Source organism: Protopterus annectens, chromosome 10.part0, assembly GCF_019279795.1.
Source record: "Protopterus annectens isolate FY-2018-M chromosome 10.part0, PAN1.0, whole genome shotgun sequence".
Classification (NCBI taxonomy): domain Eukaryota; kingdom Metazoa; phylum Chordata; order Ceratodontiformes; family Protopteridae; genus Protopterus; species Protopterus annectens.
In genome coordinates this window covers 441,246,809-441,318,897 of record NC_056744.1, presented here as the reverse complement: position 1 = coordinate 441,318,897, position 72,089 = coordinate 441,246,809, and positions in this window count along the sequence as shown.

Genomic DNA, 72,089 nt, shown 5'->3' with positions numbered 1-72,089 from the left:
GAAGGTGCCCATAGAAGGCATTTGCAAAGGATTCAGCAGTGTGGGTTGTGGTTTCCACTGGCCCAGGGGCCTTGAAAGATACCACTCCAGTCTTAAGAAGTGTGAAGTTTGCTTTTGAGAAGTTCTTCACTGTGGTCTTTTGTGCAGGGGGTGGGGGCGGGATGTGGATTTCCAGTGAGATTAATTTATGGTCTGATCTTACCAAAGAGGGATGTACTTCCGTGTGGAGCATTTTGTCCCCATGTTTGTGATGATCAGGTCTAGTATATTGTCTCCTCTTGTGGGAATGGTGACTAGTTGTTCCATTGCATTTGAGTTTATGAATTCTAAGAACCTTTGGGCTAGGGTGTTGGGGCTTGAGTAATGTTCCCAGTCTATGTTTGGGTAGTTGAAGTCTCCCAAAATGATGGTATTTGGAGAGACATTCATACTCTCCAGTGTCTTCAGGAAGGCTGTCTGGGGTTCCTGAGTTTGAGAGGGTGGTCTGTAGCATGCTACAAACTGTAAGGCAGTTTTGCCTATGGTTAGTTGCACCTGGATAGTCTCCGCTGCTTCGTGCATTGCCACTAACCTGGAGGTGTGGGTATCTTTGATGAAAATGGATACTCCCCCTCCTTTTGTGGTTCGGTCCAAGTTTTGGGGCCGGAAAGCATGATATGAGGTAAAACCTGATAGTGCTGGGGTGCTCTCAGGAGCCTTGAACCAGGTTTCAGTCACTGCACAGACATCGATGTTCTCCATACTGAGGAGGGCTTTGAGGGCTTGCATCTTGAGGTTTAGACTTCTGGCATTGAGCAGCATTACCCTTAGTTTATTTCCACTTGTGTTTTCTAGGGAGGTAGGTTTGTCATTTGAGCCTTGCCTAAAAAAGGCACTATGGGGGTGGCAAGAGCCTTGGCCAATATCCGAAAGCACAGGGTGACAGGTGCAAACCATCCCTCATGGCAGCGTGGCTTGTCAAGCATGTCATCCCAAGCAGACAGACACTGGATCCCCTTAGAATGACACCAGTAATTAAGCCAATTGTTAAAACTGATCATTTTGTCTTTGTACTGTGGCATCATTCTTGGTGAGGGTAAGATGCTGCTCAGGGTCAGGGTCATACCGGCCTGGGCTACATAATCAGAGAGCTCCTCTATGTCTCTTTTCATGTAGTCTAGGGAGGTACGTCTCAGGTCGTTCACACCGGCATGCACAATGACTGAGTCATATTTGTACTTGCTATGGAGTGAACTGAGTGCTTGTGTTATGTGGCGGATTCTAGCTCCCGACAGGCAGCTTACTGTGACCCTCTCCTTGTTCAGTCTGGTGAGCGGGACGTCAGTGTGCCTGACTATGGAGTCACCTATTACAAGTGTGTCTGGCATGTTGTTTGGCCTTAAGGGCTGTGACTGTTTAGCACACTGACTTTGTGAACTATGTGTTGCATGTGCTATGTCTTGAGGTGGTGGTTGCTTGGGTGTCTGCTTTGGAGGCCTCTGTTGTTTTGGTAGATTTTTAATCAGCGCCTCGAGTATGTTTTTGTGTGTTTATGTGTTTGGTTTGCAGTTGTGATAGTTCTATGTGAGACTGGGTTTGTGGTGTGCGTGGTTACCTTCTTCTCCTGACTGGTCTTGCCAGTACTGAATTGAGAGAGCTCAGCCTCCAGTTTGGCTATATAGTTGCATCTCTCGCATATATTTGTATTTGTTGGGAGGAGGAGAGGGTTGTCTGTGTACATGAGGCAATTGTAACATTGCCTCAAGATTCCCAGATTTACCAGCTGAACAGGAGAGGACGCCAGCAACTGACCCTTCGACATGCTAGAAATAGTGAAAAGATTGTTGTGTAACTGAGTCAGAAAGGACCTATAGGGAAATGGGTACTCAACAGAATTTAGGTGAATGAAGTGCTTTTCATTTGTTTAAGAGTGCTTTACCTGTATACAAAATGCTTTAGGAGCAAGTGCTGAGCTTTTCAGATAGAGTATAGGCTGTTTAGATTGCAAGTAGAACAGTTCTAAGGGAAAAATTGAAGAGCAGACTTGGCGGAGCCAGAAAAACTTTAACCTTATTTAACCAAGTTTAACCTTGTTTAAACGGCGCTGTGCTATGCGCACGACCGCGCAAAGCAGTGCAAACGCGGTTTTTAAGCAGTGAACTACAAAACAGCTAGGAATGGTCCCAAACAACCAATTACTAACAGCTTCTTGTGCTGAGGTCACTTCCCCCAAGGATAGGTAGGCTGCTCAAGGCTCCCCACTCCCACTGGTGAGCAAAGAAACTTCCTTTTATCCAAGTAAGGTAATGGACAACACAGGAACTACACCACAGCCCAGAATACAGCAATGCCTGTATACTGGTCTAAACTAGTCGAGAAAGGTGGGAAAACAAGGATTTTTTTTTGTTTTTTTTTGCAGAAATACACAGAAAATGCAGAGACAGTGATAAATTAGTTACACAGGCTAGCACACTTTAGTGGGCAGCCTCCACAGTTCAATTAAACAAACAAACAAGCAAACCTTCGACTAAATTCGACTAAATGTAACTTTAAGTGCAGATTTTAAAATAAATGCAGTAATCAGTAAAAAAACAGTTCAGGCTAGTTCAAAGTAAGCAGCAGAAGCTATTTTCAGTGAAAAAAAAGCAAAGATACTTAAATCCAGAACGTAGTCGCTTTTTCGAGTTCCTTGCTGCTAGGACCACTCTGTAAACCCACGTGGAGCTTGTCTGAGCAGTATAGCCCAGAGTTTTTATCAAGGGGGATGACAATACAATTTTTGACATTGAGCTTCAGGCCATGGCTTTGACACCAGACATCTGTCTCAGTGAGGCCCTTTTGTAGTATGTCCACATCGTTAGGAGTTTTGATTATGGCTCCTAGTTTGCAGTCAACTGCAAACTTTGTTAGCCAAAGACCTTCTGTGTTAGCCTGTACTTCAGAGACGTAGATACCAAACAGGAGAGGACCCAGGACTGAACCCTGTGGTACTCCACTTGTCACTGGTCTGAAGTCGGATTTGGAGTCTGCTACTTTCACAGTGTGGGTTCTGTGCATGAGCCAGTTGGCAACCCATCTTATGACATAGGGAGCTATACCTAGTTTAGTGAGCTTATCTATAATTCCAGAGTGAGGGATGGTGTTGAAAGCCTTGGCGAGATCTAGATAAGCTGTGTGAACCACCTTACCCTCATCTATGGCTTTGGTGATTGCTTCAAAGAAGTCAATCAGGTTTAGGAGACATGATCTGCCTTTTACAAACCCGAACTGGGTAGGGTCCAGAGTTTGGAGATTACCAATGTCTTTGTTTATGAGTTCCATGATGATACATTCCATGGCCTTGCAGACCAGGCTCATTAGGCTAATGGGACTGTAGTTCCCGGGGTCCGTCGTGGCTTCCCCTTTGTGGAGTGGGATAACCGTTGCAGTGTGCCATTCAGTGGGCACAAAGCCTGAGGTGAGGCTATGATTGAATATGGTACTTACACATTTTCTTCCTTTGCTGTCCTTAATTTTGCCCATATTGCAGCTGTGTACCTGGAAAATGCTAAAGATTAAACTCAATCAGTAATGCCAAGCATTAAATGTTTCATACCTGTTAATGTTTAACAAAAACATGCTGACGGACTGCCTGTTGCAATCAGTGCTCGATCTCTCAGCCTTTCTCTCTCTTTCATCTCACTTATGCTTTCGTGCATGCTAGCTTGCGCACACACATACACACACACACACACACACACACACACACACACACACACACACACACACAAACACACAAAAACACACACACGCTTTCCTATTTTTTAATTTATTTTTTGCCTTAATTTTACACTCACTAAACAAACGATTGTTTATCAAGCGTAAAAAATGGTATCCATTTGCATTTTAATTGCCTGAGCTTCACTGCAGCTTAATACACTGCCATGAAGTAGTGGACTCATTTTTCAGCTGGAATTACTTGCACATTAACACTCAGCTTGAAAACATTCATTCTTCAATCAAGGAAGCCATGTACAAGTCACCCATTTCCTAATACTCAATAACAACTATTCCTAACTGTACTAACTTTAAATACACTTTCTAACACTCATTCTTGCAATATGACTAGCATTCTTTACAAACCGTATTCATTTTTATATTCTGCTGTTCTCCTTCTATATCCTCCTTTTTTGCTCAATATGTAAATACGATTGAAATTTGTAAGTTACCAGTGATGAGTGCCACAGATGAATGTACTTGTTTTATGATTCTGTTTCACATATTGTTTAATATTTCTACATTTATAACTCTGTTTCATGTATTATTGCAACACTGTAGCTTTTCTCCCTGGTCCCCTGATGAAACAGAGTTCCATAGCCAGTCAGACTTTCCTGGTAAACAGGTAGCACTGGAGCCATGTGGTAGCTTCTGTTGCAAAACCAATAACTTATGTAGTATTATACAATGACCCCCCCCCCCCATTAATATTCCAAAACGTGCACGCTGATTGGTCAGCGTGCCCGCTGTAAATCAGACTAATAATAATGGAAAAAGGTCCGGTCGCCCGGACTTTTTCCATTAGTATAAGTCTTTTTTTTTTGTGTGTTGGACAGCAACGGAGAACGGAAAAGCTCCATTGCTGTTATCTTGCTATGTTAAACAAGTTTAACATGGCGAGATAGCTTAAAAAAAAAACAACAGAGATCTTCCTTTCTCCGTTGCTTTTTTTTTTTAAAGTTGTCTATGTTAATCTCTTTTAACATAGCGAGACACCTTTTAAAAAGCAACGGAGATCTTCCTTTCTCCATTGCTTCCACACACAGCTCTGATGTACTGCGTAACCATATGCATACGCAGTACATCAAAGCTGCTGCAGAATACTGGACAATTGTGGAAGGGCAGCAAGGAGGCATTATACAATGCCATTATTTAAGAAAAGTAAGTATCTTTTTCTTAAATAATGTCATTGTATAATGGCAATAACCCACTTCTGGGTGTGGGTAATGCTGCATTTACCCATGGTTGACTTTGTTTGGCCACTCGGGGTTCGCCCTCATGACCAAACCACACCAACCATGGGTAAATCCAGCATTACCCACACCCAGGCGTGGGTTATTGCTTAAGTAACTCATAAATGACATTTCCAAATGCACTTTTCAACTCTAAAAAAGAGCTCTTGTGAGATGACCTTTTTTAGTATTAGAATAATTCTGTGACAGTAAAAAATGCAACTGTTTTGAGTACTGTATTTAGGCCAGAATCCATGTTGTCCATCTGAAAGGATATCAAATTTAATAATATCTCTATGATTGCTTGTAAGCTAAGTTTTCAAGTATCCTGGCAGAAGAAAAATGTTAACAATTTGCTTGTATTTTAGTTAAAGGCTAGACCAGTACATTTTTAAAGATTGGTGTAATTGTTTTTGCTGTGAGTGTTCAGTTGAATATATAGGTTAAGGATTTAGTTAAAATTGTGGCTCCTAGCTTAAGAAATCTTGGATGCAAATGGTGACATTGTGACTTCTACATAAACTCAATTTTCATAGGTTCATAAGTTCATAGGTATTTACTAAACTAACAGCCACAAGGGCCTTTTTAAGCCTAGCCATGCATCCTAAATCTCTGACAAGTTTTGGTACCCTTGATAAGTGTAAGCAGGAGCTTGGGAGGTGAAACGTTTGCAAGCAGGGACCTGGGAGATGAAGTATTTACAGGCTGTCTGTGTCCATTTGAGACATAGGTGCCAAACCAGGGATGAATTTCCTGTTCCCCATCCAATTGTACAAGTTACACTTGATTTGGGTTACAGCAGAACTCTGCTTCACATGGATTGAGAGCCTGTTCCAGAGAAGGGGTAATCTCTGGGATACATTCTTGTCTCTCCAGGAGGTTCTGTTATATCACTGGCAAGGTTTAAAGACTTTAGAATGGGTAATTCTGGTGCTGTTTGTTTTGCAGATATGCAGCATGCCCATCAGAGTGAGGTTTGATAATGCCTTGTATGCCAGGCATAGATCTCCCCTCAACAGTCTGTATGAGATAGAATACAGGGATAGGGCCTTGAGGTGGTCTGCACAGGACATGTTACTTACTCCCTGTATGAGATAGAATACAGGGATAGGGCCTTGAGGTGGTCTGCACAGGACATGTTACTTACTCCCTGTATTCTTTTAATGAAGAACCTCTGTGTATGTTCTAATTGTTGGATATGCCTGGTTAGGTACATACCAAAGGGGGCATTGTACTCAATGATAGGTCTGGTGAATGCTGAATACAGTGGAACAATGGCTTCCTTGGACCTAGATGCCATACCTTTGTTTATAAGTTGCACAAAACATAATGATTTCCTCACTACTGTAGACATGTGATGGTCAAAGGCTAGATTACTGTCTATGTGTGTCCCCAAATCCCTGACCACTGTGTCAACTCTTAGGGGTGCCTTGTCAATATGATAGTTACAAAGGATGGATGACTTCCTGAAAGATACTATTATGCATTTCTTAGCACTTAGTTTTTAGTCTATGGCTCTGGCACCAGTTTTTTGTCTGCATCAACCCTTCCTGGAGAACATTTGTGCCAGTGGGCGATTCAATGACAATTATCTGCAAATTTCATCAGCTAGAGGCCATTGACATTAGCCTTGACTTCAGAGAAGTAAATGCCAAAAAGGAGTGGTCCCAGGGCCAATCCCTGAGTGACTCTGCTTTGTACAGGTGGACTCCCCAATTCTAACTTTCTGGGTCCTGTCTGTAAGCCAGCTGGCTATCCACCAGGTGACATAAGGGTTTGTACCTAACCTCTTAAGTTTGTCAACAATGCCTGAGTGAGGGATTGTGTCAAATGCCCTGACCAGATCAAGGTAGGCAGTGTGCAGCATTTTGCCATCATCCATTGCTTTGATGACCTCAAAGAAGTCCAACAGGTTGAGTAGGCATGACCTGCCCTTGATGAAATCAAATTGGTCCAGTGTTTGGAGGTTTCCTATGTCATTAAATTTCATTTCCATGATAATTCTTTCAATGGCTTTGCATATGAGACTAATTAGACTTATAGGTCTATAGTTTCCAGGGTCTGTAGATGGCCCACCTTTGTGCAGAGGGATGTCTGTTGCTGTTCTCCAGTCATGAGGCACGGAGCCTGTTTGGAGGCTACAGTTCTAATAAGTAATGTTTTAGAAGACATCCTGGAATATTGTATGGGCCCACTGATATAGTGTTAATGGCCTTAGAGAAAGCATTAAGGACCTGTTCCCTAGTGATAGCAGAGGAATTATATTTGATGGAATTTCCTCTAGGAATGTTGAGGGGAAGAGAGGGGTAAAGTTGGAGCTGAATTTGTTGGCCAGTCAGTTTGCTATATCTTCTGGCTCAGCATAGGTGGCTGCATTTACAATCAGCTCTGTACACAACTGTGTACTGCCTTTGAGGTTGCAGACATAGCTAAAGAATGCCTTGTGGTTGTTGTTGGCCTGGGGTTGTTTACCTCAAGTTTGGCTTTGGTAGACTTTATTTGTTCTCTGAGTTGTTTGTTTAGTTTGATGAGAGTGCTTTTATTCTGCTGGGTGCTGGACCTCCTAATTTTTGCCATGATTTTCTTCCTTCTGTTATACAGCCTATTGATGTTTTGATTCCACCAGGATGGCTTATTTTTAAGTTAGTTCTGTACTTCCTGGTGGGAACAACTGCCTCATGTAGCTATTAACATGCTTGTGTAAGGTGTCTGTGAACAGTTCTTATCCCTCTTGACCCTTGCTCTCTTTCTCTCCCAGATAAAAATCCTTCAACTCTTTATTAATTACTGTTCCCAGCTTCTCCTCTGGTTGATAAAAATATGCCTGACCTGTACAGTATATAAAACTAAAACCATTTCACTGCTTCTAACTTGCCATATCCATAAACAAGAGCTTACAGCTTCTAAGTTTTTGTATAATCCTTTGTTTAGTCTCTTCCCATATATCTTAGCTTTCATAACAGAATCCTTTTTAACCCATACTCTTAAATATTTAATTTTATCATGTCTCCATAATTATTGGTATTGCTGAACCTATTCATATGTGGGTACATAGTTTACTGCTATAGCCTTTGTTTTGTCTTTATTAATTTATATCCTGAAAAAAACTTAAAACTTGAAACTGTCTCAGAATGTTCCACAACACTTAGATGTCCTTTTCTGGTTTTAACAGGTACAGAATAATATTGTCTGTAAATAAAGCCAACTTTTCGTGATTACATACCAGTTATATCCATGAATTTCTGAGTCCCTTATTTTCTTTGCCAATGGCCCTAAATATAATTCAAATAAAGAGGAAAGCGGACACCCCTAACTGGTTCCTCTTTTCAGACACAAGTTATCAAAGAGGCACCCTTCCACTTTAATTTTTGCCTCTGATCCTTCATATATCCTCCTAAATAACCGTATTATTGTATTAGGGAATGCAAATTCTTTGATTGCCCTACTCATAAAATCCCACCTTACTCTGTTGAATGGTTTCTCTGCATCAAGACCCACCAACAACTGCTGTATTTGTTTATATTCTGCTTCCCTCTGCATCGTCATTGTTGTATTAATGTCAAATCCCTCTCTACATTGATCTACATCTTTCAATTCCAGCAACACCTTTGCTATTCTTTTAGCTGTTATCAACATAAACATGTTATAGTCCTAGTTTAAAATTGAAATGGACCTATATGAAGCTAGGATTAATGGGTCTTTACCATCTTTAGGTTTTCCAGCCCCACAGCTTTCTTCCAGGATGTTGGTGCTTTCCTCCTTTTAAAATACTGTTAAAAAAAAATTCCAGATCTTATATCAGTTTCTCCCCTCCTAGCTACTAAGCTCCCACAGGAATGCCATCTGTTCCTGGAGTTTTTCCTGCAAATTGCTTATGCATCACTGTTTTTAGCTCATTTCTTCCTAGCTTAGCTGTTAATTGTTGGACCTCATCTACTTCTAACATTGGCATATTTAAGTCTTCCATAAATATTTCCATTTGTGCATTTTTATTTCCACATTGCTCTGCTTTATACAAATGTTCATACAATTTCCAAAATACCTCTAATACTTCAGCAGGATCTCTGGTTACTTTTCTTGTTATAGGCTCCCTAAGTTTGGCAACAGCCCTTTCTACTTTCAGTTGCCAAAGTCATTGAGTTCTTGCTGCTATGGAGATGTTATAAAAAACAGTTGCTTAACAGCAATCTTTCTATATTCATGCATGTTATCCAGATACTCCCTTATTTTCTGTTTAGCACTCTGCAGTTGCACATCTTTTTGTTTTGTGAGATTTCCCTTATTCAGCAATATTTTAACATTTGCCAGCACTTCTAAATAATTCGTGTTACTTCTTAACCATATCTATTTTTCTTTTCCTTACACCATATTTTGAACTCCACTTTCATTTTAACACACTCACTATCTATAACTTCTGAAAAACTTTCTACCTTCCCTAATAAGTCTTCAATAATTTCCACTGCCCATTCCTTAAATTCCTCTCTTGTTAACTCTTCAGTAATTTCCATTACCCAATCCTTAAATTCCTCTCTTTTTATCAGGTAGGTGGGGAGGCATCAGTGTCTCATTTGTACTTCATTTCTCTGAATTTATATCTCAGTTGTTATTGGTGTATGATCTGAAATAGTTATTGGATGTGTCAAAGCTTTTAATTAAATGCACATCTCCCTGTGAAATATAATGTCTGCCTTGTCTAGCCCAGTTATTGTACCTTGGGGAATAATATGCAAGTTATCTCTGAGTTTCTACTACTGAATTCACGTCTTCCATACCAAATATTATATATTTTTTTCAGAAATCTATCCTCTTTTATATTTCCCATCTAGGTCCCCCAGATGCACTCTCACTGTTGCAAATCAAGTTCCATTCCTCACCTATAAGTAATATTCCCTACTAAAAGCTGATTATGTCTCCTAAAAATTTCTTAACCTCCAAATTAGCAGTTTGAAGTGGAATATAAATACATTTTGGGGTAATCCTCCCCCTTTGCCAGTTGCCCCTTACTACCACAAATCTGCTATTACTTTTTTCCCTCTTCAACCACTATTGGCACTCCTCTAGCATTTAATATAATTACTCACCTTTTCTTTTGTCCCTGGTATTCTGCTGAATATCCATTTTAAAAATATTCCTTAATCAAACTCACATGCTTACTTCTTTCCAAATGTCTCCTGTAGCATTACTATTTGCACTCTACATTTTTAATATAATTCAATATTCCTAGCTTTTTGTCTATACCTGTGAGGCTATTTATTTTCCAAAGTATGTTTATTGCAGCCATTATGACAAGAAGTTATTATTCCAACCTATTATATATAATAGATTTTATAAATATCTATTTTACATCTTTTGTGGTGCACGTACCCACTAATGTTTGTCAGGTTGATCCTTTATACAGTTTTTTTCTTGTCATCTCTTTTTGAACTTATGTCAAATTTTACAACACTTTTTGTTTTAATGAAATCCCTTAAACAAAGCACCATACAGACCCCATAACACCCCAGAACCTGGTAACTTAACTCATACCAATATGTACATCTTCAAAGAATTAAATTTAACCCTCCTGATAGGAACAATTGTCCCAAATCAACAGCTGCACCCACAGGCATTAATGAACCTAAAATTAAGTTTATCCATGCTAATATGCATGTTGCAGCCTGTGTTTCTCCTTACACTAATTGCTATCTATTCTTGACTTATCTTATTCCCCTCACAGATGTGAAAAACAACTTGAATGCTTTCAGAAAATATTAACTTTTAGACTTAAGAAAAAGTGCACTGGCTGTCTTTAAATGCAATTAAATTATAGACTGTCTAGTAAATGCATTACAGAATTTTGTTACCAGAAAAGCTTCTATCACTTATTCACTTCCAGTAATTTCAAACTATTTATACTGAGCTGCTTGCCCTTGTACCTTTTAATTTTATGTTTCTCTCAGTAAAAACTGTCCAGACCTCTTGATTTATTGCTTTCACATTTAGTCATCTTGTTTCCATGACAACATATTGATTTAAAAGTGCTTTTGTCCAGTCTTACTTCTCTCTTTACATTACAATACCTACTTTTCTTAAAACTAAAAAAGAAAAAAGTACCTGTTTACTTTAGTATCTTTATCTGATACAACAATCAGTGAAAATACTTTACTATATAACATGCAATTTATATCATAAAATGTTTTGTACAAATACTAAGAACAACATTTGTTTTAGTTACAGTTACTTTGCCCCCTTTTCTCCCTTTTTTCCTTTTAGTGTCCTTCCAAACATTAATGACATGAAGGATTTGTTAACTGAAAGGGCAAATGCCTGTCAGTCCCCCAAGTTTAACAAAGTCAACAAAAAGAAGAAAAACAGACCTTAAATTACAACCAAGAAAAAAGCAGCAGGACTGCAGAGACTCCGACCAGTCACAAACTCACAAATATGTATTCCAATTCAGAAACATAGCAACAGAATCTTGTAAACATTTATTCCATAGCAAACTTCATCAGAAGTTTCATCAGGATAATCTATATTAGTATTTGCAGTTTGTCAATAGTGCCAGTGTTATCACAGTCAAACCATAAGTGACCACTCTTTTTATAACATTTGAGAGTAGAGTTTTTAGTACATGTTTCAACTGCCCACGTTGGTTGCATCTATGCTTGGGGTGTTCCTTATTAAATGACTGCTGTCTTTACAATAATAGCACATTTTAGGCTGCCAATGTACTTTACCATACCTCTGATTCTGACTATATTGACAACACAAGGTAATTGATAAATCATATAATTTCGTATTATTCTGTGTTTTTAAAGAAACCCATACTTCCCAACTTGTATTCAACAAACTCCTGTTATCATGCCTTCTTTTTTTGCAGAAAAAATAGTAACATATTGCTGTTGAATAAAATAACGAATATCATCCTCAGTTAAAATATCAGTTCTGAATTGCATTCATAATCTTTTATATAAATATACTCATTAAAAGCAAAAATATTCAATCAATGTATAATTGTTCAAGTCCAATTTCACCTAAAACATTAGTCACTACTGGAAATCTCCTGCAGTAAAAAAATTTAATTATTCATTACCCAAATATATGAATGAATGTGCACCCCCAACTGAAGACACGAAGTGGTTTAATTAAATAATCTGCTCCCAAAAAAATACTGGCCTACACTAAGCTCTTTTTTAAAAATATGTTCTTACCACTGGCCTCAGTTTAATAGAAAACTTTCTGCTTAATGTTATTATTCAAAACCACTGTAACTGCTGCATAACTTCTCACATTCTTTCCCTGACCGGTACTGCCTGCATTCATAACTCTGCATACATGTTGTCTTCCTTCCATCTCTGGCTGACTGCCTTCTCTAAATGATAGTATTTCTCATCTCCACACACTGCACCTTCAGTATGCTTTAAAACAGCCAACCATGAAAACATGGAATCCTCACCAGGCTCTGTTTCAGCCATCATTCACAGCAAAATGCCTGTCTCGAACCCACCACCATCCAAAACTGTAAGTATCTCCTTTTTTATAAAACTGCTGTTCAGGAGTTTTTGTCTGATTCATTACAACTACTGCACATAGTCCACTGACTCTTTTCATATGCAGCTGACTTCTGCTATGACAACACACAGCCTGAGTGCTAAAAAGAGTAGGGTAATTTCCTTAGTGCCATGGACAAATTTCCCTAGTCAGTATAATTACTATTTTATGTCTCCCCTAAAAAGATGCCCTGGCCAAATGATAGCAGCCCAGTAATGTGGATATCCATGACTGATTTTCACTAATTAATTCTTCTTTCGGCTGCTCCCGTTAGGGGTCGCCACACATATCAACTGTTTCCATTTCTTCCTGTCCTCTGCATCTTGCTCTGTCACACCAACCACCTGCATGTCCTCTCTCACCACATCCATAAACCTTATCTTAGGCCTCCATCTTTTCCTGTTACCTGGCAGCTTCATCCTTAACATCTTTTTCCCAATATACTGTGCATCCCTCCTCAGCACATGTCCAAACCAACGTAATCTTGCCTCTCTGGCTTTGTCTCCAAACCTTCCAACCTGGGCTGAGCCTCTAATATACTTATTCCTAATCCTGTCCATCCTCATCACACCCAGTGCAAATCTTAACATCTTCATCTCTGCCACGTCAAGTTCTGACTCCTGCCTTTTTGTCAATGCCACTGGCTCCAACCCATATAACATAGCTGGTCTCACTACCCTCTTGTAGACCTTTCCTTTCACTCTTACTGGTACTCGTTTGTCACAAATCACTCCTGACACTCTTCTCCACCAACTCCATCCTGCCTGTACTCTCTTCTTCACCTCTCTTCCACACTCACCATTACTCTGAACTGTTGATCCCAAGTACTTAAACTCATCCACCTTCGCCACCTCTACTCCTTGCATCCTCACCATTCCTCTATCCTCCTTCTCATTCACACACATATATTCTGTCTTACTCCTGCTGACCTTCATTCCTCTTCTCTCTAGAGCATATCTCCATCTCTCCAGGGTCTCCTCCACCTGTTCCCTACTCTCACTACAGATCACAATGTCATCTGCAAACATCATAGTCCATGAGGACTCCTGTCTGATCTCGTCTGTCAACCTGTCCATCACCATTGCAAATAAGAAAGGGCTCAGAGCTGATCCTTGATGTAATCCCACCTCCACCTTAAACACATCCGTCACTCCCACCGCAGACCTCACCGCTGTCACACTACCCTCATATAAATTCTCACTCTTCATGGTTTCCTGCTTTAAGAATATATTGCAGCGATGGCAAACCTGTTGGGCTCGGCTTGTCAAAAATTTGGAAAATGCCTATCTTGACATTGCTGGCATGTCACCCCCCCCCACCCCCGTGAACAAAAGAGAAACAATTCTTTACATAGTCATTTATTTAAAAAAATACAGTCCAATCATGTGTGCTGCTATGTATTATAAAAGTAAAAGAAAAATCAGTGACTTACAATAGATAAAATGATATGTGCACTGGTAATTCGGCTTAAAATAGTACACAAAAAAATTATCATACTTTTAATAGTAATTTTGAATTCAACTGAAAAAAATATGGAGTACACTGCATTTGATTTGATTTACATCAATTAATGACTTTTTTTGTTGCTGAGTTTTAATAGATACGTGCATGGTCACATATTTCTTGTATTTTTGTTCATTCGGTTTCCTTGGTAACTTAGGTGTTGGTGAACGCTGATGTGTCACCCAAAACTTTGTGGCGTGTCACCTTTGACACGCATGTTATAGTTTCGTCATCACTGATATATTGTCTTCTGTTTTAAAATAAGTGTGCTTATAGTGGACAAATGGCTTCTAAACATTGCCACACTTACAACCACTACATTTTTAGCATAGCAGTTAAACTTAAGAGATAAAAAGGCTTTATTATCCTGTCTTAACAACAACAACAAGAAAAAAACAGTGAAAAAAATATAATAGCTGCATTATCACAGCAGCAACTGATGCAAGTCCTACTATCTATGCTAAAATCTGAAGAGCCAAAACCTTCATTGGTAACTAAAAATATCTGAGGTGAAAAAAAGAGGAAAAGATCACTTTCACCACTTTTTTCTAACCAAGAAAAAGATGTGAAGGGCACAGCCTTTAGGTTGTCTTCCAGAGGACATTACTTTAGAAAAAACTTTTATATGGGAGAATAATTTTGGGAAGGTTTCTGGAGATCCTTCTACTAAAAGAAGATGTTTGAAGATATGCCTGAAACAGGTAAATCATATCAGTTATTTGAGACATTTGAAGATGTTAACAAGTACATTACCAGCACTCTGATGCTCACCCCCTGTCCCAAAAGGGTTAATTGCCTAATATATAAAAACAATCTGAATTATTGTCTAATGTTTTACCATAAAGCCTAGTCAGTGGATAATCAGTGTTCCAGACTACAGAGTCACTGCTCACTAAAACATTTCTGTCTACATAGTGGATCGGTGTACTGTATTTGAGATAATTTAACATTTGGTGACCTTTTCTTGAAAGTGTGCCTGAAGGTGATGTGATGCTGGATTTTTGCTGACGCCTAATCTTCATGGGTCTAGGATGGTTTGACAATAATTTTTTTACATCTTTGGCACAAGATATTTTAGTGTGGAGGTTGTGTGTATTGCTAACAGTTTGTAAGAGTGAGGACTCATTATTTGTTAAATATTAGCAGCTTTCACAAGCAGAATTTCTTGTGTAAGAGTTCATTATCTGTGAGCTTAAAGCAATTACTTCACTGTCTAAGGATACCAAGTTCTATGAGCAGAGCAACAGAAGGGAAATGAGCAGCTCTCCCTCCGTCTTGGTACTGGACTGGGGACTAAACTGACAGGAAGATACAAAGGAGAGGGCAACTCATGCGATAGTTGTCTAAGGTGAGGAGCTTCTAGATTAAGCTTCTAAGACTCACTAGTATAAGCTGATGAGATGAGATGTGTGATGAGCTTTCAAAGACGATGTATAGTAACAGACGGTAAAGAGCCACGTGCAGCACTGGTTTGTTTGCTGGGAACCCTGTATTAAGGATCTGTGGAAAACAACAGGAGTGGAAATAAATAACATAAAGGGAGTGACTTCAGAAAATGATACTTTTGTATTTAATGACAATAGCCAGTGAAGAAATGGAAGGAGGGAGGGAGCTGTATGGTGAAATTAGCATAAGGTGCAGACAAAAAGAGTGAAACTGGGTTCAAGTAGGCAACAAGGAATAGGGTGTGAGGGTGTTTTTTCGACCACTTAGCTCTCTTGTTGGATAGCCTGTGACTAGCGCAAACAGAAGTTGAAGGCTAATCAAAAAGCTCTTGGCCTCAGATGACAATAGCAATTAAACCACAATCCTACCCCTGTTTATAATTAATCAGAACTTGTGCAGCTTAGCCTGGTTCTCAAATTCTTTCACATAAATATTAGCTCTATAGGTTCATAGGTAGGTACTGGGCTATCTGCCCGAAGGCATATATTAGCCCAGCCATGTTGTGTGGTATTCACCACCCCTTTGGTTAGTTCCCTAGGTCTTTGATCTAGCAGCTAGTACCCTTGGCCCCTATCTAGTAGAGCTGTTGGTAGGATCCCTGGTGTGAACTTTCTATTACCCATCCACTCGTCAAGGTTCTCTGTCTTATGTAGGTCAGGACCTTGTTCCATAGCAAGGGAAGTCTTTGCGAAGGGAATCTATCCCTCCAGCATGTTCTATTAATTGTTGTGCTGAGGTTTATATCCCTAGAGCATGTAGCTCGAGTGGATTTGGTTTTGCTAAGATAGAGCATGTTCAACAGTTCTGGGTTGGACATGGCTCTGTATGTTAGACAGAGATCGCCTCTGAGAAGGTGGTATGCAACAGAGAAAAGCCTTAGTTTTTTCAATCGTGCTGCATGGGCAACTGTTTGAGGCCAGTAATCCTCTTAGTGAGGTACCTCTGTGGTCTCTCCAGCTGCTGGAGATGCCTAGCCAGGGACATTCCAATTCGTGCATTGTACTCAATAATGGGTCTGATGAGGGAAGAGTAGAGGGGTACCACTACATCCTTAGATCTTGATGCAAACCCTTTCGTGATCAGATGGGTCACATAGAAGGATTTTTCTAACCACCATGGCAACATGGTTATCAAAGGAAAGCTGACTATTTACTTGGGTCCCTAGATCCCTTATTACTACTTCAGATTTCAGGGGGTTACCTCCTATGTGGTAGTTTGCGGGTACTCTGTAAGGGGATTACTACTAATTTTTTAGCATTTAGCTTGAGACCATGGCTTTGACACGATGCATCAGTCTCATTAAGGCCCTTTTGGAGGATATCCATGTTGGCCGGAGAGACTATTATAGCACCCAGCCTGCAGTTGTCCGCAAACTTGGTCAGCCACAGCCCTTCAGTGCTTGCCTGTACTTCTGAGAAGTATATATGCCAAACAGGAGGGGCCCCAGGACAGAGCCCTGAGGCACACCACTCATTACTGGTCTGGATTCGGACATAGATCCCGCTACTCTTACTTTGTGGGATCTGTCTGAGAGCCAGTTTGTGATCCATCTTGTGACATAAGGGTTTATTCCCAGGTTGGTGAGTTTATCAGTAATACCCGAATGGGGAATGGTGTCAAATGCTTTAGCAAGGTCAAGGTAAACCATGTGTACCTCCTTTCCCTTATCTATAGCCTGAGTAACTGTCTCAAAGAAGTCCACCAGGTTCAGGAGGCATGATCTGCCCTTGACAAAGCCGAACTGTGTGGGGTCAAGTGTTTGGAGGTTCCTAATCTCTCCATTTATGAGTTCCATAATGATTCACTCCATTGCCTGACAGATCAGACTGGTCAGGCTTATTGGTCGGTAGTTCCCAGGGTCGGATGTGGGCCCATCCTTGTGCAGTGGAACCACCGTTGCTGTGCGCCATTCTATGGGCACATATCCTGTCAAGAGGCTGAGACTGAACAGGGTATTCAGATGCGGGGTTAATTCATTTTGGAGTTCGTGTATGACACAGTCCGGGACACCATCTGGTCCCATGGAGGCAGTGTTTTTAGCTTTAGATAGAGCCTTATTAACCAACATATCAGTAATAATTGGAGTTACACAATCCCCTGGAATAGTAATAGGCCCTGTAGGTGGTGAGGGGGGGAGAAATTTGCACTGAACCTGTCAGCCAAGATGTTGGCAATGTTAGCGGGGTCAGTGTATTTTGTTCCATTTTGTACTAGCTCAGAACAGACCTGAGCATTGCCATTTAGGTTTTTGACGTAACCATAGAAGGCCTTATGGTTATCCTTGGCAACTTTCTTTTCGAAATTGGCTTTAGTTGACTTGATGAGGGCCCTCAATTTCTTACTAAGGCTGATCAGGGAAGATTTTTCTACTTGAGATTTGACCTTTTTTTGTATAAGTCTCCTCCTTTTATTGTATAGTTTTCTTATGGCCGGGGTCCACCAGACTGGTTTATTCTTGCTTGAGGAAGGAGTCTTGGTTTTATTTGGGATAGCATGGTCCATGCAATCCTGAAGATGTATATAAAGTGCCTTGGTGTAGGATTCTGCATCCTGGATATCATTATCCTTCTGCAAGGGAATAGTGAAGCTTTCCACTTCTGATGCAAGTAGTTTGAAGTTTGCTTTGGAAAGGTTTTTTACAATGGTTTCTTTGACAGGGGAGGTGGAGGGGTGAGGATGTCTAGGGTTATCAGTTTGTGGTCTGATCTGACCAGAGAGGGAGTGATAATGGGTGTAGTATAATGGGTGCCCATATTTGTGATGACTAAATCCAATATGTTGTCCCCTCTAGTGGGAGAACATACCAGTTGTTCAAGGGCATTTGAATTTATAAATTCTATAAACCGCTGGACATAGGAGTTAGAACTTTGGTAGTTCACCCAGTCTATACCAGGGTAGTTGAAATCACCCAAAATTATGGTGTTGGGTAGGACTTTTATATTTTCCAATGCCTCAAGGGATGCTGAGTGAGCATCTTGGGACATGGTGGGTGATCTATAACAGGCTACAACTTGAAATGTAGTTTTGCCTGCTGATAGTTGTGCATGGATGATCTCTGGGGCATCATGCTGCACCACTAACCTGGAGATGTGGGTATCCTTTATGAATATGGATACACCTCCACCCTTTGTACTGGGATCCGGTAACTGAGGCCGGAAGGTATGATATGAAATGTAACCTGGTAGTGCTGGGGTGCTCTCTGGAGCCTTGAACCAGGTTTCCGTCACTGCACAAACATCAATTTTCTCCATACGGAGGAGTGCCTCGAGTGCATGCATTTTGAGGTTGAGACTTCTGGCGTTGAGTAGCATTACCCTTAGTTTTTGGTTACCTGTGCTGGTTACAGTGGTTGGTTTGTCCTTTGAGCCTTGCCTAAAAAAGGCACTATGGGGACGGCAAGAGCCTTGGCCAGTATTCAAAAGCCTAGGGGTGACAGGTGCAAACCATCTCTGGCGAAACAGCGAGGCTTGTCTATCATGTCATCCCAGGCAGACAGACACTGGATCCCCTTAGAATGACACCAGAAGCTTAGCCAGTTGTTGAAATTGATCATTTTGTCTTTGTATTGTGGTATCATTCTAGGTGAAGGTAGTATGCTACTCAAGGTCAGGGTCATACCAGCTTGGGCTACATGATCAGAGAGCTCCTCAATGTCTCTTTTCATGTAGTCCAGGGAGGTACATTTTAGATCATTCACACCAACATGTACAATGACAGCGTCATACTTGTACTTGTTCTGGAGTGACCTAAGTGCCTGTGTTATGTGGCGGATCCTAGCACCCGACAGGCAGCTAACAGTAACCTTCTCCTTGTTCAGCCTGGTGAGTGGAACATCTGTGTGCCTTACTATAGAGTCTCCTGTTACTAGCGTGTTGGGTATGGAGTTTTGCCTTCGGGGCTGCCATGAGGCACACTGCTGAGGCAAATTATGTGTTTTCTGGCTTGTGTTTGGAGGTGCAGGTTGCTTTCTTGTCTGCTTTGGAGGACACTGTTTCTTTTTCAGATTGGTAACTAGTGCCTCCGAATATGTTTTTGTGTATTTATGTGTATGTTTTGCCAGTGCTTGTTTTGTAGATCCATGTGTGATTGGTGGTGTGATGCTAGTGTGTCTCTTCTCCTCTTGACTGTCTGTTACAGTCATGGGTTGAGAGCACTTAGCCTCCAGTCTGGCTGTGTATTTGCATCTCTCACAAGTGTTTGTGTCTAGAGGTAAGAGGAGAGGGTTGTCTGTATACATGAGGCAGTTGTGACATTGCCTCAGGATGCCCAATTCCACCAGATGAACTGGAGAGTACACCTGAAGCTGACCACTGGACATGCTTGGAAAAGTAAATTTCACTTGTCTTGCGGGCAATCAAGGGTCTTATGCTGTATTATAATAGTGCTATCTAGGAGATTTGGAAAATAATAGTGCTGTCTAGGAGATTTGGACAAGTGCTGATTTGGGTTATGCAAGTGCTGCAATAAGAGCAGTTGATCTGAAGCACTTGAGTTGAGGCTTGCCTAGTTCTAAGGGAAAATTTGCAGCGCAGACTTTGTGGAGCCAGGAATAGTATACCTCAGCTAACCGACGCTGCTCTGTGCGCAAGACCGCGCAAAAAGAGGGTTGCAGGGTTTTAAGAGAGAGAGATCAAGGAGTTTGGAATTGACCCAAAATGGCCAATAAAACTACAGTTTCTAGGCGATAACCACTCTTACAGGGACAAGCAGGCTGCTCAGTGTTAACCACTGCCACTGGTGAACACAGAGACTTCCCTTTAGCCCAAGTAAGCAATGGCCTCCAAGAAACTTACAAACAGTTCAGAACAGCAACTCTGTAACTGAACTTTCTTTTAAATTATAGAAAGTGGGAAAATAGCAAGATATTTTAGTTTTTTTGTTTTTGTTTAAGGATAGCAGAGACACACAAGTAGCAAACCAGTCAGAACAGTGCAATAAATGACCCCAACACGTGTGCTAGGTCAGAGGCAAGTAAAATGCAATTTTAAGAAAAAAAAAATGATTTTAAATTAAGTGCAACACAAAAATTGCAATAAACAGGCTCTAGGTATGTACTAAATACTGTTTCTAATACAGATATCAACTTTTGCAAGCAAGAAAACGCCGAAAAGTAGGCGGCAATGCAGTTTTTCTAAGAAATAAATCAGAAGAAAATACTTTATCCTTTAAAAATCACAGCAAAGAGTGAGAAAGAGGAACATTCTTATTTTTCACAATGGAAGGTATGTATATACTAAATGTCATACAGTTAGTAATAAGGAATATTTGTACCAGGTTACTGAGTGCCTTCTGTGTGGAGTCTGCATGTCCTCCCCATGGTTGGATGGCGTTTGAAAGACATGCTTAAATGGTCATGCCTTGGTTGAAGGTTGGACATCGAGCTGGCACCTCGGCGTTCGTGAAAATCTACTGCCAATCATTAGTGGACCGGAGTTCCGCTGTGGCGACCCCTAACCAGGAAAAGCCGAAAGACAAACAACAACAACTTTATTTAACAAGGTGACATGTCTGACTTCATGAGGAATGTTAATAAATCTAAGAGGACCAAGGGCAAATCTGAAAGCCAAAAATCATTGCATTTGAGAAGAGTATTTACCAAATGTTTGGCTCCATTGTTCATGCACATCAGGAAACAGCATATCTGCATTTCTCTTATCTAGATGAGTGATGGTAACTCAAATTCAAGATCAGTTGTATTGCATTCTTAAATCTGTTTCAGTCCTTGGGAATCATCATAAACTGCAAGAAACAATCCTGTCTTTGCCCAGAATAGACAGTAACTTTCTTGGATGTACTTACAGATTTATTCCAGAAGAAAGTCTTCCTAACGCAGGAGAGCCAAGAAAGAATCTAACACTAAATGAAGGAACCTTTTGCACACTCAGGAATTAAAACAAGAAAGCATGTCGTGACCATGAAATACATATTTTTATTTTTATAATATGCTGTTTGCTGGCTCTGTATTGTAATTTGAAGAACTCTAATTACGTATCCTGGAATTATGAAAAAAAAATGCAGAGTGAAATGACAGGAAAACAGCGAATATTGGCAATATTTAACACTGAGCAAAGCCATAAAGATATGTCAAATCCATGAGGTGACAGAAAAACACACAAGTATGCTTGTGAGTGACAAGAGCATGGTTTCAGTTGGTTCTAGAGCACATGTAGATCGCATGCAACATGTGGCAAACAAGAGCAGGCCTAAGCACGTGGCACCTACAGAATTTCCAAAGAAGCCACGAGGTTTTCTAGAAAGTTCCAAGAAAGGTGCAAGCTCCAGCGCCAGCTCAATGCATTATAAGCATGAATCAGCAAAACCCAAATCTAGCTTTATTGTTAACTGTCTCAATTGTGGTGTAAATCATGAGTCTAAAAGAGAGAAGTGCTTAGCATTTGGTCAGCAATGTCACAAGTGTAAAAAATGGAACCATTTACAAAAGTTTTGCAAATCAAGTAAGCCTCACACGGTTGTAAAGAAAGGTCGCACAAAAAAGCAAGTTGATCAAGTAGAGCCGAAGCAGTCAGCTTTCTATGTAGATGGTGTATCACTACTTGGTGAGAGAGTTGATGCAGTGAACTTATTAACAAGAAGTGAAGTGTTTTGTACTGTCCGGATTAATGGAAGATGCACAGAGCTCAAAATAGACACTGGTACAAAGTGTAATGTTATATCAGCAGACACATTTGTTAGAGTGAGAACTAATGAACAACTCAGTGTAACCAGTAGTGCGAGACTTGTTGCTTATGGAGGTGAAGAAATTCAAACCGAAGGTTCAGTGATACCTTCATGTTATTTGGCAGAGAACTGTTACAGCTTGTTATTCTACATAGTCTGAAGACCAGTGCAAACTTTATTGGGTCTCAAAGATAGTTTACGAATTAATCTACTTTCTTTTGCTAAAGAAGTTCATCATGTAAGTGCATTTCCGAGTTCTAATTTCTCCGAAGCCATTTTCTCAGAGTATGCTGATACTTTCGATGACAAGTTAGGCAAACCTCCATGAAGTTAGACACAGAGGTCACCCCAGTGGTCAGACCAGCAAGAAGAGTTCTGATAGCTATGCAAGATAAATTTAAGGTTCAGCTGGATAAAATGGTACAGCAAGGCGTGATTTGTCCAGTCACAGAACCAACTGAATAGGTGTCGTCCATGGTAGCTGCTCACAAAAATGGCTTAGATGAAATCAGAATATGCATTGACCCAAGAGATCTGAACAAAGCATTGAAGAGACCGTATCATCCAATGCTCGCAGTCGAAGAAGTTGCAGCTCTAATATCCAATGCCAATGTATTTTCTGTTTTGGATGCAAAGAGTTCATTTTGGCAAATGATGATGGATCACAAATCCTCATTTCTAACTACTTTTGGTGCTCCGTTTGGCAGATACAGATTCCTAAGGATGCTATTTGAAATAAATTCTGCAAGTAAAGTTTTTCAGCATGCAATGGAACAACATTTTTTGGGTTATCCTTGTGCCATAATAGTAGATAATCTGTTGGTTAGAGGCAATGGTGAAGCAGAGCATGACAGAAACCTCAAGAAAGTACTAGACAGCACGTGAAGTAAACTTGAAGCTCAATCCTCTGAAGTGCAAATTCAGACTTCCAGAAGTTATGTATGTAGGACATTTGCTTACGAGTACAGGCTTGAGACCAGACCCGACCAAACGAGTAGCTATTCTTGAGATGTCAGTACTAGATAATGTACAAGCTTTACAGCATTTCCAGAGCATGGTCAACTATTTAGGCAAATGTATACCAGACTTTAGTGAGTTGACAGCACCTTTAAGAGAGCTCACACACAAAAACATTGCATGGTCATGGTTGGAACAGTACCAGAAAGCATTTGAAGACCTCAAGCAGAAAATTGCCACCCCACCTATGTTAAGATACTATAATGTGAACAAACCAGTTACTCTTTCCTGTGATGCTTCAAATTTTGGTCTAGGTGCAGCTATACTTCAAGAGAGCAGACCAGTAGTCTAGGCATCTAGAACACTAACCCAAACTGAGATGCAATATGCACAAATTGAGAAGGAGCTTTTGGCAATAGTATCTGCATTTTCCAAGTTTCATGATTATATTTATGTTCAAGCTAATTAGATTGAAACTGATCACCAACCTCTAGTTACTATTCTTAAGAAGCCTATGCATTCTGCTCCAGCGAGATTACAAAGAATGATGCTCAGATTGCAGAAGTACAATTTCAAAATGATCTACACTAATGGCAAATTGCTCTATCTGGCTGATACATTATCCAGATCACCCAGAAATACAACAGAACAGTTTAACGCAGAGAATTTTAACTTTGATCTGATGTCAGTCCATAATTTTTCCACCACTAGACTTGATGAGTTAAGAGATCACACGTAGACTGATACAATTTTACAGAAGCCCAATTACTATATTAATGTCGGATGGCCGTCAAAGCAATCTAGTGTACCACCTGAAGTACAAATGTATTATCCTTACAGAGATGAATTGTTGATGGAAGACGGCATTGTTTTCAAAGGTCCTAAATTTGTTGTTCCTGCTTCCTTACAACAAGAATATATCCAGATTTTGCATTGTGGTCACCCAGGGTCCACATACACTAAGAGAAGAGCTAGAGAATTAGTATTTTGGCCTTCACTACCAAGAGACGAGAGAGTTCTTACTTCTTGTTAAGTATGCAATAGTACCAGATCACATTTGCAAAGGGAACCGCTTCAGCTAAGTCCAGTTCCTGAACTACCTTGGTTTACTGTAGCAAATGATATCTTTGAGTGGAACAATCAACACTACTTAGTTCTGGTAGACTCTTACTTGAATTGGTTTGAGATTGATTTACTACCTAACCTCACCACAACTGCTGTTATTACTAAGTTGAAATATGATTTCTCAGTTCATGGTAGTCCACACAAACTTTTTTCTGACAATGGTACTCAATTTACTAGCCAATTCTTTCAGAAATTTGAAAAAGAATGGGACTCTGTACATGTCACTAACAGTCCTGAATATCCTCAATCCAATGGTCTAACTGAACGAGCAGTGCAGAGTGCAAAACAATTAAATGAAAGGTCAAAGCATGACAATACCGATGTATTTCTGAATTTGCTTAATCTCAGAAAAATACCCCTTGATGATATTCTTGGCTCGCCTGGTCAAAGACTACTTTCCAGACAAACTAGAACTATGCTACCTATTTCTTCAAGTTTGTTGCAGCCTAAATCTAAGAACACTAAAACCATCAAGGCTCAATTGTTTAAGAAGTATAATATCCAGAAATCTAGTTATGACAGATTGAGCAGATTACTTCATCCGTTGAGGGAAAGAGAGAAGATACAAATTCAGACAACAAAAGGTTTGGATCAAATAGGACAGATTACAGGCATCTGTGCCGAGCCAAGATCCTACTTGGTAAATTCCGAGAGTGTGGAGTATAGGAGGAATCGCAGATATCTTCTTCCTGTACCAGAATCATCATCATCATTGCAATCACAACATTGTTTCTGTAATGCAGGCTCTAAATCAAAGAATGAGTCAGACACTGTTTTCAGACCAGAATGTGTTCAAAATCCTGATTCCATTCCACAAAGTGATTTGAACATTCCACAGGTCAACCATTTTGCAGAAACTGTTCCAATTGCTAAATCTAATTGTCCCGGTCCCCTTGAATAAACATATCACACATTGAATGACATTTGACAACCTTAATTAAACTTCCATAAAAATAATTTTGTTAACCAATATTAATTACAACCAACACATGGTATAGTTGACCATAGCATCCATGTAATGATATCTAGGACAGCGTGACCCTGCTCATCCTAGTCTAGTATGCAGTGTCCATACCTCTACTCACTTACTGTGAAGCAGAGTACCACCGCTCACTTCATTTACCATTTATTGAATTACACATCCAACCAAATAAGTAGCTCACCTCCACTTGCTTATTTTACTTATCAAGCAGCATCCAGCCTCTCGCTTTCATTTTCCATCTCATTGAACTGAACATCCAACACCAGAGGGGGAACAGAAGAGGGAAAGCCTGCCCCTCTTCTCCACCCTACCCAAACTAAAATAATAACAATCCCCACTATGCCACCACAAAAAAGGGGAGGGAGGGTGGGTAGCAAGTTCATGCCAAAATGTGACTCCTTCCCCAGTTACACTTGCCTAAACCCTTTAAGTCCCTCCCTACCCTTACCTCATTTCCTCCCAATCATCTCTCATTCCATTTAACCCTTGCACCCCCCCACACTTTTAATTCCTGCTACTACATTTATCTGACCCACCTGAAGATTTCCCTGGACAAATTGGTTTGTTACCACACCTCATTTCCCAGTTTTATGTCACACTATAAGGACGAGTATCTAAGCCAAGTGTGAAATATGCAGCAACGTGGACTTGATTGTACATACATGCGTATTTAGTATTATATAATGCATGACTAAGGATTACCTGTGATTTCTGCATTCCTGATAGTCTCATAACACTTGCATGAGCTATTTCTCAAAGACGCAGGATATAGATCAGAGTGTAAAGTGTGTATGCTATACCTTTAAGAAGCATGCAAGGCTGTATGTGGATGTATAAATTCCAGACACATGCAAAACCTAGTGCCATTTTGATGGAGAAGCCAGGGAGTGAGCATGCATGATCACAGTTTGTATATAAGTTACTTAAGTTAGAGTCAGTAAGCCTTTATAGTGATGTGTTTGTATAAAATAAAGCTGCTTAAACAGAACCCACAAAAATTATTTTATTGTGTCCTAGACACGAAAGTGACAGGTAGTATGTGACAAACTCTAAGGCATTTAAGAAAGCCTGAAGTTATTTTGATATTGGTCTATATCCACAACTGTAGTCAAGGGCACCACCAGCTAAGCCCAGGCATATGTAGAACAATACTGTTCCATGTGTAAAGACAATATGACTATGTCATGATAGAGTGGAATGAAAGTTATCTTGGTCTCTATGAAATATTTTGTCCCACCCCTAGAACCTAAAAAATACATGGTCCTAAGCAAAAGCTTATGTTGCTCGACTCTAGGACAGTTACTTGAATGCCATCAGCCTGAAGGATATTTCAAATGAAAAAAAAAAGCTTTTAATCACCTATCAACTTCAGTGTCTGCTTTTGTGGACAATTTCCAACATCCTTCATGTAAGGCTCTGTGCTCTATGCATCCTCTTACTTTTTGTGATCAGCTCTGAGATTGCCACACTCCAGGGGAAAGGAGATTTCCCCAGATCAGTGGCCTCTGTCAGGGAATGGCTGATTCAGCCAATTGCACACTATTTCACACTTGGCCATTAACATAGCCGACCGGCGCTGACATTAGTTTCCCTAATACTGGATCCTCCCTTAAAAAATGAATGTTATTATCATATTTAATGGCCTTGATGTTTGAATGGATAGAACTGCTGTAACAGGTTCATAGGAGGCTACCAGGCTAATGGCCCCAGGGCCCTTACAAGCCTAGCCAAGTTCAACCCATGTTCCCAAGGATGTCTGGTTCAAGCAGACACTAAAATCAGCACCTAATTGTCCATGTCCAAGAGGGACACAGGTGGAACCCCCCCCCCCCCGAAGTGAATTTCTGATTACCTATTCGATCGTCCAAATTGTGCTTAAATAGGGAGAATGAGGGGGCTTTGTTTAACATGAATAGAAAGCTTGTTGCAAAGGTGGGGCAACCTCTGTGAGACAAATCTGTCTCTCCAGCAAATTCTGTTGATTCCAAATACCAGGTTAAGGTCTTTTGAGTGAGTGACCCGTATGCCATTTCACTTGCGAATGTGAAGCATTTCCATTAAAGCTGGGTCAGAGATTGCTCTATATCCAAGGCACAGGTTGCCTCTAAGCAGTCTGTACAACACAGAGTAAAGTGACAATGATTTCAGTCTGCCCACATAAGACAGATCTTGAAGACCCTGAATTTTTTTGTAAGGAACCTTTGTGGTCTCTCCAATTGCTGCAGATGTTTGGAAAAGAACATACCAAAGGGAGCGTTGTACTCTTTTATTGGGCTGATGAGGGAAGAGTACATGGGGGTTATAACCTCTCTTTTTCCTGGAGGCAATGCCCTTACTTATGAGGTGAGCAATATAAAATGCCCTTCTTAGCACTGTGGAGACATGGTGATCAAAGTTAAGGTTGTTGTCAACCTGTGTACCCAGATCTCATACCACTGACTGCATGTTTATGGTATTGATATTGATGCGGAAGTTTGTAGGAACATCATCCTTGCCAAGGGGAATAATAATGCATTTTTTTGCATTAAGTTTAAGACCATGACTTTGGTACCAGTCATTAGTTTGAGTAAACCTGCTTGCAGGATGTTGACATCACTAGGGATTTCAATGATCATTCCCATTTTGCAGTCATCAGTAAACTTTGTCAGCCACAGTCCTTTAGTTTTAGCCTGTACTTTGGAGAAGAAGATTCTGAACAGTAGGGGTCCCAGACCCAATCCCTGTGGAACACCATTAGTTGCAGGTCTGCTGGAAGAGGTGGAGTCCCCTATTTTGACCATATGAGTTCTATCAGCGAGCCAGTTTACAACCCACCTGACAATATATGGGTTGATACCCAGCTGGGTGAGTTTATCAATGATGCTTGAGTGGGGGATTGTGTCAAAGACATTGGCTAAGTCTAGGTGGGCTGTATGCACAGATTTGATATCATCTATGGCATTTGGTGACTGTCTCAAAGAAGTACACCAAGTTTAAAAGGCATGATCTCCCCTTGACAAAGCCCAACTGGGTGGAGTTGAGCATTTGGAGATTTCCTGTATCTTTGTTAATAAGGTCCATGATGATTCATTCCATGGCCTTGCAGATAAGGCTGGTCAGGCTAATGGGTCTATAGTTCCCAGGGTCTGCGGATGCACCCCTTTTGTGCAAAGGGATGACTATAGCTGTTTTCCATTCTGCTGGGATGAAGCCAGTGTTTAGGCTGTGATTGAAAAATGTGCTTAATGATGATGCTAATTCCTGTTTTAACCCATGTAGACACAGCTGGGAATGTTGTCTGGTCCCATAGAGGCTGTGTTTTTGGCCTTGGAGAGGGCATTTAAGACCTGCTCCTCAGAGATACTAGGGGGGGAATAGGAGTTAGGGATGCTTTGGGGTATATGTGGTGGGAAAAGGACAGTGAAATTTTCACTGAACCTGTCAGCCAGCAGGTTTGCTATATCCATAGGTTCTATATATGTAGTACCATTAGCTACGAAATCAGCACAAATCTGGGCGTTACCTTTAAGGTTACGGATGTAAATAAAGAACACCTTGTGGTTGTCTTTAGTTAGGAAAGCTAATCTGGATTCACAGTTAGCTTTGGAGGACTTCACTAGGAGTCTTATTTGCTTGTTTAAGTTGAGGGGGGAGTGTTTCCAGTTTTGAGACTGTTTCTTCCTACTCTTAGACAGCAATTTCTTTATCTTTCTTTGTCCACCAGGCAGGTTTGTTTTCCCTTGAAGATCTTGCTTTGGTTCTATCGGGTATGGCAGAGTCAATACAATTGTACAGGTGCTTGTATAAGGCATTGGTGTATAACTCAGCATAGGTGTCTGTTCCATCAGTGGGGGGAAGGGCTATAAAGGTATTTATGCCATCATGTAAGAGGTTGTAATTGGCCTCGGAGAAGTTTTTTAGTCTAGTTGTTGCTAAGGGGGGTCTTCGGTTATAGTTACTTCTAACGAGACTGATTTGTGGTCAGATCTCACCAGGGATGGCCATACACTGGAGGTGGTGCAGCAGTCCCCCCTGTTGGCGAGCACCAGGTCCAGGATGTTTGAGCCCCTTGTGGGCATGTCAACCAGCTGGTCCAGGGCACTGGAGTTAACAAAGTCCAGGAACCTTTGGGCAAATGAGTTAGAACACATATAATTTACCCAGTCTATGGATGGTTAATTAAAGTCACCCAAAACCAGGGTGTTTGGTTGTATCTTGATTGAGTCAAGTAGATCCAAGTAGGCTGAGTGGATATCCTGATTCATGGAGGGGGTCCTATAGCTGAACATGGATCTTACATACAGTCAATTGCACCTGAAGTGATTCAAGGGAATTGTGCTGTTTAACCAATCCTGAGGTGTATTTATCTTTAATGAATATGGATACACCACCTCCTTTAGATCTCACACCTTCAGTTTGTGGTCTGAACATGGGGAAGGAAATGTAACTTGGTATAGCTGGGTGCTCTCTGCAGCCTTAAACCAGGTCTCAATGATGGCACAAATTTTAGCATCTTCCAGGGTGAGGACTGCTTCCATTGAGTGCAGTTTCTGGTTTAGACTCCTAGAGTTTGGCAGCATAACCCTGAGGTTGTTTTTAAAGGGCATTTTTACATCGGAAATTTTGTTCTTGTAACATTCCCTAAAAAAGACACTATGGGGATAGCAAGAGCCTTAGCTAGTAACCAAAATCCTAGGGGGTGACAGATGAAGACCATCTCAGACAAAGCATCAAAGTCTGTCGATCATGTCATCCCAGGCTGACAGATACTCAAACCGCTTTGAATGACACCAGAAACTAAGCCAATTGTTGAAGTCAATCATTTTTTGTTTGTATTGAAGTATCATCCTAGGCGAAGGTAAAATGCTGCTTAAAGCTAGGGACTTACCTGCCTGAGACATATAGTCTGAGAACTCAGTCATGTCTCTCTTCATATAGTCCAGGGAGATATGTCTCAAGTTATTCACACCAACATGGACTATGACAGAGTCATAACAGTGCCTGTTGTTGAGAGACTTGAGCTTGTGTGTGTGATGTGGCGGATCCTGGCACCTGACAGACAGCTGACCGTGACCTTTTCCTTATTCAACTTGGTGAGAGGGACATCGGTGTCATTTTCACCTACATACCTACACATCACACCTGAGATTTCATACAGTATCATTTATACACATGTTATATCCAACCTTTTTCTGGCTTGTTAAACTTGATTTCTGTGTTTATAACTGTATTTAGAACACAACCTAGAGCTGATTACTGAATTTCCTGCCTGCACTTATTTTTAAAATCGTTTTTTTCTTAAAACTTGCATTTTATCTGTCTCTGGCCTAGCACTCAAGTGTGAGGTCATTTACTGCACTGTTCTAACTTGTTGATACTTGTGAACCTCTGCTTTCCTTAAAAAAAAAACAAAAAAAACAACAAAATCTTGCTTTTTTCCCACTTTTCTGAGATTTAAAAAAGTTCAGTTACAGATTTGCTGTTCTGAACTGTTTGTAAGTTTCTTGGGGGCCATTGTTTGCTTGGGCTAAAGGGAAGTCTCTGTGTTCATCAGTGGCAGTGATAAACATTGAGCAGCCTGCCTGACCCTGTGGGAGTGGTTACTGCCTTGAAACTGTAGTTTTATTGGCCATTTTGGGTCAATTCCTAACTCCTTGATCTCCCTCTCTTAAAACCCTCTTTTGCTCGGTTTTGCGCGTTTTTGCACATAGCGCAACATCGGGCAGCGCCGCCTAATTGGGTTTAAACTATTCCTGGCTCCACAAAGTCTGCTCTTCACTTTTTCCCTTAGAACTGCTCTATCTCTCAAATTAAACACCATATTCTCATTCTAAGGCCCCTCACTGGTCCAAATAAATAATTTTACAAGTTAGCACTAATAAACCATAAGCACTACTTACTCTTATACTCTCTACGATTACCTTGTCCCCTATTGATCCGTTTTAATTCAGTTCCCTATATTACTCTAGCATGTCCAAAGGTCAGTCAATGGTTTCCTCTCCAGTCCAGCTGGCGAATCTGGGAATTTTGAGGCAATGTTACAACTGTCTCATGTACACGGACAACCCTCTCCTCCTCCAAACAGGTTCAAATATATGTGAGAGATGCAACTATATAGCCAAACTGGAGGCTGAGCTCTCTCATCTCAAAACTGGTGTAACCAGTCAGGAGGAGAAGGTAACCTCACACAACACAATTCCAGTATCACATAGTCCCACCACAACAGCGAACCAAACACATAAAAACACAAAAACATACTCGGAGACTCTAAATAAAAATCTACCTAAGCAACAGAGACCGCCAAAGCAGACATCCAAGCAAACGCTACCCCAAAACAAAACACATACAACTCATAGCACAGAAAGTCAGTGTGCCAAGCAGTCACAGCCCTTAAGGCTGAATAACACACCTGATACTCTTGTAATAGGTGACTCTATTGTCAGACACACTGACGTCCCGCTCACCAGGCTGAATAAAGAGAAGGTCACAGTGAGCTGCCTGTCGGGCGCTAGGATCTGCCACATAACGCAAGCACTCAGGTCACTCCAAAGCAAATACAAATATGACTCAGTCATTGTACATGCTGGCGTGAATGACCTGAGACGTACCTCCCTCGACTACATGAAAAGAGACATAGACGAGCTCTCTGATCATGTAGCCCAGACCAGTATGACTCTGACCTTGAGCAGCATCTTACCCTCACCTAGAATGATGCCACAGTATAAAGACAAAATGATTGATTTTAACAATTGGCTAAAATTTTGGTGTCATTCAAAGGGGATCCAGTGTCTGTCAGCCTGGGATGACATGCTCGACAAGCCACGTTGCTTCGCTAGGGACGGCTTGCACCTGTCACCCATGGGCTTTCGGAAATTGGCAAAGGCTCTTGCCACCCCCATAGTGCCTTTTTTAGGCAAGGCTCAAAAGTCAAACCCACCTCCATAGACAGCACAAGGAACAAAAAACTAAGGGTAATGCTGCTAAACGCCAGAAGTCTTAACCTCAAGATGCATGCACTCGAAGCTCTCCTCAGTATAGAGAACATCGATATCTGTGCAGTGACAGAAACCTGGTTGAAGGCTCCAGAGAGCACCCCAGCACTACCAGGTTATACCTCATATCATGCTTTTCGGTCGCAAAACCCGGACCGAACCACAAAAGGAGGGGGAGTTTCCATATTTATCAAGGATATCCACACCTCCAGGTTAGTGGCATTGCACGAAGTATCGGAGACCATCCATGTGCAACTGACAGTGGGCAAGACTGCTCTTCAGTTTATAGCATCCTACAGACCACCCTCTCAAAGTCAGGAATCCCACTCGGCTTTCCTGAAAACATTGGAGAACATGAAGATCTCTTAACACCATTATATTGGGTGACTTCAACTACCCAAACATAGACTGGGAGCATTACTCAAGCTCCAGCACCTTAACCCAAAGGTTCCTGGAATTTATAAACTCAAATGCTATGGAACAACTAGTCACCACTCCCACAAGAGGGGAAAACATACTGGACTTGATCATTACCAACATGGGGACCCTATGCTCCATACCAGAAGTATATCCCTCATTGGTAGGATCAGACCATAAATTAGTTTCACTGGATATCCACATCCCGACCCCACCCCCAGCCCAGAAAACCACAGTGAAAAACTTCTCAAAAGCAAACTTCACACTTCTCAAAACCGAAGTGGAATCCTTCAAGGCCCCAGGGCCAGTGGAAACTACGGCCCAAACTGCAGAATCCTATATAAACACATTCTACGGACATCTCCAGGAATGCATGGATCATGCTATCCAAAACAAAATCAAGACCCAATCATCCAAAGGCAGGCGTCCAGTCTGGTGGACCCCAGCCATAAATAAACTGTACAACAGAAGGAGGAAGCTACTACATGATATAGAAAAATCCTTAAAAGGGAAGGCATCTCTGATCAGTACTAGCAAAAAATTACGATCCCTCATAAAATCCTCCAAGGCCAGCTTTGATAGAAAAATTGCACAGGACACTAAAGACAATCATAAGGCTTTCTTCAGTTATGTTAGGAACCTGGGATGCAACTCCCAGACTTGTTCTGAGTTGATTCTAAGTGACAAAAAATACACTGAACCCACAGACATCGCCAATATCCTGGCAGACAGGTTCAGTGCAAACTTCTCCACCCCCTCCCCCCAAAAGAGCAAGTATCTATCCCGGCAGAGTGCAGCCTCCCAAACATCTCTGATGCTCAGGTGAAGGCCGCCCTCTCCAAAGCAAAAAAACACTGCTTCCATGGGACCAGATGGCGTCCCGGGTTGCGTCCTACATGAACTCCAAGAAGAACTAATCCCTCAAGTAAAACTGCTGTAAAATCTCAGCCTCACTACAGGATATGTGCCCAACGAATGGTGTATAGCAACTGTGGTCCCACTCCACAAAGGTGGCGCCTCTGCGGACCCTGGAAACTATCGCCCCATAAGCCTGACTAGCCTAGTCTGCAAGGCTATGGAGAGGATCATCATGGAACTCATAAACAAAGACATTGGGGACCTACAGACACTAGATCCTACCCAATTTGGCTTCGTCAAGGGCAGATCCTACCTTTTGAACCTGGTCGACTTCTTCAAAACAGTCACCAAGGCCATAGATGAAGGGAAGGTAGTCCACACAGCCTATCTGGATCTCGCAAAGGCATTTGACACAATACCCCACTCGGGCATCATAGATAAGCTATCCAGCCTAAATATAAACCCCTATGTCACAAGATGGGTCGCAAACTGGCTCAAAGACAGAACCCACAGAGTCAGAGTTGCTGGAGCCATGTCAGACTCAAAACCAGTCACAAATGGTGTCCCACAAGGTTCTGTCCTGGGACCTCTCTTGTTCGGTATTTACTTTTCTGAGGTACAGGCCAACGTGGGAGGACTATGGCTCACCAAGTTCGCAGATGCTGCAAACTGGGCGCCATAATCGACTCTCCAGCTGACACAAACATCCTTCAAAAAGGTCTCGCAGAGACGGATAACTGGTGCCAGAGCCATGGTCTAAAGCTAAATGCCAAAATGTGTATAGTCATACCCTTTGGCAAAAACAATGTGCCCACAAATTACCAGATAGGTGGAAACCCATTATGTACAGAGAAAGTAATTAGGGATCTGGGGACCCAAGTTGATAGCAATCTCTCCTTTGACAACCACATTGCCAAAGTGGTTAGAAAGACCTTCTACATAGCCCACCTCATCATGAAAGGATTCACATCTAGATCAAGAGAGGTAATCGTGCCCCTTTATTCATCCCTCATCAGGCCCATCGTAGAATACAATGCCCCCTTTGGGATGTACCTTACCCGACACCTGCAGCAATTAGAAAGACCCCAAAAGTACCTCACCAGGAGGATCAAGGGACTCAAACAGATGCCATATGCTGCTCGGTTAAAAAAACTCCAGCTCTGCTCAGTTGCATACCGCCTACTTCGAGGCGATCTATGCCTGACATATAAAGCTATGTCCAACCCAGAATTAATGGACATGCTCCACCTCAGTAAATCTAAATCCCTTAGAGCCATGCGCTCGAGGGACTTGAACCTCAGCACAGAAATAAATAGAACATGCTGGAGGGACAGATTCATAACCCAGAGGCTCCCTTCGCTCTGGAATAGAATTCCAATTCATGTTAGGCAGAGCACCTCACTGACTCTCTTCAAGAAGAATCTTGATGAGTGGATGGGGGATCGTAGGTTTGTCCCGGGGAATAGTTCCGTGTCACTATTAGACAGAGGCACAGTAAACTAAACTTTAAAAAGGGCACAGTATACTCAAATAAAGGGGTGACGTAAGCCAAACACAATCGGGCTAGGCTTATAAATGCCCCAGGGCAGATAGCCTAGTATGAACCTATGAACCTATGAACCTATATCCATTGGAAAATCTCTCATTTAGCAAAATCTTTACCTGTGCCTACAGTAAAATGGATCTGAAATATATCTGTCCAGATAACTGGATGTAATAAATCAGATGGAAAAATAAAGGTCTCCTAATATTAAAACAAAAGTTTCTAACTTTCTGCAGTCTTTCTATAGTAAGAAGCACAGCAGCATTACCCTGTCCATTTGAAATGCAACAGCTTTATCCTTTAGTAAACTAACATCCTCTCATTTCATACAGGCAACAACATTTTTCACTGATCCTTCCAGTTCTTTTTATACACTTTATTTTATCAAGACTAGAATGAGAGCAACCATTTTTGTTGGTAGTAGGCATTAAAATCTCTGTATACCTAGTCAGCATTCAAAATAGACTCTGAAAACAAGCAAATACTTTATTTCAGGTATTTTGAAGAAATATTTATGGCATTCGAGTCATTCAAATCTGCAGCTGTAAAATTATGTGCCCACTATTTCAGCCATTGTTCGGATATGTAACAGTTGTTTATTATCTCTTACTTGAAGCCTTCTGGTATCCAAATACAGATAAACCCATAGTACTAACATTGCACTTCTAACCTTTAGCAATACACTTTACACGCTCTATTCTAAGCCTAAAGCAAAGTTTCTTACAGCAAAGTTCTACTTCACATGTCCTCACTAGATCTTTCTCAGCTCATCTTTCTATGGTTCAAAACATACAATATACTTGTCCAATAGGTATCAGTCAGTAAACTGGCACTCCACTCTCTCTCCATACCTCCCAGTCAACACCAATGTACCACAAGGGTCTATAGTAGATCAACGAACACGTAAATGTTCGAATCTGTAAAGGTCGACCATTATAGATCGAACATTTATGTGTTTGAAAATCTTTAAAAAAATAAATACATAAAACAAAGGGCATAGACAGGAGGCAAGCCCCCCTGCACCCCCCACACACCCTCTACTTAAATATACCAACTCAAAGATCATGCTACAGTGTAGTTTAGGGGAAATTTCCCATTTCCGCACTGTAGTGCACTGATGCGTGATCTCGGAGTTGGTATATTTAAGAAGTAGGGAGTGTGGGGGGTAAAGGGGGGCTTGCCCCCCTGCTAAAACCCTTTTCTTCATTTTTGTTTTCTTTATTTTGTTTTTATTACATTTTCGAACATTTAAATGTTCGATCTCTAAAGGTCAACCTTTAGAGATTCGAACATTTAAATGTTCGTTTATGTAATATAGACTCGTACCACAAGGCTCTATTCTTGGTCCCCTCCTCTTTAACATTCTCACCAATACCGTATACATATCCACACAACATGTGCAATTCGCAAATGACTCCACACTCACATCAGACAAACTGGCACATCTCAAAAAAATAATCAGAAAGCTTTAACAGCCACAGAAACATGGCTTTGTAACTCACAGCTCATGCTCAGCCTAAAAAAGCTATTTTTCTCACAAATCTCCCTCTCATGAAATAAAAAAAAATATTTGAAATCCTCTTTCTCTTAATAATGCAACCACTGAAATCAGTTTTCAAATCAGATTATTAGGGATGATAATGCATCAAAAAAAACTCACCAAAAACTAGGGTTGCTTTATAGAGCCACAAACGTTCTCACCAACGCAACTAAAACTACACTAGTCACTGCTTACCTCCTCCCGTCACTATTTTATCATGCTCCCATCCTTACTAATCTCCAGGCATCACAAAAAGCAAAGCTTGAACTATGCTATAATAAAGTGGATACATTTGCATCAAATACCCCTTTCAGAACCTATCACTGTATATCAATAGAAAGCCTAACTTGGTTAGAACTACTCCCTCAACTAACATATACACAGCTTCTTGCCACTTACAAAATTATCTAGAATCCTTCTGCTTGTCTGGCACTAAATAACAGTCTACACAACTATGTTCCCACCCAGTCATTATGATCCAATGGCCATAAACTCCTCCCTGTCGACAAACCAATCAAATGGGTGTGGGATGTAGTCATACCATGTTGCTAAGGCTTGGCACTCCTAACCTGTATCCATCAGGTCAGTACCCTCCCTCTAGTCCTTTAAAACCATTCTGAAGGACTTCCCGGCCAAACTGTGTCTCTGGCCTTGCTCAACCGCAGGATAATCTATATCCTTAAATATGATTAAGTACCTGTTCATACCTTCCACATCCTTACTCCTTCACTCACCTCCTTACTTCAATCAGTTTTTCTTTCCTGACTCTTTATTCAGATATATAATAGTAATGCTTTTTCTATCTTACTTACTTACTTTTAATTTCTCTAAGCTGGCTAAAATATTCCTAAATATTAAATCATTGTCTTATAAGTTGTCATTATTCTTAACCAATGTATTTACATTATGTCAGCTTTGGTATAATTATTTAGATTGTAGATGTTTTTGTTTTATTTTTAAAGATTGTAAAATTATTGTTCCTAAAATGTTTTTATAGTACTTTGGAGCTTTTCTCCCTGGATCTCTACTGAAAAAGAGCATCTCTGCTTATCAGTGGGACTGGTAAACTCTGAGCAGCCTATCTGTCGCTAAAGGAATGGTTTCAGCTCAGAAATTGTATTTTTATTGCCCATTTTGGCTATTTCTATCCCATTCATCTTTCTGTTAAAAAAAACATGTTTGAGCGGTTTTTGAGCTTGTTTAACCTCAGCAAGATTCTGACTGGGCATCCTGCAGAGTTCTACAGCAGCAGAAAGACAGAGGAAAGACTTTCAGTGATTTAAGTATCTCCGTTTTGCTTCTTTTGCTTGTTTTTTGCTTATTGTACTTTATTCTAGCCATTTAAATCTTGCAACTTATGTCAACAGTATTCTGTTAAGTTTTATTGTTTGCACTTTATTTGCTCATTTTAAGTTAAATTCAACTGTTTTACTGTTGTAGGCTACACACTCAAGTGCACTAGCTGTTTTTCTGCTTTAAAATAGTATTTTTGCAGTTCTAATTGTACTTTTGAAAAAGCAAACGAAAAAAATACTATCTCCTTGCTCATTTCCCACCTTTCTGTAACTAGAATAGTCTGGATTTCTGATTTGCTGATCTCAGGGCTGTATTGAGGTTTCTGTGTTGCCTAGACCTTACTGAGATAGAGGGAAGCTTCTCTGCTTATCAGTGGGAGTGGTAAGCTCTGAGCAGCCTGTCACTAAAGGAGTGGTTTCAGATCAGAAATTGTATTTTATTGGCCATTTTGGGCTATTTCTGTCCCTTTCATCTTTCTGTTTAAAAAAAAGTGTTTGTGTGGGTTTGCGTGATGCACAGCACCACTTAGCTAAGGTAAAATCATTACCGGTTCCTTAAAGTCTGCTCTTCAAATTTTCCCTTAGACCTCATAAACCTTTACCTCTGTGCACTCAAATTAGACCTTAAATCCAGCACTTGCTCAGAATGTCTTGTAGCATTTATTGCAAGTTCACCCACTGCCATTAGCACTAACTTTACATAAAGGAAACAAAAAGCTTTACTACTTAATCTACGCATAAAAACTCAGTACTTAAAAAGCTGATCACTTTTCCAGGCATGTCCAAAGGTCAGTTTCTGTTGCTTTCTCCTGTTAACCTGGTGAACCTGGGCATCCTGAGACAATGCAGCAATTGCCTCATGTACACAGACAACCCTCTCCTCCTACCTCCAAACACATCCACTTGTGAGAGATGCAAGTACATAGCCAAACTTGAGGCTTTGCTCTCTCCATCCAAGACTGGGTCAGCCAGTCAGGAGGAGAAGGTCAACACACACATCACAGACAACACATAGCCCCCCTGTTAACACACCACCAGTATCACATAGCAACACAAAACACACAACCACTTTCACAGAGGCTCTCTCAAAAAAACTGCCCAAAGAACAGAGACCTCTGAGGCATAAACGCAACCAACCATCCCATCCAAGCATAGCCCACAAGACACATAGCCCTCACAACCAGTGTGCTACTCAAGCTAAGCCCCTCATAGGTGACTCAATTGTAAGGCACACTGATGCCCCCCTCACTAGGCTGAATAAGGAGAAAGTCATGTTCAGCCTCCTGTCGGGTGCCAGGATTCGCCACATAATGCATGCACTTGGGTCTCTCCACAGCAAGTATAAATATGACTCCGTCATCATACATGTTGGTGTGAATGACCTAAGACATACCTCCCTGGAATACATGAAAAGAGACATGGAGGAGCTCTCTGATCTTGTAGCCCAGGTAGGTATGACCCTAGCCTTGAGTAGCATCCTACCATCACCAAGAATGCTACCACAGTACAAGCAAAAAATGATTGACTTTAACAATTGGCTAAGTTTCTGGTGTCATTCAAAGGGGATCCAGTATCTGTCTGCTTGGGATGACATGATAGACAGACCTCGATGCTTTGCCAGAGATGGCCTGCATCTGTCACCCCTGGGATTCTGGATACTGGCCAAGGCCCTTGCCACCCCTATAGTGCCTTTTTTAGGCAATGCCCTGAAGACAAATTTACCACCATAACATCTGTTAGTAAACGCATCCTAAGGGTTATGCTACTCAGTGATAGAAGTCTAAACCTCAAAATGCACTCGCTTGAGTCACTCCTCAAACTGGAGAACATCGACATCTGTGCAGCAACAGAGACCTGGTTCAAGGCTCCTGATAGCACCCCTACACTACCAGGTTACAATGCATATAACACTTTTTGGCCCCCAAATCTGAACCATAGCCCTAATGGATGTGGTGACCGAACCCCCACAGGCAGAGGTGTATACATCATCATAAAAGATACACACACTTCCAGACTTGTTGCCCAATATAACTCATCGGAAATACTTCAGGTACAGTTATCACTGGACAAAACTGCAGTCCATGTTGTAACCTGCTACAGATCCCCTACAATGTCCCAGGACTCCCACTCTGCATTCCTGGACACTCTGGAAAACATCAAGGTCCAGCCTAATACCCTTATTTTGGGAGACTTTAACTACCCCTACATTAGTTGGAACAACTACTCCTGCTCCAACTCTTTTGCCCAACGTTTCCTGGAATTCATCAACTCCAATGCCTTGGACCAACTCATCCTCACCCCCACTAGGGGTAACATCATTCTTGACCTAGTCAGTACAAACATGGGGGACCTCTGCTCTACTCCTTTGATAAAACCCTCCCTGGTCAGATCTGACCACAAGTTAATCACCACTGATATTCAAATCCCGCCCCCACCCCAGAAAAAGGAAACCACAATGAAAAACTTCTCCAAAGCTAATTTTGAGCTTCTAAGGACAGAAGTGGCAAGCTTCACGTCATTCATAGAAATGGGGGAATGAGTGTATGACTGCTGAATCATACACCAAGGCACTGTATGAGCACTTATATAATTGCATAGATAGGGCCATACCAAACAGAACCAAGATGCTGTCCTCTAAAAAAAGAAGCCAATCTGGTGGACCCCTGCCATTAACAAACTCTACAACAGAAGGAAAAAACTGTTGCAGAAAAGGGTAAAGTCTGATGACTGGAAAAACTCCCTTGGAAAACTCAGTAAAAAACTGAGATCCCTCATCAAATCCACCAAAGCTAGTTATGAAAGCAAAATTGCTACAGATACTAAGGACAACCACAAGGCATTCTTTAGTTATGTCAAGAATCTGCATAATAATTCACAGATTTGTTCTGAGCTACAGCACAATGGCACCACTTATACTGAACCAACTGATATTGCCAATTTCTTGGCAGACAGGTTTAGTGTGAACTTTGCTCCCCCCCCACCCCCCAAAGGGCCCATCCACACACTTGAGGAATACCAACTCCCTACAATCACGACTGCACAAGTAGAAACTGCACTGACCAAACCTAAGAATACAGCTTCCATGGGACCAGATAATATACCGGGTTGTGTCCTACACCACCTACAAAAAGAATTGGCACCACACCTTAGTGCCCTGTTCAGCTACAGCCTCAGTTCTGGCTTTGTACCCACTGTATGGCACACTGCTACAGTCATCCCACTCCACAAAGGGGGTGTGACTACTAACCCTGGAATTACCGCCCCATCAGCTTGACGAGCCTGATCTGTAAGGCTATGGAATGTATTATTACGGATCTTATAAATAAGGATATAGGGAACCTTCAAACCCTGGACCCCACGCAGTTTGGGTTTGTGAAAGGCAGATCATGTCTGCTCAATCTGACAGACTTCTTCGAAGCTGTCACCAGAGCGGTGGATGAAGACAAGGCTGTCCACACAGCCTACCTCGATCTAGCCAAAGCCTTTGACACCATCCCATACTTTGGCATCATTGATAGGCTCACTAATCTGGGCATTAACCCTTACATCATTACATGGGTTGCCAACTGGCTCACTGACAGAGCCTACACGGTGAAAGTAGCTGACTCCAAATCTGACTAGCGGGCAGTTACAAGTGGAGTCCCACAGAGATTGATTCCGGGTCCTCTCCTGTTTGGTATCTACTTCTCTGAAGTTCAAGCCAGCAACAAAGGACTCTGGTTAACCAAATTTGCAGATGACTGCAAACTGGGAGCTATTATTGATTATCAAGCTGATGTGGACATCCTACAAAAAGGCCTAACAGAAACCAATGACTGGTGCCAAAACCATGGCCTTAGGCTCAACACCAAAAAATGCATTGTCATTCTCTGAGAAAAACACGGTACCCACAAAGTACCATATCAAAGGGAACCCACTTAACTCTGAAGGTGTTATAAGGGATCTAGGGACACAGGTAGATAGCAATCTTTCCTTTGACTACCACGTCACCACTGTAGTTAGGAAGTCCTTCTATGTGGCACATCTCATCAAAAAAGGGTTCTCATCCAGGAAAAAAGAAGTCATTATCTCTCTGTACTTGGCCCTTATTAGACCCATTATAGAGTAAAATGCCCCATTTCACATGTACCTCACTAGACAGCTCCAACAACTGGAAAGGCCACAGAAGTTCCCCACACCTTGTTTGCTGTAGCATAGACTAGATCCAGGCCTGCTGAATTTAGCTTTGTTTGTATGCTTGTTGTTTGTTTATTTCCCTGAAATGCTAATTCCACCTAAAACGCGGCCTTTTAGCACTTCTGTGGATCCCTAGTGATATCTGCATTGCTTACTGTACTTATTTCCTTGTTTCACTTGAAAGAAAGTTACTGTTTGTCGTTTTTGCATTTAAGTTACCTGTAACACATTGCATTTAAGTTACCTGGCACTTGCTCACTAAAGCAATTATATAAGTCAGCTCTAAAAATTAAAAGCACTACACCCTCACAAACTCCCTTGAGTACCTTGTTCCCCATTGGCCCTTTTTTTCAATTATAAAGGAATTCCCAATACTATTCTAGCATGTCCAAAGGTCAGTTGTCAATCTCCTCTCTGGTCCAGCTGGTGAATCTGGGAATCTTGAGGCAATGTTACAACTGCCTCATGTACACAGACAACCCTCTCCTCCTCCCAACAAATTCCAACACATGTGAGAGATGCAACCATATAGCCAAACTGGAGGCTAAGCTCTCTCAACTCAGTACTGGCGTAACCAGTCAGGAGGAGAAGGAAACCACACTCACTACAATTCCAGTCTCACATAGACCTACCATGACAACAAACCAAACACATAAACACACACAAACATACTCGGAGGCTCTAAATAAAAATCTGCCTAAGCAGCAGAGACCTGCAAAGCAGACACCCAAGCAACCGCTACCCCAAAACAAAACACGTGCAACACATAGCTCACAAAGCCAGTGTGCCGAACAGTCACAGCCCTTAAAGCTAAACAACACACCTGATACACTTGTAATAGGTGACTCTATCGTCAGGCACACTAACGTCCCGCTCACCAGGCTGAACAAGGAGAAGGTCACGGTGAGCTGCCTGTCGGGTGCTAGGATCCGCCACATAACACAAGCACTCAGGTCACTCCAAGGCAAGTACAAATATGACTCAGTCATTGTCCATGCTGGTGTGAATGACCTGAGACGTACCTCCCTGGACTACATGAAAAGAGACATAGAGGAGCTCTCTGAGCATGTAGCCCAGGCCAGTATGACCCTGACCTTGAGTAGCATCTTACCCTCACCAAGAATGATGCCACAATATGAAGACAAGATGATCAATTTCAACAATTGGCTTAAGTATTGGTGTCATTCAAAGGGGATCCAATGCCTGTCAGCCTGGGATGACATGCTCGACAAGCCACGATGCTTCGCTAGGGACGGCTTGCACCTGTCACCCCTGGGCTTTCGGATATTGGCAAAGGCTCTTGCTACCCCCATAGTGCCTTTTTTAGGCAAGGCTCAAAAGACAAACCCACCTCCATAGGTATCACAAGGGATAAGAAACTAAGAGTAATGCTACTCAACGCCAGAAGTCTAAACCTCAAGATGCACGCACTCGAAACTCTCCTCAGCATGGAGAACATCAATATCTGTGCAGTAACAGAAACCTGGTTCAAGGCTCCCAAGAGCACCCCAGCACTACCAGGTTATACCTCATACCATGCTTTTCGGCCCCAAAACTTGGACCGAACCACAAAAGGAGGGGGAGTATCAATATTCGTCAAAGATACCCACACCTCCAGGTTGGTGGCACAGCACGAAGCATCAGAGACTATCCATGTGCAACTAACAGTGGGTAAAACTGCCTTCCAGTTTATAGCCTGCTACAGACCACCCTCCCAAACACAGGAACCCCACTCGGCCTTCCTGAGAATACTGGAAAATATGAAGGTCTCTCCAAACACCATTATATTGGGCGACTTCAACTACCCAAACATAGACTGGGAGCATTACTCTAGCTCCAACACCCTAGCCCAATGGTTCCTAGAATTTATAAACTCAAATGCTATGGAACAACTTGTTACCACTCCCACAAGAGGGGAAAACATACTGGACCTGATCATCACCAACATGGGGACACTATGCTCCAGACCAGACGTGTATCCCTCACTGATAAGATCAGACCATAAACTAATCTCACTGGATATTCACATCCCGACCCCACCCCCAGCCCAGAAAACAACAGTGAAAAACTTCTCTAAAGCAAATTTCACATGCCTCAAAACCGAGGCGGAATCCTTCAAAGCCCCCGGGCTTGTGGAAAATACGTCCCAGACCGCGGAATCCTTTATAAACGCATTCTATGAACACCTTCAGGAATGCATGGATCATGCAATCCCAAATAAAACCAAGACCCAATCCTCCAAAGGCAGACATCCTGTCTGGTGGACCCCAGCCATAAACAAACTATACAATAGAAGGAGGAAGCTACTACATGATAGAGCAAAATCCCAAAAAGGGAAGGCATCTCTGATCAATATTAGCAAAAAACTACGGGCACTCATAAAATCGTCTAAGGCCAGCTTCGAGAGAAAAATTGCACAGGACACTAAGGATAATCACAAGGCTTTCTTTAGTTATGTTAGGAACCTTGGTGGGAATTCCCAGATATGCTCAGAATTAGTCCAAAATGACAAAAAATACACCGAGGCCACAGACATTGCCAACATCCTAGCTGACAGGTTCAGTGCAACTTCTCCCCCCCCTCCCCACCAAAAGGGCAAATATCTATCCCAACAGAGTGCTGCCCCCCTGACATCTCAGATGCTCAGGTAAGAGCCGCCCTCTCCAAAGCAAAAAACACAGCATCAATGGGACCAGATGGTGTCCCGGTCTGCATCTTACATGAACACCAAGAAGAGCTAAATTGAAACATAAAACTACTGTTCAATCTTAGCCTTACTACAGGATATGTACCCAAAGAGTGGCGTACAGCAACAGTGGTCCCTCTCCACAAAGGTGGTGCCTCAACGGATCCTGGAAACTATCGCCCCATAAGCCTGACTAGCTTGGTCTGCAAAGCTATGGAAAGGATCATCATGGACCTCATAAATAAAGATATTGGGGACCTACAGACACTGGATCCTACCCAGTTTGGCTTTGTTAAGGGCAGATTCTGCCTCTTAAACCTGGTCGATTTCTTTGAAACAGTCACCAAGGCCATTGACGAGGGGAAGGTGGTCCACACAGCCTACCTGGACCTCGCAAAAGCCTTCGATACAATACCCCACTCAGGCATTATAGATAAGCTCACCAGCTTAAATATAAACCCCTATGTCACTAGATGGGTTGCAAACTGGCTCAAGGACAGAACCCACATGGTTAGAATTGCTGGAGCCATGTCAGACTCCAAACCAGTTACAAGTGGCGTCCCACAAGGCTCAGTCCTGGGACCTTTCTTGTTCAGTATATATTTCTCGGCAGTACAGGCCAACACGGAAGGACTGTGGCTGACCAAGTTCGCAGATGACTGCAAACTGGGCGCCATAATCAACTCTCCAGCTGACACAAGCATCCTCCAAAAGGGCCTCATAGAAACAGACAACTGGGGCCAGAGCCATGGCCTCAAGCTAAACGCCAAAAAGTGTATAGTCATCCCCTTTGGTAAAAACAAAGTGCCCACAAATTACCACATAGGTGGTAATCCATTAAGTACAGAAGAAGTCATTAGGGACCTGGGGACCCAAGTTGATAGCAATCTCTCATTTGACAACCACGTGGCCAAAGTGGCTAGAAAAACATTTTATATAGCCCACCTAATCATGAAGGGATTCACATCTAGATCAGGGGAGGTCATCGTGCCTCTTTACTCATTCCTCATCAGGCCCATAATTGAGTACAATGCCCCTTTTGGGATGTACCTTACCAGACACCTGCAGCAACTGGAAAGACCCCAAAAGTACCTCACCAAGAGGATCAAAGGGCTCAAACAGATGCCATATGCTGCCCGGTTAAAGAAACTCCAGCTCTACTCAGTGGCATACCACCTGCTCCGAGGCGATCTGTGCCTGACGTATAAAGCCATGTCCAACCCGGAATTAATGGACATACTGCACCTCAGAAAATCCAAATCCCATCGAGCTACTCGCTCGAGAGACTTGAACCTCAGCACTGAAATAAATAGGACATGCTGGAGGGACAGATTCATAACCCAGAGGCTCCCTTCACTCTGGAATAAAATCCCAGTCCAGGTTAGGCAGAGTCCCACATTGACTCTCTTCAAGAGAAATCTTGATGAGTGGATGGGAGATCGTAGATTTACCCCGGCTATCACTTCTGTGTCACTGTTAGACAGAGGCACAGTATACTAACCTCAAAAAAAGGCATAGCAAAATTAATTTAAAATGGGTGGCGAAAGCCAAACACACTCTGGCTAGCCTTATAAATGCCCTAGGGTAGATAGCCTAGTATGAACCTATGAACCTAAAGAGGATCTTAGGACTCAAACATGTACCTTATGCAGATAGACATAGAAAAATTAAACTTTACTCCATCTCATATCGCCTACTTAGAGGCGATCTCTGCTTGACATACAAAGCCATGTCTGACTCAGTTTTGCTAGACATGCTTCATCTGAAAAAATCCCAATCCCTCCATGCTACCCATTCCAAAGACCTCAACCTTATCACCACATTAAACAGAACCTGCTGGAGGGATAGGTTCCTAACCCAGAGACTTCCAATACTCTGGAATAAACTCCCCATTCACGTCAAGCAGAGCACCTCACTGGCTCTCTTCAAGAGAAATCTTGATGAGTGGATGGGAAATAGGAAATTCACCCCGGGGATCACTTCAATCGCATTGCTAGATAGGGGCACAGGGAACTAACGTCTGGTAAGCCAGATGACTGGGAATATTATTGGGCTAGGCTTGCATTGGCTTCAGGGCCATTAACCTAGTACTTACCTATGAACCTATGAACCTACCCAGTCGAATTTTCTAGGTAATTTAATGTCAATAAATAAATAAGTATTGAGATCAGAGAATGAATTTAGGGGTGGTACGTTCCCTGGCTGCTTGTACAGATTTTAAGCTTCTTTGTATAATGATTATGAGATTCTTAGGAACCAAAATATGGCATGGCTGGAAAATATGAGGGATTTAAATGATTATTAAGGTTCTGGGCCGGCAAGCCCATCTAGTCATAACTTCTACTGAAATCCCTGACTGAATCAGAAATAAAAAAGAAAAAAAAATCTACTTTGCCAATAAGCAGCTATTGCTAGGAGCATTTAAGAAGAATCATAAGCCATGTATTCATATGGTATATTTATTTACTTTTTAAAGTAAAATTTCTTTATTATTCTGAAAAAGAAAGCATATACAAAAAGACACAGACGCGTGCGTGCGCGCGCGCGCACACACACACACACACACACACACACACACACACACACACACACACACACACACACACACACACACACACAGGGATCTCTAGCCTTTCTCTTATAATTTTTTGTTGACACAAAGTGTTATGTATCTTTAAAAGAATTCTCTGCAGAGTACTAGCATTTTTTTTTATCACGGTTGCTGTTTTGCATTGTTTCTGAGGTCAGGAGTCTGAGAGTAAAGGGAAAACATGAGCATGTATGTTTTCGTACTTTTTTTCTTTTCCTGGAGTCAATGCGACCTTGGAGGTAATATATTTAGTAGGGGATACAGCACCTCAGCAAAAACAATTTTTAATGAGGTTTGTGCATCCTCCTGAACACTGACTTTGAGTTCTTCCTTTGTTGTGGTTCAGATGTTTTCAATTGAAAGAAACTTGCTGTTTCATTACAGATGTCAACAAGACACGCATCTTTTATAGCTGTTACGCAGGTGTTCAGTACAAGGAGATATCACAACATTCTCTGCTGTCTTTATAGTAGCCTTATAAAGCCAAAACCGAAGAACAAGCACAGTTAGCATCATGCTTTCCAGCAGGTAGGTGATGGGGAGGAAGAAAATGCATAAATGAAAAACAAGCCCTTAACAAAGAACCACTGAATTTCTCAGCCACAATCGTCATTTTATGGAGTACTCCTTACCGTGTGTTTTGTAGATGCACATGAGTACACTGCAGTTCACAGTACCAGCACAGGGGATGGAAAGCACTTTATTCCAGTCCCTTGTTGCATTAAGTATTTTACAAGATTTACTTATATTTATTAATTTGCATGGTGAAATCACGGTGCATTCATTGTTTTAGGCACTTCTCCTGTGGTACCATTAAGCTCTCAGGTTACATGATATGTGCACTTTTTCAGCCATCTGGAATTTCAGGGGTGACATTCTGGATACCTGTTCAGCTGCTCTTGACACTGCAAACTTAAAAGAATCAAGGCAATAATTATATTGTTTACCGTATGTCAGACATGAAATTGGGCACTACAAATCTCCAATGTCCCCTAATCAGAAAAGTGCGTCATGTAAACTATGTAAACTGATAGCTTAATGTTACATTAGGGAAAATCCTGAAAAATAACATGTTCTATAATTTCGCCAAACAAATGAACAACCATTGCAGGCTTCATACAAATTACTAAAACAAGGGCCTCAGATAAAACACTACTGAAAGTGGGTTTATGTTAACAAACAGCAGGAACAAATCCTAAATTACATTCTTAATTATGGTTCCATTGTAATTTATGTGCCCACCTTCCTTGTCATTCTGGTTATTTTGAATAAATGTAGGCTACAGTTCTTGCCTCATGGTATGCTCTCTTCTTAAAAATAAATTAATCAGGAGAGCTGGTTATAATGTATTTACAACAGGATGCTGCAGCTATGCTAAATTGCTGAAGTTTTTGTCTCATAAGGAAAGAGTCTGAGGCAACCTGCAAGACTTTTTACTTTGTAAACTAATTCTCACAGGCCTGGAAGGTGTCACATATCTGAGAGAGCTTGTATTTTCTAGCCCTTCTTTGTGGGTTATTTTGTTCTGATTGGACCATCTGGTTATCGTTTGGTACACTCCTGTACACATTCAGGTTAATCTGAGTATGTTTAGTTACACAAATCACATGCATTTAATTTTATTGTAAGTACCACTACCCTTAACTTTCTCATGCATAGACTACTCCTACCTGCATATGCGGCATGTAATGGATTTATTGTATGATCCCGACTGTCCAATTGAATGATCCTACCTTCTTCTTTTTTAAAAGAAGTATGACTTTAGACACACTTCTCTGTGTTTTGTGCATGTGTGTGTGCGTGTGTGTGTGTGTCTGTGTGTGTGTGTGTGTGTGTGTGTGTGTGTGTGTGTGTGTGTGTGTGTGTGTGTGTGTGTGTGTGTGTGGTGTGTGCTGTGTCTGTGTGTATGTATGTATGTATATATATATATATATATATATATATATATATATATATATATATATATATACATAACATACATACATATACTGTGTGTGTGTGTGTGTGTGTGTGTGTGTGTGTATATATAATATTATATATGTGTGTGTGTGTGCGTGTGTGTGTGTGTGTGTGTGTGTGTGTGTGTGTGTGTGTGTGTGTGTGTGTGTGTGTGTGTGTGTGTGTGTGTGTATATACAGTATATATATATATATATAAAACACAGGATCTCATACACATTACCATTATTCAAAATGTCTCACATAGTTTCATAGATTATAGGTAAGTACAAGGCAAACAGACTGCAGATCAGTACAAGTCATGCCAGTAACCCATATTCTAAAGTTACCATCATCCTCAAGAAAGTAAGACATTAATGAGGTTAAAGAAGCAAGACCTTCGTTTGGCAAAACCTAACTGATGATAATCCAGGGTTAGCAGATTTTCAATGTCCAAATTAATGAGGTCCGAGATAAGATGTTCCACGGCTTTACATATGAGGCTTGTGAAACTAATGGTTCTACACTTACCAGGGTCGGTTGTTTGGCCAACTGTTATACAAGGGCTTTGCAGTGGTTGTTTTACAGGCCTTGGGAATGTAACAAGTGTAGAGGCTTAGATTAAAGAGGTTAGGTAGCAGTTCAGATAGGCCACGTGTGGCACTGATAATCAGGTAACCTGGTGTGTTATTTTGGGTGCACGAATAAGGTGTACTTTGTTTTCAAGAGGGCTGACAGCAGTTGTTCCATAATATTTAAAGAAGGTGGTTGTGGCTGTGGAATCTGTGGAATACTGATAACCACGGGTGGAGTAACATTTGCACTACATTTGACAGCTATGATATTAGTTATTACCTTTGGGTCAGAGAGGGCAGTATTAGTGTGGGCTTGCTCTGAATATTGTTGGGTGTTAACTTTTAACTTCCTGACATAGAGAATATTTGCAGTTATTTTTCATTTTAGTGGCTGTTTTAAGTTCACATTCAGCTTTGAACTTCCTTATAGTTCTGTTACATGTCCTCTTAAGGTACATGGAATGAGGCTTAAAAGCATTAAGTTGTTTCTTTATCTTGTTATATATTCTATTTATATGGGTACTCTACCATAGGGGTTTGTCTAAAAATTTTAATTATATTTGGTGCAGATATGGCCTGCTTTATCAATATGACTCTTTCAGTGGGGGATAGCACAGGTTGCAGCTTGTGCAATGGGCTCTTTCAGAGGAAGATTACAGATGAATTTATTTATTTAGATCATCAAGTAAATGAATAATGTTTGGTTTTGAGAAGTTCCTAAACACAGAAGTATTTGCAGGGGAAGTAGCACCAGTTTTAAAAGATATGACGTATGGAGGTGTACAAGAATTGTTCATATTTGTGAGGCTAAGTTGAAAAGCATTGGAATGGAAATGGCTAATTAATTGTACAAGGGAGTTAGCATTTATAATGTCAAGGAGGTGTTGGACGTGAGGACCATCCTGGCAGTATAGGTCAGATAGTTTATTGATTGATAGATGAAGTCCCCCAGCAGAACGTTATTAGGCTTAATGGAGCTTTCAGCTAAGGTATTAAGATAGCAATTATACACAGAAGGGAACAGAGATGGTTTTCTATAGTTAGCAATGAAGTGGTAATTCATAGATTCATGAATAACATAATTATGACCATTCCTGGCTTGCCAGTACCCTCCTGCAGAGTTACCTTCTTTCTCCAGGAGGGCCAGACCAATCAATCTACACCCATCTAGTCATCCAGGTTATGTTTAAAGGAAGATGATGAATTACACTGCTTAATATGCAGGGGACGTTTATTCCAGACATTTGGGAGGTGTAAGCGATGTATGATAAACCTCCCACTCTACTATGTTTTATTTGTCTGTTGGTGAAGGTTTTCTAGTATTCTTGGCAGTATTGGACTTGTGGAGATACAGGAGATCTGGGACAGATGGGTCACTAATGGCATAGTAATTGAAACAGAGATCCACTTTCAAACATATATAAGACACTAAATAAAGGGGTAGAGCTTCCAGTTTCTCTTGGTAACTAAGGGACAATATTCACTGCATGGTGACCATCTACAGCATCCATAACCCTTCCAAAGAAATGTATCAGATTAAATATACAGGATTTACCATTCACAAAGCCAAACTGTTGGAGGTCAAGTCTAGTAAGATTCTTGATATCACAGTCTACGTGGTCAGTTATAATACATTCTGTGGCTTTGCATCTGAGACTTGTAAGGCTAATACATATGTAATTATTACCTGGGTCTGTTGTACGGCCACCCTTATGCTGCATTTATGAAAACTTCTTTTTCTTCCATCTTTGCATACTTTTACTTAGTGGTAGTAGGAGAAATGTATCTAGTCCATTTTGAAAACATCAACCCACAAATGTTTTTCTTCACTAGGAGAGTAGTAACTGACAAGATTACATGGTTCTCTAATAAGGAGCTCTTTAATTCACTGGAAAACTATCACACACACTGCTCCAGTCAAATTCAATTAACTGCTTCAGTAACTGCCTAAAAGGTAGATTCATCTCTGATAATCCTGGTGCAAACCTAGCTAAATAATTAGTTGTCAAGAACAGCTTCTAGTTCAACTTTGTTTATGGGTGTTCTATTTTTCTGATAGCTCTAGCCTTTTCAGTTTGTATTTTTATTCCTTTGGCAATGAGATCATGGCCAAAATAATTACTTCCTTTACATGGATTATCTTTTTCTAGAATTCTGCTTAGCACTGTGGGAAGAATTGCATTACATTCCTTTTTTAATATGACCAGACGCCAGTATGTTATCTACAATGGCCACAATACCTTCAAGTCTGTCAACTGTCCCCATTTTCAAAGGAAGTTCCTATTTTCAGTCCTAATTTATCCTTGTACAGGATGCTCCTATTTTTGGAGGTATGTTCCTGTTTTAAAGCTTGATTTACCCTTTCACACAGTTATCTGAATCCCCCTCATCATGTGTTGTTTTTGAAGCTATCTAATATGCAGAAAACTGCACCGCATTATCAACATTACTGGCAACAATTGTTTAAACAAATAAGCCATACATCTTACATCTCTCTTTTCCTGAAGCAAATATAAATTACCTTGTATGGTAGAATTTTGTAATACAGTTCATTAAAGTCTATAGATTTTACTCTATATATCTGATAATGCATTTATATTTTTTATCATTTTCATCATTATTTTTAAACACGGTATTGGACTCGCAACGAATAGTGCTTCTTTTGGGTTTTACAGTTTCTTAAAAGCACTATTGCACCTTTGTTTAGTTCATACGTTTCTGGGTAGTACCCAACATTTGATATTTGGTATTTTAATTTTAAGGTAATTAAAAGTCCAGATTTTTGGCTGGATGTGCCTTTTTTTGTACTTTGCTGCTATTTTCAATGTCTGCAGGTTGAGAGAGAAATGCCTTCAAGCCCTTCATAAGCTTTGTCTAATTTCCTCTTAAGATCATGTCATGCTGAAATTGCACCAATTGCAGACATAAATAGGTATCTCTAAACTGTGGTACGGATGATTCAGTAGGCAAATGTTATGGCCCAGTGGCCTGAATGGTACAGTAAAGAACTTGACACCTTCTCTCTTTGGTGTAGCATTATCAAAGCTGGCTAAGGGATAATAAGGTATTTTGATAGCTGTGAATTTTACTTCATTAGCCACTAAAACATTCACTAGTCTTTTGGCATAGTGATTTTAACAGCTATAGCCACATACTCCATGCTGTCATAAATTTCTTTTTAAGGTTAAAAAAATTCTCCTAGGTGGATAGAAAGTTGTACCAATTTGGATAAGATGCTCATAATACACTCTCCAGGCAATGGTCTAATGTATTAAAAATATTCACAAAATCATCCAAAATGCTGCTGTTTATAACTATTTCAGAATTTACTGTTATGATAAGCTTTACTGGATTCACGCCCAAACATATTCTGAGACCCAGCATTGCGGTTTCATTAATAATAACAATTTAAAATTCAAGAATATCTTACTGCCACTGTTATGGCAAGCAAGGTTCCACTAATGATTTGCATCAAGTTTTTTAGCTCTGTAACCAAGCTGCATTTTGCACTTTTCTTTCATGAAATACTTGGGGAAAAACACGTAAGAACACTGTTAGGAATTATACGTAATCACAACTCAGTGTTCAGTTTAAATCTAGCGTGACAGCATTGAAAATGAATGTGCAGTACTGAAAAGGCCTAGTTTAGCTGGTGTACCTGGTGTCCTTTTGTAAATGAGTAAAAAAAAAAATAACTCTGCTTTATGTCTTTTATCAGCATTTTCACTGTATGAATCAATCTCTTCTAGTGCAAAACTGATCTGCCTGCCTTTACAAAATTATTACATTTGTGACAGTTAATTTTGGTGATGTCCTTTTGCAACTTACTTATCTACAATTTTATGCCTCTGAACACAATTTCTATATACTTTACCTTGTACAGAATTTTCTTCAGCTATATTATGTTTACATTTTGTTCTTCCTAGAAATGCAAATACTATGTGAGTTGAGTTAATCTGGTGCCTGTTCCTGTACTTTGGTGGGAGAAGTGAACAGTGACTTTAAAAGTTCTTCTACCAGTTTTTAGGAATGCACAATGACTTGTGTATTGATAGGTACAGCTCTCACAGGTGGAACCAGCTTGTGTTAGGGGGAGTGGGATATCAGGAGACATGAGGCAGTTACTGCACTGCTTCAGAAAATTGAGTGCTAGCAGGCTGGCCAAGGATGAGGCTAAAGCAGACTGGGACTTCATGGTGGCGGTGGCAGTATTTTTTGTGGGGGGGACTGTTAATTGCACAGATAACTAATGGAATCAACAAAGTGTATAGGTCTAAAATTTGTGCAAAACAAACAAAGGCTTTCCCAGTGAGAGTGGATTTGCATCAGGATGCAGCTCTGAGTACACTACTGTCATACTGCTCAATCTCTTAGTACAATACATCTGAACAAAGCAAAACATGGTCTCCCTGTGTCTCCATGGGGTTTCCCCCATGTCTGAAAAGCATGCTGAGTGTTTCCATCTCAAACTCACCAATCAATAGAGCTGTGGGCATTAGCACAGACTCTACATGGTGCCCTATAGGGGAAGAGTTGTACAGACCAACCACTTTGGGCATCTACTGTGGTGCGCAGTATCCTCACGATAGGAGAACAAGGATCACACACTGCGCACCGTGGCAGGGTTAGCCACTCGATAGTGTAAAATATGGCTCTAGGTGATTCGGTCATGTTGACTAATGTTGCCAAAAATATGCATGGGTAGTTACTGGTGATAAGTGGGTTGAGGACCCGGCCTACTCTGACCCACACCAGGGACCCTTGCTAATGGTGGGAGGGGCATATGTGCCCCTATTGGCCAGTTTGCACCCACCATAAAGCCCAGCAGCCCTGGTTCAATAAGCTACTGGCTGGCCAGTATCTAGTTGCCCAGCCTGGGTTACCTGGGATAGCTCTGTTGAGTGAAAGCTGGACGTAAAACCAACCAACCTTCCAAACATGAACTGAGAATTGCTACCCTTAATGTAGGTTCACTGACAGAACGCAGCTTGGAAATGGATGACATGATGATATGGAGGAGGCTGGATATCCTATGCATCAAAGAGATGAGATGGAAGGGCAGTACAACAAAGCCACTTGGCTTGAGATCCAGAGTCTACTACTCGTGTGGAGGGCAGGCTAGAAATGGTGTAGGAATTGTGGTGAGAGAGAGGCTTCAGAAGGCAGTAAGGGATAGCATCAGAATCAGACTCCAGTGTAATGATAGGGCAGTATTCATAATCTTAGCCTATGCCCCACAGCAGGGTTGTGATAGTGAGGAAAAGAGTGCATTCAGATAGCAGTTGTAGGACCTACTAGATAAAGCAGGACAACATGAATTAGTGTTGACCTGAATGCACGTATCAGGACAGACAGAACAGGATATGAGGACTGCCTGGGTCCACATGGGTGGGGCAACATGAATAAAGAAGGAAAAGCCATTCTAGACTTCTGTCCGGCAAATGGCTTGATAGTAGCCAATACATGGTTCGGAAATAGAGACAGTCACAAGATCACATGCAAGAGTAGTCAACATGCAACTCGGGTAGGCTTCCTCCTAGTAAGGAAAATACATTGGGGTAGAATCCATGATTGCAAAGTCATCCCCAGTGAAACAGTCAGCCCACAGCATAAACCAGTAGTTGCCACAATCAGCTGCAAGCAGTGGTCAGAGAAGCTCTAAGGTCAGCAGAGACCAGGCTGAAGACCTGGAAGTTGACTAGAGAGAAAGTACAACAATTCAAGGCATTACTCAGGGCTCTAGCACTCCAAGAAGAAGAGGAAATAGGTGGAGTTGAACAAGAATGGCAGCACCTAAAAACAGCATGTATTAGGACTACAGAAAAGATAAGTGGCCGAGCCAGATATGCAAATAAGGTACATAAGGAAAGCTGGTGGTGGAATGCAGAAGTCAAGGAAGTCATCAAAAGAAAGACAGAGTGTATGAAGAAGTGGGAGATAGAAAAAACTGACCAGGCTAGGAAGGACTACTGGTTGGATAACAAAAAAGCTAAGAAAGAAGTTGCAATAGTAAAGGATAGGGTATTGGAGGCACTGTACCAACTTCTGGAAGGTAACTCAGTAAGGGGCACAAAGAAACTATATCAGGTTGCAAGGCAAAGACAGAAAGATAAAGAAGATAGTTAGACACTCTTCATAAGGGATGCCAGCAACAACCTGCTCTCAGCCCAGAGGACATCAAAGGCAGATGGAAGGAGTATTTCCAGCAGCTTCTGAATGAAGAAAACCCCACAGAAGTTGTACTGCCCCAGAAACAGCCAATGATGAGAGAAGAAGAGGAGCCCACCCTAGAAGAAGTAAGAACAACACTAAGGAAGATGAAGTCAGGGGAAAGCAGCAGGCTCAGATGAGGTCACAGCAGATATGATAAAGATGCTGGGTGAGATAGGGGAGAAATGGCTCCTGAGGGTACTAATAGCAGTGTGGAGAGAAAGGTGTATCCCACATGACTGGAGAATAAGCATACCCGTGCCAGTGTACAAGAACAAAGGGGACATCCACAACTGTGGGCAGTACAAGTTCTGGAGAGGGTGATCGATAAACGGATATGCATAGTAGTAGAATGTAAGATGGGAAATGAGCAGTTTGGATTCAGATCAGGATGCAGCACAATTGACCCAATATTTGCACTGAGACAGATACTTGAGAAGAAGCTAGAGATGAGAAGAGAGTCCAACTGGGCATGCCTAGACTTGGAAAAAGCATATGACAAGATCCCAAGAAAGCTGATCTGGGCAGTACTGCAGTGGTTTGAAGTCCCAGAAGCACTGGTAGAATTAGCGCAGGCTATGTACAAGGACCCAATGACTCAAGTACGAACAGTGTTCGGCCTCAGAGAGGGGTTCCCAGTGGGAGTGGGTGTACATCAGGATTCATCTCTCAGTCCACTGCTGTTCATACTGGTGATGGACTACATTAGCAAACAGGTTGGAGGGGACGAATCAACAAAGCTGCTGTATGCAGACGATGTGGCAGTACAGGCAGACTCTGAGCCAGAACTTCAGCAAGGGATAAGAGAATGGAATGCAAATCTGAAGGCTCATGGGATGAAGCTAGGCACAGATAAGACAGTGGTAATGGCAGCAAATTGGGGAAATCAGAAGAGGTTGAGACTAGAGATAGAAGGGAAGATAGTGGAACAGGTAAACAGCTTCAATTATCTGGGAGGGGAGATGAGGAGAAGAGTACTCTGAATGAAGAGGTCAAAGCTAGCATCAGAGGGGCTGCAGCCAACTGGCATAGAGTATCAGGTGTAGTCTATGACAGAAGAATGCCAAAGAAGCTGAAAAGTAAGGTGTACAAGACAGTGGTGCGACTACTGTATGGTACAGAAACCTGGGCAGTAAAGGCAGAACAGTTGAAGAAGTTAGAGATAATGGAAATGAAGTGCCTGAGAAAGGTGGTAGGATGCACACTGTGGGACAGATGAAATGAGGACATAGGGGCAGAAGTCAAAGTAGCTCCAATTGCAGAAAAGATCAAAGAGAACAGATTACGGTGGTTTGGGCACATGTGTAGAAAAGCAGAAGACAATCTGGTGAGGAAGATTTGGGACAGACAGGAAGAATGTAAGAGGAAGCGAGGACATCCAGCAAAGAGGTGGATGGATTGTGTGAAAGAAGATCTGCGACAGTCAGGTATAAGTGTTGAAGAAGGCAGGAGTGTAGCACTGAATCGAGAGAGATGGCGACAGTTACCACAATACCCTAACCTCATGTAGAAAAATGGGAAAAAGGGGACTGATGATGAATGGGGGACAAGCCCAAAAATTGGGACAAATTTTAATTATTGCTCTTATAAACTTAGAAAGTTGCTAGGTTAAGAGGTTTTGTGTTACCACACATTTTTTTAAGGATATGAAATCAGAAACTCAAATGTCTGTCATTATTTAGTGAATTCAGTCCTCACTGATTTGCCAGAAAAACGCAGTTTTATAAGGAACAGACCAAAAATATGAGGCAAAAATCATGACATTTGAGAGGTATAACTGCTGTTTATAGCAAAGAGGTTGGTGGGAACAGATCAACAAAGCTGCCGTATGCAGATAGTGTAGCACTATAAGCAGATTCTGGAAAGGAACTACAGGAGATGACAGGGCACAGGCATAGTTAGGGTGGGACAAAGTGGCTAATTCCCCCAGGTGGAAGATGTCTTGGGTGTATGATCTTCACTACTGGCATTTAGCTTGTTAATACTGATACTGCATTTGCTACAGTATTTTATTACTCTGTGTGCTTTAGACACTAATGCATTACCAGCATTCAGAAATGAATGCCGATACTGCATTTTTGGTCAGGTCAGAAACGATCAGGGCTCCTTATTGGCTGTAGGAAGCCGCTTGTTACGTTTGTAGCAAGCAGTTTGCTACAGTTTAAAAAAGAAAAAGGACCTTTGTTTGTGGTTCTCAACTTAAAGGAAATGTCCCAGGGTGCTAGAAGAGCTAGCTACAGCTGATCTGTTATAGGGTCTCAAGTACAAAACTGAAGACACATGAGATGAAACTGAGTACAGACAAGACACTGTGGTCATAACAGCAAATGGGGGAAATCAGAAGAAGCTTAAAATAGAGATAGCAGTGAACACAGTGAACAGATCAACAGCTTCAAGCATCTGGAAGCTGTGACTGAAAAGAAAAGAAGTTGCATTTTTCTTTGTGACTGAAGAGGAAAGAAGTTGCATTTTTCTTTGATTTTAATGATTGTATTATTGCTATACATTTTTTTGTAACTTTGTTCGTTATATTAGAGCTTTTCTCCTCAGGTCTCCACTGAAAATGGGCCCCCAGCCCAGTGGACCAACCCGGTTAACAAAAGACAAATAAAGTCTGAATGAGGAGGCCAAATCTAGAGTCAGAGGTGCTGTGGTCAACTGGCAGAAAGTGCAGGGGTAATGTGTGATAGACGAATGCCAAAGAAATTGAAAGGTTAGGTTTACAAAAAGTGGTATGACCAGTGCTTCTGTATGACACAAAATCCTGGGCAGTAAAGGCAGAAAAGCTGCAGAAGCATGAGGTGATGGAAATGAAATGCCTGAGACTGCTAGTAGGACGCGCACTGTAGAAAAAGATGAAAAAATGAAGGCAAAGAAAACATACAAATACTTCTGGCTGATCATATTATAAAAAACACATTTCTTCTGGATGCTTGTCATTTCATCTCTGTTGACTAATCTTCCTGCCTATTTCCTTTAAATCATAAAGTCATGGTTTGCCCAATATAATAGGAATATTATCTTAACTGGGTGTGTTTCATTCTGTTTTGCTCCTTTTTGCTCTTTAGAAGAGTCAGCAATAATGTGGTTGTCGCAAACACCATAGTGAAGAGAGAGAATATATTACTGGGGTTCATTAATATATGCGCAAGAAAGCAAAAGAGGATTTTGTAAAGCACATTTAGAAGAGGAAGATGGCAAGAGGAAATGAGGATATCCAGCCAAGAGATGGATGGATCGTATGAGAGAAAACATGAGACACACAGACATGAGAGATGAAGGAGACGAGAGAAGTGGTGGCAACTGAAGCAGCACCCTGACCCCATTTAAAAATGGGAAAAGGAGCTGTTATTGAGGATGATGATGATGAGTGTATTCCTTATTCTCTCCTCCCATTTTCTGTAACATTAATTTCATACCCCCTGGGGTTACAGCTGAAAATAAACCCCCCATTCTCTGTTTTCACACACAGTTATGCAGTCATTGTTATAAAAAAAAAGAGAGATGATGTCATTGCTTCATACGTTCCTTCCTGTAAGGGAATACAGGTATTGGAGGCTTTGATGGATAAGATTAAGAGAGAGAGTTCCTGTCACAAGTAAAATAACAGAAGTGTGTATGTACGCTAAGCTCAGACCCCAGATATGAGTCCTTAACAAGTGATGTGGGGGTTAGTGATGAAGGGAGAGCTGGAGTCAGTATACAGTTTTCAACACTCTCATAGAGCTGCTCTTATTGTCAAGACATCAACACTGTAAAAATCCCTATCTTCTTTTGCAATGCAGTCTTTTCACAGTCAGTAGACATTATATGAAAAAATTAAATGTAGTTACATAAAAGCAGGCTGTGGCAGACAAAAAAAGTAAATTAAGCAGAACTCACAGAAAATGATGCCTAAACCATCCAGCTTAATAACTTAAAAGAGAAAATAGGGCATTCAGGACAGCATGTCTTTTAAAACATTTCTGACAAAATTTGCTCAAGTTTTAGAGGCAAGACCATACCCAGCATACAATATTTGATGGTGGTACGAACCCTATGACAGGAATGCAGCTTGCAGAGGCTTCCTTAAAATAAACAATATACCACTCCATCTGTGAAACATACATCTTAACTCTCCAAAATTTTGCAGACTCTCCAGATTTTTGCCTCATAATTTTAGTCTGTCCCTCGTTATATGTGTCGTTTCCTGGCAAATCATTGCAGATTGCAGTCTATAAATAATGACAGGCATTGAGTTTCAGACTTCACATGCTTCAGTAAAATGCATGTGAATGCAAAACCTGTTGTCCTAGAGCTTTTTAAGTTTCTAAAATCAATATTTAAATTCTGTCCATTATTTTGGCCCTTTCATCCTCATTATTTTGGCTTTGTCCCAATTTGTTAAACAAAGAAGTTGAGAGGTTTGCTGTGAAGTAAAGTTTAGTCGTCCAAGGATAGCTTTCCTAATTGCCTGTAGTAATAACTATTGCAAAAGGCTAACTGTGCTGAGAGGACGTGCTTTATGGCTGGTGTGATCTCTGTGACTCAATCAAATGACACATAGAAAGCTGAGCTTTCATAACTATAGAGAGTTCATGAATTACTTTTATCTCCATCCTGCTAAGTGTTGCTTACCTTTGATTACCATGTTCAATAAGGAAATGAATGGAGAATTCTCCCACAACATTAAGCAAAATCTTTTGACTTATACACAAAGTGAGTCCATTCTTAGGGGAAAAAGGAATTGTTAATCACTCCAGGAGGACTGAAACTCAGAAAACCATTGAGCTGATGTAATGGGAACTGAAGAAGCACATTTTATAAAAAGATGATAATCTCTCAAAAGGCAAGTGGTTCCAAAGTGATTGTTGTATCCATTAGGGGATATACATGTCTCTAACCATCTATTCTACAGATCATGGAAAGTCACAATGGCAGAAAGCCAAAATCTTCAATGTTGATAAACTGAAGGAAAGAAGTATTCCAAATTGTCATGCAGTGTGTAGGAAAAGTGGTATATGCAAGCAGTAAGCAAATTACATTAGAGGAAACTCAAGGTCACCGTGGAAGTCTAGGATGTTTCAGTGGTCTAACTCATCCTCAGTACTGATAAAATGCAACTTCCTCTCTGGTGCATCAGTATATTAAAAAGTCTTTGGATGTCATCAGATTGAGACTGAGGGACTAACTTTTTCATTCTTCCATTATCAAAATTTGAACCTCAGTGGAGGTAGAGCCTTTAACTCCTCCCAATAGGGTCATCAAAATCCTCTGCAGATGATATTTACTAGTCAACATCATCATGTTTATTAGGGAGAAGTAAAGGGGGAGAGAAAGCACTGGCAGTAGTTTATGCATTACTGCGCCTCTGAAAAGGAGGGAGGGGGCTATAATTCAGTTCCCTGTCTGCCTCCTTGTTGAGAACTTTAAGATGATGGACCAGAAGTATAATCTTTGTGGGACTTGTTATCGTTCTACTGTTTTTTTTTAATAAAAAGAAATTTGACCAAAAAATTTTTACATAAGGTTGCCTTTGCAATATCTACTTTTATTGTTGTTGACAAGTTTAATGAGCCCATCAGAACAAACTACAGTATGAACTCAGGTGCAGTGTCTAGTAATGTTAGTGTTGGCAGAATCCATTAACCTACATGGGAAGTCTGGGAGCCCTGGTTTATGTAATCTGCTAGCAGATACAAATAACAGTGTTCAGTAATGTTGCTGGAAACAGCTTGAACTGAAGAACTACCTAGAACACTATAGAGTACCAGGCTATGTTCTTAGGTGACACATTGACTGAATCTTGAGTTCAGGTGAAATGGAATTCATAAGCTACTTGGTGTCTCTGCGAATTGGAGAGCTGGGTCTGCATGCAGAATCCCTGGGCTTGCTTGAAGGGTAAAATTTGGTAATGAGTATTTGGTTGAGGCATGGTCCTTAACCTTGCAGGATACACTGCACTTTTTACAAGAACAATTACAATGAAGCAGAAGATGGGGACAGATTATGGTCAGAGGTGCCTATTGTTATATGAATAATACCCAGAGGCACTGAAGGTCTCTTGATGACACTGACGCAAAACACTAAAGCCATGCTCAGTGATGGGACTGAAGGGAGTCTGGATCCATGTAGAAGCATACACGTTATGCTTTTCATCTCTAAAGATCATACTTTTAAAGCAATAACAAAAACAAGAGGGAGAGAGAGAGATGTGTTTCTAGTCTTGGCACAGATAGAAACCAATAACAGGCACATTCACAAACAAGAGAACCATGATAACCTATATGGATAAAAAACAAATAAAATGGACTTCATACATTCTTGGGACTGCTGGAGAGTACTACGTTTGTGCGTGGTAAAGAACTATGGAAAAGATGGCTCCTCTCTTCCTTTTATGAAAACTGTTAAACAATATAGCATAGAGTTAGACCTAGTACTGATTAGCTTGTCAAGTAACCCTACCTTTGATTTCCTTATTATCTACTTCCATACTTTATGACTCTGAACAAGTCCCTTAACAAGAGAAAAGCTTTCAAACTGGTAGAAAAAAGGCAGGAACACCTAGTAAATTTTACTTAGTTATGAAAGATGAAATAAGAAATAAAAACTGGTGACCTATGTGTCCAGCAATGGATATCCAACAAGTGTGGGGGAAAATTAGATTTGTCACTGGGGGAGTAAGAGGAGCTGCATGTGCCCTTTGCTGAAAGACTCAACACTCTCTGGCTGGTGCAGTACTCAGCTATCCTCAGTCCCACACCCCCCCTACTTAAATATACCAACTCCGAGATCACACCACAGTGGAGGAAATGGCAAAGTCCTGAAAATGGCCCAGCGACTTTCGCTGTTCCGAGTGTTTGGAATTTTCAGCTTTCACTTAAAGAGGGTCGATAAATCAGCAGTCACTTTTTTAAGCGTTCATTGATTTAAAATAGACCCGCATCAGCCAGATGCATAGGGGCAGTCATGTCATCCCATTCTCTTCCATTAGTGTAAGTTTACCAAATGCAGGAAAGTGGTAGTCATCAATGGAAAGAGAGTGTCTGGCAATTAAGTGAGCTCTCATTAAACCTAAATATTAAACCTTAAGCAGAGAATTAAGACCTTCTTCAGCTATATTAGGAAGTTTAGAAGTAATCAACAATTCTGTATTGAACTTACCTACTTATCTTTTTATTTATTTATTTATCCTTTGTTGATCAGGATAATCTCATTAGGCTAGTGGCCTGCTTTCATGGGAGACCTGATGTGGTATAGACTACTAGGGAAAATTTGGCCAGGGCATTAGGGAACTTCCCCCACTCATCATTGTTGTGAGTGGGAACCATTTTGGAGGAGCACTTCTTGTTTCTATTCCAGGCCCAGAGCTGGGCCAGAGAAACAGAGTGGCAGATGGAGAGACAAGGAGATGATGCAGTAGTGAAAGAAATGAAGGAGAAAGCACATATCAGGACCAGAGAATGTGTGCAGAATTCTGAGGAAATGTTTCAAAGAAACCTATTTAATGTTGATGAGTCAACAAATAATGGATATATAATTACAACCCTCCAGTTGGGAGGGTTGTGGAATGATTTACTTAAAGAAATGGTGGTGCAGCGTGAGCAAGAAAATGGAGGAGATGTTTCCTGGGGGAACATCATGGAGAAAATACAAAAGGAGGATGCAGAGACAACCCTGAAGAATATTGTTGAGATGGATAAGAAAACATATGCTTAGAAAGTAAAAGAAGGCAAAAGTGGAGTAGCAGAAAAGAAGGCAGAAGAAAATAAAAAATGGAAGTATGTCTTAAGGATTCAAAGTAAAGAAGACAAAGAAATGAACAGGTATGAACTGTGGAACAATTTAATAGCTCCTTTAAGTGTAAAAGCACATGAGGTAAGAGCATTTATTTTTAACATGGAGACATTTTGTGACATTTTATTTGACACTGTTTTTTCAATGGAAAATTTTCTTGGATGTTGTTGTCTTTCGGCTTTTCCCAGTTAGGGGTTGCCACAGTGGTACTCCGGTCCGCTAATGATTGGCAGTAGATTTTGATGAACGCCGAGGTGCTAGCTCGACGTTCAACCTTCAATGAAGGCACGCCCATTTACGCATGTCTTTCGAACGCCCACCCAACCGTGGGGAGGACATGCAGACTCCACACAGAAGGCACTCCCCGCACTCCAGCCGAGAACTGAACGGGAGAACCTCTTGCTGTGAGGCAACAGTGCTACCGCTGCACCAATTTTCTTGGATAATATGAAAAAAAGAAAGACAGTAGCTCATGGAATCTTTATATAATAAAAGCATTTAACACAGACACAAAAAAGAAGATTTGTGTACAATTTCAAACAGAGGTAGAAAGAAAGACTTTGCAAGGGCATTTGAAAGTTTTATGTAAAAAAGTATTGGACATTGCAAACAAAATAAGGGAAATGGATGAAAAAGAAAACAACTAAAGATTGGTGCTTGGTATAATGATTAAAGTGTTTAACTCACAGACACAAGGTACAGTATTTGATTCTCACCATGGAAAAGGAAATTGGATAGGCTTAGAAGAAAGCCAGCCTAGTAATTAGCTATGATCTTATGAAACCAGGAATCTAAGGAAAAGGGAAAATGAAAATTTTAGAGTGCTTTCTGTAACTGTGAATAGTACTAAAATATAGTAAGACAAACATGAATTTTGGAGTAGTGTATTACATGTGATGTAGATTTAATTATATTAGAAGACACAAGATTTTTAACAAATGAAGAAAGATTGCAAGCAGAGAAACTATGGAGAGGAAAGATAATCTGGAATTTGGGAAAGAAGAGATGTTCTAGCTGCATTCTGTAGAAATACAGTAAAGATATTAGATGTAATTTTGCAAAAATGGGAAGATTAACCATTGTAGATTTAAAATGGAAAGAACAAGTATATAGAATTATAACATTGCATGTTTCTACTAACTGTAAAGAAAGGGGAAGCTTATTTCATCAGATTTTAGACTATGTAGTGATAAATATGAATGCTATAATAACAGAAAACTTTGTTATTTAAGAGGCAAGCATAAAAAGAGAAGAAATTATATAAGTAAAATATTAGAAGTTATAGATGTTTAAGTTAAAACTTTGGGACAAAAATTCATGGACTTATAAAAAGGTATATATACAACTGAAATAGATTATTTTATAGTATCAGAAAGTTTAGTTATAGGAGAAAGGGAAGCAGGTGAAGCAGGATTTTCTGATCATCATGCAATATGGATAGAGATAAAAGAAAACAAGGAATATATAAAACAGGCAAAGGAATAAAAAGGATAAATGAGAAAGCATGGAGTGAGGGAAATAGAATAGTAATATAGTTATGGACAGATCATATTACTATGAGAACATTTTATAAAAATTGGTCTGAAAGGTAGATGATATTTAAGGATAAACATAAAAATGTTTTTTACAGTGGCAATATGATATGAGCAAAGTAGAGAAAGAAAAATATAAACAAATATATAATGATGCATTGGAAGATTTAGAACATAATGATAAAAAGTACTTTGGCAAAGAAAAATAAGTATATGAAAGAAATCAAGAAAAATTCAAAAATTGTTATATAAGCAAAGGTATTTTTTACAAGGAAAAAGAGAAATATCAAGTTACTTAAACACATTATTAAAGGAAGATGGTAGTATAATGAGAGAAATAAAAAATGTAAATGAATATATGTACAAGACATTAGTGAAAAAACATGGAAAGTAAAAAAGATAACAGAAAAAGAGAATAAAGAGATGGAAAAAGAGATTTCTTTAAATGAGCTAGATAAGGTATTAGGACGAGTAAATATAGATTTGGCTGCAATCCCAAATGGAATAGGGTATGAAATGTATAAAATTTTAAGGGATTGGTAAAAAATAGTTTTAAAGATTTTGAATGAATGGCTAAATTAAGGTTTTATGTATAAAGTAGTGGAATACTTAAATTCATATGGAAGAAAGAAGATAAAAGAGAATTACAAAACAGGAGACCAATAGTATTGAATAATAATGATTATAACATCTTTATAAAAATAATACAAAAGATATTTAAAATCAAAATGGAACCTATTATGGAAGATAGGCATATATAGTATATAGGGGAATGGTTGTCAAGAATTGTTAATGATAATCAGAGAAATTGTGGATGATATTATGAACAGAAAAAAAAAAGTGAAAATCATGAAAGGATACCTTAATAATGCATTTGACACAAATGGACATGACATCTTATGGGTAATAATGAAAGAATATAATGTAAGTGAGAAAATTAAGAAATTATGTATGTCAGAGTATAGTAATAATAAAGTAAAAATACTTGTAAATGACTGGTTAAGCCAAGAGATACATATGAAAAGTGGTGTAAGACAGGGATGTCCATGAGTTGTACACTCTTTGCATTGGTTATGAATATGATAGTTGTGAAATAAATTGCAAAATGAAGGTGGTGGGATATATACCACCTGAAGGGTTAAGAATTCCAGTTTGCAAAATGAAGATGGTAGGATATATACAGCAAAACGAACAAGACAACAAAAAACCTTTAAAACTGTAAAGCGAACGGAAACCAATGAAAACAAGAAGCGGATAAAAACTTAAATATTTTACTTAGCGCTTTCAGTAAAACTGTGCTTCACCTTCCTCAGATAGTTAACAATACAATCAAACCAACATAAATAGTCTCATTTACTAATTAACAAAAAAATAATAGTCTAATTAGTACCCCATTAACAATAAAAGAACCAACATACAAATAGTCTATGTTAAAAAACTAAATACATTGAAGTTTAACAACATTAACCAATAAACAGCCTATTCAGTTTTCAACACTTTTAAAAAAAGAAATAGATAAAACTTAAAACGAACTTTCATTTTTTAAGTAAATTACTAAACACAAAGAGTCAATAGTGACTAAACTATTGCTTTGACTTGACATACTTTACTAATTGGAAGAAATTATTATTATTATCTTCTTAGAGCTAACAGTTTAAGTATACATTTAATCGATATTTGTTCATTTAGACCTGACCTGGGAACACATGAGCAATAGTCCTAAGCTGCCACATTAATTCATCTACTTCTAAAAGCAGTTGCCATGGGCCACTTCTTATGTGCGGTGGTCTACTATGTAAAACTGTGAATCTAAAACTGTGGGTGGGATGTTCACCTATATGCCTTGCAAGGGCATTGTTAGGGTCTTTTTTTAAAATTGCATAGTTATGTTCGTATATGCACTGCTTTAATTTCCTTTCTGTCTTGCCTATATAAAAGGCAGGACAGCAGTCGCATAAATCACCATACACTATGCTCTTAGATTCACAGTTAAACTTACCTCTAATAGTGTAAACAGTACTATTAATTGGCACCTCTTTTTTTGGTAAAATGTTTTTACACTGTGAACATGCTCCACACTTAGTCATGCCCTGAAGGCCTACAAACTGTGGTTGTCTTGCTGACAAATTCTCTTCTAACCTCCCCCATCTATCCTCTTGTCTGTCACCCTCTATTGCCCCTCACATTTTATTTACCCCAAATCAATTAGGACCAAGTCCTTCTGGCAGATTTGTAAAACTAGCAATGCCAGTTCTGCAGAGCCTGACAATATCGCTAAATGTCTGCTGAAAGTGTTAAGTCTCACCTAGCAAAACCCCTCCATCAACTCCTCAACCTTAGTCTCCCCACTGGTTACTGGAGTGGAGCACAGCTGCTGTAGTTGCCGTTGCATAAATATTTTCCACATAGTAACTCTGAGAATTACAGGCCTATTAATCTCACTAGTATTATTTGCAAGACTGTAGAGTGTATTATAGCTGATGAAGTTTTGTATAAATGAGACAAAAGCACTTACCTTTATTTTTTTGCAATAAAAGTTCATATAATGTTATAGTGCAGCGTTGAGTGAAGTAAAGCTGGGTGAATTGTGTTACATGAATTAATAAATAGTAATATAATTGGCCTTATATCCCTGGATGCACACCAGTGTATACACCAGTTTGACTTTGTAAAAGACAGATATCACCTGCTCAGACAAAAATAAAATTTTCAAAAGGGTTACTAAGGCTATGGAGAAGGACCACACAAACCATGTTGCCTACCCTAACATTGTCAGGTCTTATGATACTGTCCCCCATGCAAGGATTATTGACAACTCAACTTTAACCCATACATAATTTACTGGATAGGTAACTGGCTATCTGACAAAATCCACATCAATAAGGTCAGGGTATTTGCTATACACAGAAAAATGTCACCAGCATTGTCTCATGGGGCTCTACCCTGGGCTCACTGCACTTTGAAATGTAATTCACTGACATGAAAGCTGATATGAAGGGAATATGGCTAACTAGGTATACTGATGATTACAAATCGAGGCAGTTATCAGCTCCCATTAATAAACTTAAATTCTACACCAAGGGATGGACCAAACAAATGTTTGGCATGTTCATCACAGGCTTACCCTCAGGACCAAGAAATGTAGTATAGTTTTCTTTGTAAATCTAGCATCATTTTCACAAACCACATAGCTAACATTTCACTTAAATCTTATACATTCATCAAGGACTAGGGTACATGTGTTGATAAAAAAAATCTCCTTTAGCCATCACATCTCTGTCATGATTCGAATATCCTTCTACCTTTTACAGATTCTTCTTTGTGATATTTCCTCAATGCCCAAAGAACTTATAATCCCACTTTATTCCTCCCTTATTAGGCCTATCATTCAATATAGTGTTTCCTTTGTGCATGTAACCTGCTACATACCTATATCAGCTCAATGTTTTCTCTGTATAAAGTTCTCATGTCTCAGGATCCTTAGCTACTCTGATAGACTAAAAGCTTTGACCCTCTACTAAGTGTAATAAAGATTCTTGAGGGTTTTTCAAGCTGTGAACAAATAAGCAAACAGTCTTTGAACTCCTTCACCTAAATATAACCTGTGATAAAGCAAATACCCACTCTAAAGATCTAAATGTATACTACTACATCAACATCACCAGAGGGTGTGATAGGTATATAACCCAATGTGTCCCCCCATTACTACATCAACATCACCAGAGGGTGTGATAGGTATATAACCCAATGTATCCCCCCATTACTACATCAACATCATTAGAGGGTGTGATAGATACATAACCCAATGTATCCTCCCATTACTACATCAACATTACAGGAGGGTGTGATAAGTGCATAACCCAATGTATCTCCCATTACTACATCAATACCACCAGAGGGTGTGATAGCACATAACCCAATGTATACCCCATTACTACATCAACATCATCAGAGGGTGTGATAGATAAATAACCCAAATGTATCCTCCCATTACTTCATCAACATCACCAGTGGGTGTGAAATGTGCATAACCCAATGTGTCCCCCATTACTACATCAACATCACCAGAGGGTGTGATAGGTACATAATCCACTGTATCCCCCCATTACTACATCAACATCATCAGAGGGTGTGATAGATACATAACCCATGTATCCCCCCATTACTACATCAACATCACCAAAGAGTGTGATAGGTACATAACCCAATGTATCCCCCCATTACTCCATCAACATCACCAGAGGGTGTGATAGGTACATAACCCAATGTACCCCCCATTGCTACATCAACATCACCAGAGGGTGTGATAGGTACATAGCCCAATGTATCCCTACATTACTACATCAACATCACCAGAGGGTGTGATAGGTACATAACCCAATGTATCCACCATTACTACATCCACATCACCAGAGGGTGTGATAGGTACACAACGCAATGTATCCCCCAGTACTACAATATCACCAAAGGGTGCGATAGGTACATAAACCAATGTATCCCCCCATTACTACATCAACATCACCAGAGGGTGTGATAGGTATATAACCCAATGTATCCCCCATTACTACATCCACATCAACAAAGGGTGTGATAGGTACATAATCCAGTGCATCTGCCCATTACTACATCAACATAGAGGGTGTGATAGGTACATAACCCAGTGTACCCCCCATTACTACAACATCACCAGAGGGTGTGATAGGTACATAACCCAATGTATCCTTCATTACTACATCAACACCACCAGAGAGTGTGATAGGTACCAGTGAATACCCCCACACACACTTCTAGAATAGGTTTCCTTTACTTATCCAGAAAAGTACTTCCCTAACAACCTTTAAAATCAGTCTGTATAACTGAATGGGTGATCACAACGTTCATCTGGGATATGTGATGAAAGGTGGGTCCCTATTAAATTATCGAGCGTTTCAAAGTTCGAATGTCATATGTTCGACAACATATGATCGAACTTTGAAAAGTTCGAAGGTGAAAGGCAATTGCTCCTTACGTGCAGAATGGTAACATTTCCCTTTTCTGCATGGAAGTGCGGTCTCGGAGTTGGTATAAAGTAGGGGGGTTGTGGGGGTGCAGGGGGGCTTGCCCCCCTGCTCAGAGCGTTAAGGTAAATGTTTTATTTTTTTACATTTTTATTATATATTCAAAGATTCAAGTTACTTAATGAGGACATTGTTAGTATCTCACCAGTACTGGGTGATGTGGATGAACTTCTCAACAATTTTCTTAATAATAAGCTTAGCAAGAACTTAAGAATCTATGAGCTGTATAAATATTTGACATATATTTATCACCAATATTTGCTTCAGAAGTATTGTGCATTGTTTGTTTCTGATAAAAAGTCTCTTTAATACTTTAGCACCTTTACAGCTATCATAGTCCATTGATGTAATATGTTGGTGGATCTGGTTTCACTGCACAATTGCACAATCTAAAAAATAAAATTAAAAAGCTGGTAACATATCTCCTTTTCTGTGTCTGTTTGTCTCTCTTTTTTAGTAAAATAAATCCACCCTATTGAACACCTCTTGTATCTTCTCCATGAACTCTGAATGCTCTTCATTGCTGTTTGGTACATAAGCTCAAACATCTGAGTTTCCTCTGTACAGTTCACAGCTGCAGTGAAGCAACTTTCTTATCCACCAGGAAACAGTCCAAGTGTTTGTCCCTTAGCTGTGAACCTGAGCATATTTCCATACTGAACCAGGGCATCTCATTAGGAGCAATGCTAGTAGTGGGGAGAGCACAATCCCAGCTGAGAAGTCTAGTTCCAGAGAACATGCTGTGTAATAACTTCATCTGGCTAGTAATTTTCTCCCCCTTACAGCAGCTCAGACTCTTTCTTAATCACTAGGTGGAACTTGGAGTCTCTAAATGCAGTTTTCATAGACAGGGTCTGGGTTGCCTAACTCCATCCTTCATGCTTGGTGTATGTCTACCACTGCCTATAAGCTCTGCTGATAATGTGCCCACAAGTTGGTTTTGTATATTCTAGACAGTGCCTAGCCAGTTTAAGTGGGGTGCTTACTGGAAGACACCATTTCAGTACTGGATCCATGTGTGGTTCCTGTTAACTCTAGTTTCATCAAGGGCCTCATAATATGACTTTGGCTCTTGCAGAGATCATTCAGGGAGTATTTTATCTGGTACCTTACCTTAAACCTATGTACCAAAGGAGGAAATCATACCAGAAGCCCAGATCGCCAGATGATATACTTCTGAAGTTCACTTGGTCACACAACCCAGTTTGATGACTCCACATTGTCAATTCACACAACTTGTTGGGCAGTTAAGATGCTATATGTTCATGTGATAAACCACTGTATTATTCAAATGAATCAGGAAAGAAGAAGAAGTTGATAGTGTAGCAGTTTTAAAAGACTGATTTTAATGCAGAAATGTAAACATAGAAAAACACCTCATGTTTTCACCAAGTTAATTTTGATGGCCAAGTTAAAGTCTTTGCTCACTCTTAAAATCATTGGATTATGAGCTGTTACCTTTCGCATGTGTCCAATGTGCACTGCTAGTACCTGCTGATGACTCGTTGTAGCCAGTTGTGTCTGTTCTGTGTCTTGTATCTCATATGAGGTGGTACGCTGTCATTAAACATCCATTCCCTCATGTTTAAAATCCAGGCTGTCTCTTGCTGCCAAGCATGGGGGATGATTGACATACTCTAAACATACCTATTAACCTCTTCACATAAGAAACCTGGACAAAACCTAAAATAATGGGGGACAAAGGCCCAAAACTAAGGACAGATTATAAAAATTACTC